This window comes from Spinacia oleracea, chromosome 5 (assembly GCF_020520425.1).
Source record: "Spinacia oleracea cultivar Varoflay chromosome 5, BTI_SOV_V1, whole genome shotgun sequence".
Classification (NCBI taxonomy): Eukaryota; Viridiplantae; Streptophyta; class Magnoliopsida; order Caryophyllales; family Amaranthaceae; genus Spinacia; species Spinacia oleracea.
The window spans coordinates 50,144,118-50,216,206 of record NC_079491.1 but is presented as its reverse complement, the minus strand read 5'-3'; the positions used below and the strand labels follow the sequence as shown (position 1 = coordinate 50,216,206).

Sequence of the window (72,089 nt, the reverse complement as noted above, 5' to 3'; positions counted from 1 at the left end):
ACAAAGGCCCAGCACGAAGCCAGGCCCACGTCCAGCAAGGGAAACGCGCGCCACAACACGCCAGCCCAAGGCTGCGCCAGGCCCACCGCAAGGCAGGCCCAGCGCGCGCCCAAGGCTGCGGCAGTCGTGGGCTGCGATGCTCGGGCTGTGCGCGCGCGCGCATATGCGCCCCTCGTGGGCTGCTGTGCGTGCGTGGGTGTTTGTGTTCACATACGAAACCTAAAACGTACAGGATTCGTTTAATGATTAAATTACTAATTCTATTTGATAAATTAATTAAATAAGAGTTTCATTGGGATTCTAATTTAATTAATTCGTATCCTAATAGGATTCCAATTCTCTTTCCATACCCCTATAAATATGTGGCCTGGGTTCACAATTTATAACAAGTTTTCAAGTATTCAAAGTGAGTTTTTGAGAGAAAAATTCAGTCACGTTCCTTGCTCAAAAGTGCCGAAATTTTTAGTACCTTAAGGGCGATTCTAGTTGGTCAATCTTAAGGCGGATCCGGACGTGCTGTAGACTATCTACGGAGGGACGACACTTGGAGTCCTAAAGACTTGTTCTTGTTCGGTTCGGGCGCAGCTAGGGAAGGCACGCAACAAAGAGTATGCATCTAAACTATGCTATATGATTATATGTAAATAATATGTATTCCTGGCTAAATGGTTTTTCCGCATGATTTATGAATTGTCCTATGTATCATAACCTAACAGTGGTATCACGAGCCTCTTATTATTTTCATAATCTAAATTGCATGAACATGGTTAAATATACAAATTTGCAAGAATTAAAAGGGGTGATTAATTTTCGTAATTGTTAATTAATTGCAAATTGCGTTTATTTAATTATACGTACGCAGTTTTTCGGCAGTGTCTTCGTTACTCATCCAAATCGAGTGATTTTTGTGTCAATTCCGCATGTAAAAGGCATTCTAAAATTCTCAAATTCGAAGCCTAACTATGACTTTTCGGAGGTTTTAGTTTTTCGAATGCAAAATTTCGTAAATTTAAGATGTTAAATTAAATATTTGCGATTCTTGTTGATAAATCTTGAATTTTTATTGACCTACTGTATATGTTTAACAAGTTTGAATGCCTAGCCTTGTTAATTATGCAATCTAATTTGTAATTATGATTAATTTGTTGAAAATTAGAATAATTTAGAATTAATTTGATTTTCATAATTAATTATAATTTAATTAGATACCTATCATTAAAAACCACCATAAAAATTGTAAATTTATGATAAATTTTAAATTTTTATGACCTAGGCTTGAATCCATGTTAATCGGAAATCAATTGAATAATAAATTTTCGATTTTTCGCCCTAAAATTATGAAATTGATATTATTTATTAATTTGTCATTAATTTTAAATATAAATTTTTTAAATTTTATGCGATTCGTTCGTATAACTTGCACGCACAAAGCAATGGACGCTACGTGTTACCCTTAAGGGGTGTTGTATAGTGCAGGCATGTGACGACGAGGAAGGGAGCTCGTCGCCCAAGCGGCACGAATGCAATGAGCAAGGCCATGGTGCACGAGCACAAGACAGCAGCCCTGCCTTGTGTCGTGGGCTATGAGCAATGGACGAATAGGCATGGGCGAAGGCAAGGCACGGCAGTCGCGTGTGGGCAGCAAGCGAGCTGCGCCACAGCGCGCACTGCCTCGCGCAAAGCGCGCGGAGCCTCGCGCGCAGCGAGCGCAAGCTCGCGTGCCACGAATGCTCCGCCCAACGTCGAAGCCTCGCGCAGCGAGCGCTGGCTCGAATGCAGCGAGCGCTGGCGAGCGAGCGCAGCGAGCGATGGCTCGCGTGCATCGAGCGCTGGCGCGCGCGCAGCGAGCACCAGCTCGCATGAGGCCTTGCGAAGGAAAGCAGCAGCAGCTATGCGACGCAGCGCATGGGCTGCGCGCACATGGCCAGCGATGGCTGTGTGCGTGTGGCCCATGGGCGTGCGATGCGTGAGGTGTTTGCGTTGCGATTAGATCGTTTTGAAATTTTAATTTGAAATTTTCAGTTTACGTAATTTTAATTAATTTTAAAATTAATAATTTAAATTATTTTCTTGGATTTTAATTTTGAATATTGTAATTATAATAAATTTTATTTATTCTAATTATTTTACTAAAATTAAAATCGTGAATTAATTTAAATACGACTGAAATTAAATTAAACTTTTTGGATTCAATTATAAATTTATATGAGCTTTAAATTTTAATTAAATTTGTATGTTTCCGGTTAGACTAGAAATACATTTTTATGTTTAAAATTAGTAAAGCATATGAATTTATTGGTTTAAGTGGGAGCGCTTTTAGTCATAAACTCTTGATTAGGTCTACAAATCCTTAAGGTTAAAACAACTTGATTAGAATTAATAAGGACTGAATAATTGGTAGATTATTGGTGCCCTTGATTAATTGTTGCAAATATTTACGTGATGCATAATGTGTTTTACTAACCAGCTATGTGGGCCATTCATGATAATGAATGGGTGAATGGTATATATTGTATATGTACTGTTTTGCAGTTTATGAAGTGACTAGTATGGCCCAAATAGGATAGAAAATATGGTCTGCGTACCATTAATTTGAATGTAATTGGTCTAAAGTACCAAAGTTGTTTTTCAATTCAAATATGGTCTGCGTACCATCAAATAGTTGTAATTAGTTTTAATTATAGCTTATCCTATTTGAAAAAATGGTGCCTCCCACGGAGATTTTCAAGACGGACTTTGAAGTTAAAGCTTCAAGATGAAGTCGGGCCATACTAGATCACATTTATCTTATGCATGCTTTAAGTTATTTATTGCTTTAAATATGTCTTAATTATGCATGAGATCAAAAGCTTGATTATGTTGCATGATTAAGGATTTTAGTTCACTTAAAATCTAACCAACATAGTAAGAGCCTTAAGTCCCAAACTTAAAAATTGAGTTAAAAGGTGTCATGCCAAAATATACACTTGCTTGGATATCCTTTACATCAATCTAGTAATAGTTTTCGCTCAGCGAGATGTTACTTATTGGTCCTAAAGGGGCAAGGTACACAAATAATTGTGAGTACATGTTAGTTTTGGTGAAACTCAACGATCTAAGTAAGGAGTCGTTTTATGTCGTGGCAAAATCGATAGGTTTACCTAATAAGTTCTTAGACGTACCTATCAACCAAGAGTAGTTTCTAGGCTATTAGCAAAAGGCTTTTACTTACCTAAAATGTTTTAGAATTGAGTCGACAAACTGTGCTTAATTCTTCAATGGTTTTAGGGTCTTGGAATCATTTTATTCACACCTGCCGGAACACATAATTCGAATAAAATGCTAATAACTTGTTTGAATTGCATGATTGCTTTAATTTCAAGTTATTACTCATGATAAATGTTTAGACATTGCATGCTTCAATGAATGTTTTAATTAAATATCTTGCACTGCAGTAAACCCTTTTAGAAAGGTAACAGTAAATTTCCTCGATTGGTAGTGAATCCAAGAACGATTCACGGAAATGAGAGAAAGTGAGCAATTTAAAATGTACGTTTCTTATAGCGACTTTTATGGTTGTTTTCGAACATCAAAGTCGAATGGCAAACCAATTGGTGCTTGTGGATTCAAAATACACTGTAGTTTTGAGATCATAAAGCATTGAGTTTAATACGCTCAGCTTTACCAATGGTTAAACAACCTAATATCTTTGTCCATTTAATTCTCGAATGAGTCTAGTCCCTAGACATTCGAATAGATCGATGCTTAGAGAACTTTAGAAGCTTCTGGTAAGATCATCTAGTTGAAACTTAATATTCAACATAAATTAAATGGTAAGAACCTTGTTGGGGTGACATTGGACATGTCTAACAAAGTATAAAAGTCAACACTAAAGAATTAAATTCTTAAGACTATAAGAAAGGGTGCAAGAAATAGGAAAACGAGGAACAAATGAAAGGAATTTACGATTCTGTTTCTACCTATAAGTTTATGTTTAAAGAGAAGTGACCTAGCAATCAAACTTCCTTGGTATCATATACCGCTTGAGGTTCTTACTTCGGTAATAACTCAAACAATGGAAGCTAGGATACACTAATGACCTACAAGTGGGAAATGAAGCATGGCAATGCTACATTAGTTGTAGGGTCATCTAGTTTGTTTTAAGTCCTTTCAAAGGCTGGAACTTAATGGCTATTTTGTTCCATAATCAGCATACCTAAATTTCTGCTTCAAACACAGAAAGACTCACATTCAGAAGAACAAAACAATTCTTGTTTGTTTGTTTGTTTATTTGAATGAAATGGTTAATTACAGGTTGAGGCAATATGCTTGATTAAAACAAACAACTCTTTAAAGAACTTTACTAGGTTCAAATCAACCCCTTGATTTGAGTTCCACTAATCTTTGGCATTGTTGCTTAGACCATATCAACAAGTTAACATTCAAAAGCTCTATTTTGATGGACTTTTGAAAGCTGATTGATTTCTAGATCATTTTAAGACAACTAGTCTTACTTGTTGAAAGTAACAAAAGATATGAACTATTGTTAGAACGCCTAGACAATAGAGTTCAAAGCTAAAGAAAGGTTTTATGACTTTATTATTTCACATGGATTTGAGTGAATATGGGTTTATTTACTCAAATGTGATATAAGTTGAATCTGTTTGGCTAGTTCAAAGATTCAGAAGTATAAAATCCACTTGGCAAGAAATCATAAAGATCTAGGTTAGATCATGTTGATGATTACTTGAGACCAAATATGATCATCAATGATTGTGTGTTGTAATTTCACAATCTAGCTCCATAAGATATGGCATATCTACGTTGGAATGATCGAAGTCAATTAGTACTTGATTCGATCAATGATGAATCATAAAGACTTTTCCTATAATTTCTAAAACAAAATGCTCAACTACCACCAAACTAAACCAAATTCGTCAAAGCTATTGAAAAGTAATTTCAGAATAACTTTTCATAAAATATATCTAGAGAGTTGCTAAACTCAGTGGGAGCTTAGTGTTTGTTATTCAACAAACTAAGGCCCAAGTATAGATATACGTTTCATTGTGATTTATTCAAATGAGACACAAGGGTATTGTTTCTACCACGAATTTTTGAGAACATAATGTTTGTTTGCTCGAAATAATGTCCTTTTGGAGATTCGTTTCCAAAATGACAAGTGGGAGAAAATAGACCTCAAAAGTCTTCGAGGCGAACAACAAACATAAACGGACATTCAGGAGGCTTTTCGAAGTGCTTCAGAAAATCCGAACTTATTCTTTAAGGACTTTAGAAGTGGCTTTTAAAGAATAGACATCTCTTAGAAGACTTTACAAGTGCTTCAAGGAGAATAGAATATTCAAAGGACTCTCAAAGTGCCTGTTGATATTCTATTGTTTGATGTTCTATACCCAAGTAGGCATAGAGTTCAAGTCACTGGAACTATGAGATTCTTCTATTAGATAGTAAAGAAACATAGAGTTCTGGTCAATGAAACTATGAGATTCTTCTATTAGATTGTGAAGAAACCTACAACTTGCAGTCAAACTATTATCATGTAGATTAATGAGTTTGTGACTTGTAAGAAAGCTATGACGAAACCCAGATTCCCTAAAATGGTTAGGGGCCATATATAGACTCAAATGTTTTAAATGGTTAGAGGCCATAAAACATACTCAATGTTTTGATGACATAATTGAAATTTTGTTGATTTGCAAGAATAGTTTCACACCTATTGGTTGCAAGTTTGTTTTAAGGATAAAAACCATCAAACATGAAATTGTGTTCACACACAAAGCTAGATTAGTTGCTAAAGGTTACAAGCAAATTCACGGCGTGGATTGTGTTGAAACCTCATGCATAATCGTAATGCTCAAGTCTATAAATCAAGCAATGATTGCATATTGGTACATATGGCAATTGGATGACAAAACAATTCCTCAATAAAATGTTGGAATGAACTATGTACATGGTATGTCATAGGATTTGTGGATCCAAATAAATGCTTGAAAAGGAAAGCTAGCTTATGAAATCTAAGTACATATTTAAGCAAGCAATTGGGAATTAGAAATGTATTTTAGTGAAACTAATAAGTATTTTAGTTTCATAAAATATACATGATTCTTATAGATATATAAGAAGTTTAGTGGGAGTACATAAAACTTAATTGGTCCTATGTGTATCAAACACATATCTCTCTATTGTAAAATAACATTCAAATGCTAATGACTTAGATTTGAGATTATTCATCAATGATGGACCATGGCGAAACTTAGTACATACTGGGTATTAAGATCTATTTACAAAGATCTTATGATATTGTTTTGGATTAAGTAATGGCATTTACTAAATCAAACACGAAAGTCTCCATTGGAGATATTCGACCCATGTGAATAAATCTAAGTAAAGGATGTTTGAACTATGTATAAGCATTTACTAAGTTAAACACCAAAGAGTCTAAATGAGATTCTTAACCTATATTATATGTCAAAGAATTTAGCTGAATTTAGTATCTACTGAAACTAGATAAGCTAAAGTTACATGAATAGAATTCAATTGGGAATTATTCTGCAAGAGAATTTATCATGTATGATATAATATGAGGATCGCCAAAAACGTATCGTATGACTTTAGGCATGACGAACATATACCAATCTCTATTGATCTAAGTGAAGATCAACTAGATTGAGATCAAGAATACTTATGGTACTTGAAAAGGTACATAGGAATAGTTCTTGATTCAAGGAAATAAAGATATGCTAAATATTGATGCTACACGCATAAACACTGGCAATGGATCAAGCAAGATTCCTTTGGAGTTAACCATTGACAAGGACGAGCTAAAGAGCATCGTGTTTTGAAATGGCAACATGGATTGAAGACCATGAGTTGTTGCGTGGGAAATTAAAATATTAATTTCTATGTTCTAAGATACAGTTGGAAAGTCTTCCACATATCTATGAACTGCTTGGATAGGTAAATCCAAACAAAGCATCACTAGAAACCTATACAGTTGAAGTAAAAGTACTTATTGCCTAAGAAGCAATAAAATAGAGTTGTTTATATTAAAGAGTTCTTCATTGAACTTGGGTAGATCACCTATCTGCTGGCTTGATGGTTCTTCATTGAAAAATGCGTAGAACTACTCTTGAAGCAAGAAAAACGTCTGCTAACTTGATGGTTCTACATTGCAAAGTGAGTAAAACCACCATCAAAGTAAGAAAGACTAGATCACAAAATAAACATACTCAAAAGATCTTATCATCTATCTCGAAGAACATTCGATGAAAAGGATATTAAGATTGGCAAAGCATGATAACTAAACCTGTGCAACAAGTGAGAAACAACACTCACATTGTGGCACCGGAAATCAAGCATAGCTTTGAATTCCATGAACTGTTTTAAAGATGGGTTTGAGGCCCATGATTGTAAAACATTGGGGTTGAACATTTATCATATATGAAATGCATTTTCATATTCCATTTAATCTTGGTTTAGTATTAAATGATGAGTCCCTTCAAATTTGACGATATATTCAAGATAGACTGTCAGGACAAGTCCTGTGACTAAGAAATGTCTATCAAGTGAACTTTAATGTCAAAGGTTGAAAATGGTCCCTAGTCGGAGTTTTCTATAAAATTGGACGCATAGAAAACGTTAGACGACTAGAATGCAAGATGACTAGTAGTTATGTTTCTTGAACTATGTAGACATGGCAATGTCATAATCATTTGCATAGATACTTACTTTGGGAAGACTAGTATCGGACAAGACCTATGAAACTTTACTGTAAGAGATGAAAATCTGTCATAAGTAAATTTCATTAAAATTATTAGACACTAAATCCTCAATACCTGAGTGATTTGAGATTACTTGTTTGAGAACTGGTTGCTTTGACGTTGACCAACCGTCGCACCGTAAAAGGAGGCTATAAAGGCAACGCTCAAGTAATCACCTATCAAACGAAGTCTAATCTCAAGATCGCAAGATTGGGATTGTCCTCCCATAAATCGGGATGAGATGCTTAAAAGTTGTACAAGGCCACTCGGAGAGCTAGAAACTGTGAAATGCATGGCCGTGCTCGGATGAATCATAGGCTATGATTATCTGTTTATTTGATCAGTTGAACTCTGAAACCGAGGAACACCTCTGGACATAATAAGGATGACAATTCTTACCTTATGTTCAAGAGCAAGCATCGAGCGACAAAGGAATTAGGAAATGCACACTTGTCCCTAAGGACAAGTGGGAGACTGAAGGAAATAATGCCCTTGGTCCAAGTATGCATTCAATGATAAGTCTAATAAATGCGGTTCAGTATTAATTAACAAGTTAATAATTCAGTGAGATCAAGTGAGCTGAATGCCTAGCTAGAGGCCGCTTCAGTTCAAGTGGAATTAATGATATTAATCCACAGCTTACTCTTGATTGAACCCGTAGGGTCACACAAATAGTACGTAAACGGATCAAGTAATTAATGGCATTAAATACTCCATCTATGGATATTCGGAATCGACAGATCTTGGTTTCAGTGGGAGCTGAGATCGTCACAGGCAAGAAATGAATACTCCGGAAACGATGATATTGCCGGAAACGGAAATATGGATCGTATCGGAAATATAAATATTATCCAAGTCGTAGATGTTCCCGGAAACGGAAACATGGTACTTATCGGAAAATATTATCGGAAATGGAAATATTGCCGGAATCGGAAATATTGCCGGAAACGGAAATATTGTCAGAATCGGAAATATTATCGGAATCGGAAAATAATTCCGGAAACGGAAATATTAAATATTTGTTCGAAACGGAAATTAATTCCGGAATCGGAAATGTTAAATATTGTTCGTATCGGAAATGAATTCCGGAATCGGAAAATTAATCGGAAGCGCGTCGTACGAATTAGCATCGGACGAGCTTGCTAGACGAAGGCCCATCACGAAGCCAGGCCCACGTCCAGCAAGGGAAACGCGCGCCACAACACGCCAGCCCAAGGCTGCGCCAGGCCCACCGCAAGGCAGGCCCAGCGCGCGCCCAAGGCTGCGGCAGTCGTGGGCTGCGATGCTCGGGCTGTGCGCGCGCGCGCATAGGCGCCCCTCGTGGGCTGCTGTGCGTGCGTGGGTGTTTGTGTTCACATACGAAACCTAAAACGTACAGGATTCGTTTAATGATTAAATTCCTAATTCTATTTGATAAATTAATTAAATAAGAGTTTCATTGGGATTCTAATTTAATTAATTCGTATCCTAATAGGATTCCAATTCTCTTTCCATACCCCTATAAATATGTGGCCTGGGTTCACAATTTATAACAAGTTTTCAAGTATTCAAAGTGAGTTTTTGAGAGAAAAATTCAGTCACATTCCTTGCTCAAAAGTGCCGAAATTTTTAGTACCTTAAGGGCGATTCTAGTTGGTCAATCTTAAGGCGGATCCGGACGTGCTGTAGACTATCTACGGAGGGACGACACTTGGAGTCCTAAAGACTTGTTCTTGTTCGGTTCGGGCGCAGCTAGGGAAGGCACGCAACAAAGAGTATGCATCTAAACTATGCTATATGATTATGTGTAAATAATATGTATTCCTGGCTAAATGGTTTTTCCGCATGATTTATGAATTGTCATATGTATCATAACCTAACAGAGGGTCGTGTCCCAGAGCATGCATCTCTTGGGTTTGTGCGACCTCTAGGAGTAGATGTTTAGGATATGCTACTTCCATTGCTATCCTTGATGGCTGTCACGGGTAGGTATTCAGGGGCCCTGTATCAACATTATGGAGTAGGAGACACATTAGTTTATTTCACGAGTTGGCCTTTTAGACACTTTATGACTACCCTTAAGTCGGACTAGTATATTTGGACTATTGTGTGTGCACTTTGAACTCTTTTATATTTTCGAAATTTTTCGCCCGTGTGACATTCAAAGTTATTTTAATTAGCATGTTCGGTTTTGGCGCCGAACATTGTCGTCATAGGAAGCCTAACAACGACACAAGGAGTTATTTATTTTATAAGTCGTTCTTAGAATCGAGTGCCTTTTCATACGTCCTCGTAGCAAATTTGTTACGAATTTTTTTTTATTGCTACGTATACTTTATGTGCGGGTACCTGAGCTGCTGTGCCTGACCAAAAGGCCAGGCAGCAACTTCATCGCCCAGCTCTATTGAAAATGATTGGCGCCCAACCAGGGGCGCTGAAAATGCGTCCCTGACTGGTACTCGTATTCTATTCGCGTATCCTTTTTTCGTATATACGACTTAATTTTGCGTGCTCGCCTAATAACGTCCTTTACGCGTTGTGCAGCGTTGTGGGATCCGTTACAGGCTGTCCTGGGCGTCGCTTATTTTTGTGGCGATCGCCCAGGGCTACGGAACACGTATTTTGGTATAACTCTTTGGCCAATTGGTGTTTATGAATGTTTGGGAAACTTTTAGGGTCGTTGGTTCACTAGTATTATTTGTCACAGACAATCACATAATTCGCTACACATAACTAACATTACAACATGAAGCAAAATAATATGCCACGTAGTTTATGATAGGCTTCTATGGGTAATATTTGTGCCGGCTTGGTACCGCTTCTATCGTCGATCCAACACATGCCCCGGTCAAGGTAGTGCATTCACAAGCGAATTTCGTCCCAAGAGGCCAATCACGATGTAAGCCAAGGGGGCATGCACCAATGAGAGGGACCTAATGGGCGAGCGATTGGGTTTGGGACAAGTGTACTACTAGCGAAAGTGCCGAGTGGACAACATTCGAAGCGTATGCACCCCCCGGGTGGCGATGGGTATCCTTATTCCCAACTCCCAAGATAAAACATGCCAAGGGAGCCAAGATTCGTTATGCGGTTCTGTCCGTTCACATTAATATGTTGATTTTCAGGTCATCCCAACTTGATAGGGAAATAAAAGCGGGGTAGGATCGTTTCACCCTTCGGTTATTTTGATTACCTACGAGCACGAGTATTTCATTAACGTCCCCAGTGGAGTCGCCACTGTGAGGGGGTTGAAAAAGCACGAGGCTAATGCATGACCTCGTCCCTCGTGGGCGTGACGTCGTCAGATCAAGTGTAATTGGATTTCCTGTGAGTTTACACCCAATCGACTAGTAATATAGGAGTCGCCATTCAGTTTTTAACGACAATGAGAAAAACTGACAAAACCCGGTTATCGTGACATAAAGGGAGTGCAATTATGTTCGACCACGACGGCCATAGGTTCCCTTGTGATCCCTGGTGTGGGGATCGCTCAACGTACACCCGCAGGGCAGAGATTGAGAGTTCGGGGGACTGTAGCTACCGAGAGGAGTGCTCATCGATAATACTCCAGAGGGAGGTTATCCTTACTAGCTCAGCATAAATAATTGAAGGGACATGCATTAAACTATTAAACTATTCTGAATTGATTTTAGCAATATGCAACACATAATACTAAATCGATCGTGATTATCTTATTTAGATTGATTTAAGGTACCTAGCATGATAATTCAATTGTCCAAGGTATTATCTTATTAGGCTTGATAGATCAATCAAATTAATAGTTTGATAATTTTATAAAGGGTGATAAAAGCGATTAAATCATACGAGGGACACATTACAACGCACCCTTGAGAGGTGCGTTGTGGTTCTCAGAAAACTAACCACTTGGCTTTGCTATTTCTCCTTTTTTTTAACGGATCACGGGTTTCTAAGCAATGTTCCAGTATTTAGGCTTAATTCATCAAGCTACAAGGGGAAGGATGCGTTCTGTTCGACTTTTGGGTAGATTGCGACAGAACGCCGGATCAATTTCGCAGCGTGAGGCTTAGGCTTAAGGCTAGAGTCAATACTTAGGTTATGGAATTGTGTTTTTTCACGTCGGTTTTGAGGCTGTATTTATAGGAAAAGGGTGTGTGGAAAGATAGATTTTAAGATACGAATCTAAAAAGAATCCGGAGATAAAACGGCCCCAGGCATTTTCAGCGCCCAGGGCTGGGCCTCCAGGCGTTGAAAATGGGATCTGGGCCGAGTTCTTTGTCAGATTTGGACTCTTAGAATACGGAGCTTTTGAGATTTATCCGAGTCTTTTAGTGCGTATTAATTTTATGACGGAATGCGTTTGGGCCCGTTACGAACTCTAGGTTAGTTAGGAATTTAATTAATACGTAACTCTTATTTTCGAATTATACCAGGAATGCAAATTCTATCTCTTTTAGGATTTATGTTGGAGTGCAACACCTAATTCTGACAGGTTTCTATCTTTTATGACTTTGCTACTTTTAACAACTACCTTTTACGGCAGTTACTATTCTTAGCAGGTTTCTATAAATAGTAGCTTTGGCTGAAATGAAAGGGTGATTGAGATTCGTTATTTTATAGGAGATGCGTTGCCAAGTGGAGATTTACGTTCTCATCATCGAACCTTCCCTTTGGGGAATGGGGACAAAAGTATGTGTCTACAGCCTTGTACTTGAGGAACATCTCCTCGGCCTCATCCTTTGACCTGAGAAGATAAACCATGGTAAATCTAGAGCAGTCATCAACAAAAGTAATGTAATATCTTTTACCACCCCTGCTCTCATAGTTTTTAAAGTCCCCCAAGTCACTATGAACAAGTTCTAGTACTTATGTCTGTCTATCTATTGATTTAAAGGGTTTCTTTGCAATGTTTCAACACATACTTCACATTTTGCCAAATCAGTTTTAGAAAAGCTTGGAATCATGTTTAAATGTTTAAGTATTTTGATTGAAGAAATATTAACATGACCCAATCTAGCATGCCATAAATCAATAGACTCAACAATATAAGTAGAAGAAGTACTAGCTTTCTTATTCATAACTTCAATGGAAATATCAAGAGTAAACAACCCCCTATTACAAAATCCCTTTCCCACAAATTCCTCATTGTGGGTAATAACTAGCCTATCAGAATCAAAGGACAGCTTCAAACCAGCTTTCATAAGTAAACTACCAGAAATTAAGTTCTTACGCATTTCTGGAACATGCACAACATTAGTTAAGGTAAGAGTTTTTCCAGAAGTGAGAGTGAGAATGATCTTCCCTTTGCCTTGGACAGTTGCAGAAGCAGAGTTACCCATGAATACATTTTCACCATCAATGTCATAGGAGGTGAACATTTCTTTGTTGGTGCAAATGTGCTTGGTTTCTCCTGTATCAACGATCCACTGAGCAACATCACCTGTCAGGTTATCTTCTGAAACAACAGCAACAAAATTGTTAGGATCAACAACAGCTTCAACAAGGTGGGCTTGATTCTGATCCGGCTTCTTCTTGACGCTGCAATCCCTGGACTTGTGACCAGCCTTTCCACATTCTAAACAATTACCCTTAAACTTATACTTCTGTATTTTTTCCCTTGTGTCTTGAACGGACTGCCCTTCCCCTTAAACTTATCAGAATAAAAGTTGCCCTTAGGTTCAACAAGATTAGCTTTTGCAGAACCAGAAAACACATATTGGCTTTTATCCTTAATACGGTTCTCCTCCTCAATTTTCAGGTGACCTACGAGTTTCTCTAGGGTAAGGTCTTTCTTCTTATGCATTAACTGGTTTTTAAAATCTTTCCATGAAGGTGGCAGTTTCTCAATTAAAACAATAGCAAGGGTTATATCACAAATACTCAAACCCTCGGCAGCCATAACAATGTAAATATTCTCATAAGCATGAATCTGATCAATAATGGGTTTATCATAGACCTGATCAAGACGAGCCCGACCTGCCCGGAATTTTTGCGGGTTTGGGAAGAATTTTCCGGCCTGGTTGCCGGGCCCGGCCCGAAAATTTATTTTTTTTGGGCGGGTTTGGGGAACACAAAAATACAGTACTTTTTAGTTATAAATTTGGCCCGGCCTGAAAATGTCCCGAAAAGCCCGGTATTTTAGGCCCGAAAATAGCGGGTTTGGGCAGAAATTTTTTGGCCCGAATCTTGGCCCGGTCCGACATACTGGGCTGATTTTTAATGCCCGAACCCGTCCCGCCCCGCCGTTTGATCAGGTCTAGTTTATCATCCTCAACTTGAAAGTCTAACCACTTACTAACACAATAACGTTTAGTACCAGCATCATCAGTTCTACTTCTTTGTCACCAGCGACTTTATTATCCATACCCACCCCACGCCCGCGGACCGCATTTGCCAAGTACCAAGTACCAAGGCCCATGGCCCACGGCCCACGACCCGGCCCGCCAAATATAAACATTGAATGTGGTTTGTGTTTTTCCCGTGTGAAACTTTCCATATTTCCACATTTTCCCATTTCCACTCATTTTCTTTTGTATTCTCACTAGGATTTCCAACCATGTTATGTGTACATTGCATGGTAATCACAATATGCATGTGTATGACTTTCCAATATGTTTTCCTTTTGATATAGGACATTAGATTAGCTTTTGCGTGGTCGCTACTCGTTAGTCTCTTTGTTGATTCATAATATCACTGCCTGTTCCCATGATTAAATCATTTTTTTTTCCCTCAAAAAAATAAATCATTTCTTCAATTCATAGGGCCAGGGGAATTACCATTTATCAGTCATAGTTGCTGGATTTTTCTTTCGTTTAAACATACGATTTGCATTAATAATGTCCTGCTAATTTTGTTTATTAAAAAATTAATTATCCGTACTCGTTTCCCATTTTAAAAATAAACAACACACTTGTGAAACTCGGTTCAAATCCTCTATCGTGTAGTTGGAGGAGGTTGGCTACATCGCTGGTAACCCGCGGCTTTTTTATCCATACTCAGGGGTAAAATAGTATTTTCACCCAATGTGTTGAAAAGTCAAACAAAGTATTAAGTATCGACAACAATGACAATAATTAATACAACAATGACAATATTTCAATACAACAATGACAATATTTATGCAAACGTTGACAATTCATATACAACGTTTAATATACTTTTACATACTTTTACCCATTCATTTAATATGTAACACTTTTACCCATTCATTTAATATGTAATACTTTTACCAATTCATTTAAGTGGTCCCTTTACTTTTTCTATTTCATTTCATTTCCTTTGTTTTTGGTGATTGTGATAGTATTTTAATACCACAATGACAATACTTATATTACCGATGACAGTATATAACAAGTTAGCAATACTTTTACACATTTATTTAAGGGTGGACCATCTTTTCCATTTTGGGGGGGGGGGGTGGGTATGGATAAAAAAGTCGCTGGTGACCAGTGGTATAGTTGATCTCGATTACGGCCTTATGAGACAGGATTTACGCTGTGGAAAATACATTAATTAATTCAGAAATGTGTCTTCTAAAACGGATGATTCTACTATGGTCATCATAAAAATGACCATTGCTTAGAATTAATATGCGCCACACAAAATTATTTTCTTTTATCTTTCAATTTAATAAAAATAATATATTTTAATGAATTTAATTATTTTTTCTTTAAATTTAATTACACAATTTCTTTTATGTAAATAATTTTTGTAATTTCTGAATTTCCCAAAAATAATTATTTTTTTATCTGAAATTAATAAATAAAACAATTAGGGAAATGAATGAACAATAAACTTTATTTCTCTCTCCTCTTGCTTAAGCTAATCAAATGTTATCACTAATTCTCGTCGGAGTTCCGATGGCCGGCAAATCGACTCCATCATTCTTCACTCTTCGTCGTTCATCGTTCATGTCACCGTAGTTCTTTAATCATCATAATGGTTTCGTCTTTGTTCCTTACCACGAAATTCTGGGTTTTTGGTTTTGGGGTTCTTCACGGGTGCAAAGACGACAACACAATGCACAAATAGCACGATGTTACACTAGCATGGATATGAATGCGACATGCAAAGTTCTCAACATAAGGTCGGTCTAAGTTTTGCATAATGTAAGAGGTCGGCTTTGGGTGTCGAAAGGGTTCTTGACTAAGAGGCGGATACGACAACAACTGTTTCACCTCCTCAAGGGGGAGGTGTTGGTTTGCAGACGACCTCCATACTTGACATCGGGAACGTCAAGAAAATGTCAAGTTTCGGTAGGCGCGAAAATGGTCACACACTTTGGTCAGGAACCGTATGGAGAGTGGCCATTTCGTTGCCCTCGGGGCTAACCCGAATGTAGAACACGTTCATGTTGGGCAAGGTAGAAATTCATTTTGCACACACATATATATATATATATATATATATATATATATATATATATATATATATATATATATATATATATATATATATATATATATATATATGCATGTCATGCTTAGAAATCACAATTGTACTCGAATATTGTACTTGAAAAGCTCATTTTTCGGCATTCGTTCTCGAGGTTTGGGAGTGTTCTTCGAAATTCAAAATCTGAACTGAACTCCCACTCGAATACTTGGGCAGAATGGGCAGCCAGCCACTGGAAGCCACTGTGCTGAATGCAGGCAGCAGCGCCTGGCGCAGGGGCCTGCGCCCAGCGCTACTGCTGGCATCCAAAACTTGAGCGTGGCAGTGGCAGGTTTCTCATGGACTGCTCGCATAATGGAATTGAAATTTAGAACTCCCCAGCAGAGTCGCCAGATTGTAAGGGGTGTTTTGTAGATTTTTCTCGCACGCGGCTTTTTTTTCCTACTGGTTTTGAGATTTTGAATTTCGAAGGAGTCGCCACCAAACAATATTTAAGGGTCCGGTTTGGAAAGACCAAAGTTAACTCTTGTGGATAAGGCATTGAATCTTAGAAACTAAATGGGTGAGATTCAGGGCACGAGAACGAACCGCTTATTTGGCAAGCTTTAAAAGTACATTCGGATACAAGACAAGGATTGTTTTCGAGAAATCCTAATCATGACACTAAGTCGGTTGGATCATGAGTTTTAGAACATCAAAATTGATATTTGTATGTGATCACTTTTCTTTAAAGTTAATTGAAGGAACCTAAGGCCGGTTTGTCCAAAAATTATCTTTGTTAAGCATGATGTAACCTTTTGTATGTTGTTGAATTTAGCATGTGAGGTGATGAAAGAAATAAGCATGTAAAGCATCATCACAAGAAATGAAGGAATTATTGAAATGCGTATAAAATCACATCACCTTAAAAAAGGTGAGTAAAGAGTGCGGAATTGACATTGCAAGAATAAAGGTGTGATATTGAAAGTGTGATATTGTAATGCGATATTGAAAGTGCAATATTGAAATTGCGGTATTGAAAGTGCGATATTGAAATGACGATATTGAAATGACATTATTGAAATGACGATATTGAAATTGTATTATTGTACTTGAGATCCGAACGCCAAACAACTACTTAATAAGTGTGCCCGACACGGATTCAATTCTCTAAAAATCTCAACTTTAGATGAGTTGCTCATCATAAAGTATCCTTGACTTTGATTATTGAAATAGAACTCGAATATTGAACTTGAATATTAAACTTGAATGTTGAACTTGAATATTGAACTTGAATATTGAAATTAGGAGACTTGGTTCTTAGAGATTAGACCTTTTAATGTTAAAAATGCATCACCTTTAATATGCTCCATAACTTGAAATTGATTCTAGTTTAAGGAGAAGTTGATCTCACTTAAACATCATTGAATATTGAAATTAGAACTTGCATTTGAACATAACGAATTGTATGTTCATGTCTTCTAGTTTGGAAAAGGGTTTGCACTTTTCCAAACATCCTTGAACTTTGAAAAGTTGAGGTTTTTTGAAGATTTGATGATGATTGTTGTAAGGAGTACTTTCAAGAATGAAAGCTTTAACTTACTAATCACGTTTTTTGAATCAAAGAATAAAGATTGAAACTTGAAACTTGTAGAAGGAGTTTGGAAGATCATTCGAGGGGGGTTGCAAGTATGAAATCCCCTCAAAGATTACTCCTTTTTTGACATTTCCTAGTTCAAGTGTATATGAACATAACAAGAACATCATAGGAAAACTTGAAATAAGAAAGGTAGAAACTTTAATTAAATCATGGTAATTTGTATTAGGGATTCGGAATTGCCTATTTAGGATTAGGTTAGTTTTCCGATTAATGCTCCCAATTTCTTAAGTATTTTGAAAATTGTAGATTTGAACTTGAATTTTGTATTTGATTTTGAGAGGAAAATTGGAGATTAAGTCGTTATATTAGAAATCTTCCTCCCCGAATGCTTAGGAAATGAGGTTTTATATAGGGGATTAAGTGGCTAAACGCCAAGCCCCACCAGCGCCTGGCGCTGGTGACGTGTCCCAGAATCCGCCAAAACAAGGACAATGACGCCGTCCTTGGTTTGTTTTGTATTGTTGTACCTTCGTACTATTTGTACGAATTTGGCACGTAGTGTCTGATTGGAGGTTAAGGCTTGAGTTTGCGTCTAAAAATCCACCTTTTTTAAATTCGGATTTCGTGTTTGGACTCGGTTTTACGGGACGGGGCCCGGCATGCTCGGTTTTGTGGGTCGGTGCCCGCTTTTTGATTGCTTAATGTCATTTTGACTGGAAAGGGCCTTGTAAAAACAATGGAGAGGTCCATTGAGTGAGATTGTGTTTGGATTTTGCAAATGATTTTTGGAAATTGAATTTTGTACCGAGTTCCGTAATGGGAACGGGCTCGGGGATTGGACTTTGGATTTTGGAATATACTTTAGCAATTGGGACTTCCGCACGGAGTTGCACCAACCACCTAGCAAGGATAATAGTATCGTCATCATCCCATTAGGGGAGACACGAATTAGGTGTCTACAGTATTGCTCATGAACATTTGTACAACTCACGGAATCCATCCAATTGCATTTAAGTAAGATTGTCTTGTACACTTCAAGTTCACCATAATACATTAGTTTAATAACTTCCTCCAAAATGCCATAGTAAGCTACTTCTTCATGGCTTTTTACACACACTCCATAGTTCATGGTTGACTTGTGTTTACCATAATCATATGTTTGAAAATTGTATCCATTGACATGAAATTGACTCCAAGACCTCACTTGTCTAGAGGGACCCATTGCAAAAGCACAGATTACATCAACATTTGTCATTGAACTAAGTACCTAAATCCACGAAAGAAAGTTGTAGAAAATTAGAACATTGATATTATTGTGAAATCACATAAGAAATTTCTTATTATTACTAATCTTACATAAGTTCTAAACCATTCGGAAAATTGATCTTCACATTTGATCCTAACATCATTCGATGCTATGTGTGGTTGGGTTTGGATAATGTGCTCCTCAAATTTCCTATTGTATTTAGCCAAAACACGGTCAATGTTATTTGTTTAGTACGGTAATCTCATGGTTAAGTTGAATATTTACCTTTCATAGTCACCTAAAATGCCACTATTTGAAAGCACGTAAAGATGTGCACGATCATACTCCTTGTCATCTAAGAAGCGCAAACGACCATCTATAGTTGCACGACCTCCATCAACCCAAAACATCTCAGATACATGTGGATCATGACGATTGTCAACAATTGAGGTGGAATTTATCCCAAGGTCCCTTGATTGGTGTCTAATTATTGTTGAAAGTACTTAGAACAAAAATTTTCTATCTCCTCATTTAGCTAAGCATTGCAAATAGAACCTTCTACACGTGCCTTATTCCCAACCTTACGCTTTAAGTGATTAAGAAACCTACATGTTTGAAATAATCAGGTCTACACTCAAGTCTCTAAAAAATTGGTTGATCTCAGTAATTGCCTTCCAAACATGCAAAGGGAGCAACTCTTTTAGGGCAACCGGTAGTAACCTCTCCATAAAGACATGACAATCATGACTTTTCATTCCAAAAAGCTTACATGTCCATAAATCAAGAAATCTACTTAAGTCGGAGGCAAACCCATCAGGGAACTTTAAGTCTTGAACTCATTCACATAATACCTTTCTCTGGGCTTTATCAAGTGCAAAAGGTGCTTTAGGAATGGTTTGCTTTCAACTAACATCTTTGGCAAGCTCCAATTGTCGTCGCTTTACAAACACGTGTCAAGTCTTTCCTTGCACTAGTGGTGTCAGAAGTGGGGCCTTTCATATCCATCATTGTGCTTATAAGTTGGTCAAAGAATTTTTTTTTAATATGCATGACATCTAGGTTGTGACGAATCAACAAATCTTTCCAATAAGGAAGCTTCCAAAAAATAATTTTCTTAAGCCATCCTACTTTTTCCTTCATAAACCTATCAAGAGCTTCATGCCATCAATTGCTTTAGGTAAGTCCTTAACACATTTCTACAAATCATGCCCTGACATTCTAGGAGGAGCCATGCCATTTTCAACCTTATTCTTGTAGAAAGCTATTTTATTCTTTCGAAAAGGATGATCATGTGGAAGAAATTGGCGATGGCAATCAAACCATGTAACTTTACCTCCGCGATGAAGCCAAAATGCCTTGCTTTTATCCATACAATAAGGGCATGCCTTTTTCCCAGCTGTTGACCACCTAGATAGCATAGCATATGCTGGGAAATCGCTAATGGTCCACAAAAGGGATGCATGTAGCTTGAAATTTTGCTCCTTTGAGATATCATAAGTCATGGCCCCAATGTCCGACAACTTTTTAATCTCTTCAACTAGCTTAGACCCCGTGCAATGCACGGTTACTATTAAAAGAGTGACCAGAGGACTATTTTTATTATAAAATTGTGACTCGAGAACTATTTTCGAAAACAGATAATCCGAAAAAGACCCGAGCATAAATAAGTTAGACAAATAGTTTGAATTGAATATAATTTTGATAAATGAACTTCTAATGTTAGTCTACTTACCATGTGTTATTATTTTACGTACTTAACATCCGTACTCACCATGTACTATTATTAACAATAGACTAACGTTAGAAGTCCATCAATATTATTTAAATTTCGTTATCAAATTAAAAACTTAAAATAATACAGAAATAAAATCAAATTGTAAAGGAAAGAATAATGTTGATTCATGTTTCCTCCAATAATATATTATGTAGTTACATTTATGGTAATTGAATTTTATTTTTATTTTATTTTTATCTTAGTTTCCTTATTTTTTTAAAGTAATGTTATTTTTTTAAGTTGAAAAGAAGTTTTGGCGGGAAAAAGTTGCACCAGGAAGTGACACGTGTCATTCCTGGTGTCTGTTTTAGTATAGTTCAATAGATAAGTGGTTGCATGAACACATTCAAGTTTCCTTTTGGGTTTTTAGGACCAGGGACAAGAAATAAGAGGAACATGAATGGTTTTTTCATACACATCGAAGGGGGCAAGTTATATGGCGTAAGAATGACAGACCAACATGAATACTGACCACCAAACTCACCATAAGGTGAAAATCCATTTGTGCACAAACCTAATCGAACATTTCTGGGCTCGGTGGAGAAATTAGGATAAGTAGTATCAAAGTGCTTCCAAGCTTCACGGTCACTAGGATGTGCGATCGTGTCCTTAACTCGAGGATTCTTTGCGTACCATATCATTTCCTCAGCAATGTTCTTCGTTGCATACAACCTTCGCAACCTTGGTGTAATCGGAAAATAGGTTAAGAGTTTTGCTGGAATAAGCTTGCCCTTAGAAGTCTTCTTGTATCGGTCAACCCCCCATACATTACATTTCACTAAGTGTGCATTGCTTTTCCAAAATAGCATACAACCATTACGACACGTGTGTATCTTCTGATAGGGAGTTGCAAGCCCTTAAGAACCTTCTTTGTTTTATAGAAAGTTCTAGCCATTATGTTGTTTCTTGGAATCACATCATCCACTAACGAAGCAAATGCATCAAAACAGTTATGAGGTAAGTTGTATTCACACTTTAAAGATGTTATTCTTGATGCCATCTCCAACACAGATGTGTTTCTCCCTTGGTATAATGGATCCTTAGAATCCTTAAGCAACTCAAAAAACTTCTTAGCTTCACCATTAGGTTCTTCTTCAACATTAGCCGAGGAACTCGAAGGCGATATACACAGATCGGGGGACAAAATTTCTTGATTATGTCCAAGAGCATTCACAATCATGTCCCAATAAGGATTCGATTGAACTATCAGGGACTCTTCAACAATTTTCCCATAGCATATCCAATTGAAATAATCGGGGAAAAATCCTTTCTTGTACAAATGTTCTCTAACTGTGTATACGTCTAGGAATCGCTTGTTGTTGCAACGTGGGCATGGGCATCTTATCTTCTCAGAGTAGTCGAAGTCGTGATATTGTTTAGAAATTATCAATAAAATCTCGAACCATGAACTATGTCTTTAGGTAGCACCCATCAACTCTATCATATATCCAAGCACGCTCCTTTTTTTCATGCTAAAAAATTCTACACATCTCACATAAAAATATTTGGAACCATTTGCTACAAACACTTAAAACTGTATCCAAGAGCTAACAAATATTTTGCTAATGTAACTAATTCAATAACATGCTACACTAACGCTTAATAACATTGTAAACTAACGCTTAATAACATGGTTATTATCCCTAAAATCACTTATATTTTTCCATCCTCAAATGTGTCACTAGAATCCATAATAGGTTATCATTTCATATATAGGTTTTGTGTACTATTTCTAATAAGATTGCTTAATAAAAAATATTGTAGTCATTAGGATACTTTGCAACCCCAACCCCCCATGTCTTATCTCATTTTATGTTCGTTTAGTTTTCTCTATAGTAGTAGGGTGGATGAACAAGTAGTAGGTAATCCACTGAAATTTTGTTTGTCCATCCGGAAAGAAAATCATAAAGCATCCTCAATATATAAAAAAAACACTTGGAATAAACAAAACATTAAGTCAATAGTTACAACAAATAGACTAAGTTTACTAGTTAGGAAGACCAAACAAATATGAAGTACTCAGCTTAGAATGTTCTAAGCTATACACATAAAACACAAAAAATTCATAAATAAATAATATCACATTGTTTACACATGCAAGCACTGGATGCACATAAGGCATTTTATTACATGATTTAATAGATGCAATTGAAGATCACAACATCTGTCATACTAAGCACAGAAGGGATGCACGCCAGAGGGGGGGTTAAGTAAATATCCATAATAAAAGGTAGCAACACAATGGCTAATATAGTATCAGTTTGACAACAACTAAGAGAAATGTCAAGAAGACTGCTAAAAACTCTACCCTGTAGACTACTTCTCTAGTAGTTAAATATATCAGAACCCAAAATTTTCACTTTTGGACTACTTTTAGTAGGCAAACAACTGCCTCGTCTCAAAACACTTGCTATCTCTCACTTACACAACAAAATATTTTCAACAATTTCTTGTGGTTACTGTACAACATACAAACTTTCTCTAGTTCCACCCGAGATTTCTTTAGTTCTTAAGGTATAAATTTCAAAGTATCACCACATATTTTACATGAGACTACTGGTAATCGCCACAGGAACAAACACCATCATGAAAATATCCCTACCCATGATGTCCTTGCTAGTAAATCTCCAAAGAAAACTCAGCCAAAAGAGCACAATTTATTTCTAACATCACTCATTGACAGCTATTGTATATCAAACTCAAATTGTATATTCTTGATTAATAACAACGCATATATATAGTCTAGCATGTTAGACTCCTAATCCTACTTCAATACTGAAGTCTACGCCTACTAGGATACTAATAATACTCTAGAACTATAACTCTTATCATAACACTCATTAACTTACAAATTTCGTATTCCATTTTTTTACCAGCCAGTTTAATTGCTAGATCCACACCTAAATTGCAAAACGCAAACACTCATAATTTACAAACACACAAATAGAAAAATGCATACATATCACAACTAATTACTCAAATTTTTAGGATGACAACCAAAATCAAAGTATAATACTTACCCCTACCACTTTGGAAATGCCAGGAGGGTCGACGGAGCCGGAATTTTGAACTCCTTGAGTTCATGTACAAGTGAAAGGGGTTAGAGTTTGAAAAATATTCAAATATATGACTATATGAGTACAAAGGAATTAATGGAGAGATAATTTGTATACCCTTGTTCGGCGCTGAAAGAATTTGTGTTCATGTAAGAAACAAATAACAAGGATAGTACCGCTCTCAAACGTATTAATGGTTGGCAACCTAACAAATAATGAGGAGTGCTTGGGAAGGGTTTGGAGGAGGTTCTACGTTATTCTGCTAAGAAACTATACCCACCATTCTCTCATTAAGTCATTAGAACAACAAGGTACGTGGGAATGGATACTAGGTGTAATTGGTGGTATTCTCACCTCCATGATTTCTGTTACCATGTTAATAATCTGCTGTCAACTGTTAAAATCCATTCCTAAAGTTGCTGCTGCAATGGTAACCTCACTATTCCATCAGGTGATTTTTTCTCGGGTAATTTTCCTCGTGGCATAATTTTCGATTCTCGGCTGGTTAGCAATTCAGTATGGTAAAAGGCTTGGCCTCTATGAACTTTTCATAGATTAATTACTACTTCTTTCGTCCCTAAAAGATTGTCCCATACCAAATTTTTCACTTTATTAAGATAGAATGCAACAAGAAAGCACGTGAGTTGGTAGTTTTGTCATTTTGCTAATTTAAATAATAGAATGTGAGGGAAATATATGAGAACCACATACTAGAAATGATATAGGGCAAACTCAAAGAGACTGACCAAAAAGGAAATCGGGGCGATCTTTTAGGGATGGAGGGAGTAACATTCAACAACGGATATTTGAAGTGATGTTTTCTTGTGCAAGGCACTCTAAGTCGGGTGTAGAAATCAAAATTGCCGTCTAACAAGTGTATCGGGCAAGATCATGACAAAGTGTATATTATTAGCTTGTACTCCGTAATATTTCAAACAAGCCATCTAAGAAAGAGTAGAGTACAACCAGGGGAGGAGGGTATAGTGGTTGGCGGTGGTCATGGCCTCTCGAGTGATGTGGTTAAAAATTAAATATGCATATAAATGCATATGTTTGCCATAGCTCAGGTGGTAATTTTTCCTAGAAAGTTAGGAGTTGTTGGGAGGTATAGGGTTGTTTAACATTGTTATAAAAAATTGTATGTTAAATTTTGGCCCCCAAATGTATAATATCTGGTTTCATCCTTGAGTACAGCGGGAAAGTGCACCTGGTGTTGATTTCTGTGACAGATGTACTAAGCCAATATATTCTCATGTTTATTACATGTATATTTTAGAGATTGTGTAACCTTCGGAAATAGTATCTCATTAGATTTTGTTTCCGAAAAGATTCATCTGCTATTTATTAATGTCTTTTTAGGAAAATACAATATTTAGTTAAAGATTCAGGGTCATGACTTTTGTTATTATCACTTAACAATTGCAGATTTACGCGATTTAATCAGCAAGAATTCGATGCAATTGTGAGTCTATGACCCGATTGAACCCATATAATGTTGGACACGAATAGTGGCGTATTCAGGAACTTTATCACAATATATTAAAATAATAATAAAAAAGGTCAAAGTAAAGTTCGTCCCAAAAGTAATAAATATTCATATTGAAATCAAATACCTACAAAATTATTACAATTATGCCCTGCGAGACTAGGTGTTTAAATTAACGGTCTCTTAGGTTTTAAATTAAATTTTAAAAATGTGGGGTTCTCTTATTTAAAACCCTTAGAAAACGGATGTTTTGGGGGATTGTCTCTTAGGTTTAATAAAGAATTTGACAGTTACTTCCGGGCTTACCCAGAAACCAGTTCTCGGGTATCTCAATGCACATTAATTAAATCGTTAGAACGTGTGCAAAATACGAAAGTAATGAACAAAAAGAGACTGAACGAGTAATAAATTAACAATGATAATTAGAAAACGAGAAAGCTCTAATCTTTAAATAATTGTCTGAAACAAATACTTCAAATATTAGAAAACTCTAATATATGCGTAGAGTAGTTAAGTTCTGCTAATAGAAGTCTTAAAAAACTTAAAAACTCTTATCAACATGTACATGGTTCAACATGCACATATTTTTATTAATTTCTCAACAAAATCCAAAACAAAACGAAATTGCTAGTGGAATTGTTGTTCTGAACCTGATTCGATTCCTGTTACCAAGATAATGATTAGTTTTTATTCTTAGATAATTTAACAATAGCAAAACCATATTTATCATTCATATGATCATGAACAACTCCGTTAGGGTTTGACGACGATCGCGGTGTCGGAATTCGAAAACTCCAAACTTGAACTTTATCACCCTTCTCAAGAATACATTTGCTATTCTTGGTCTTTACAAAATCAGAATACCAGTTTTTCTTAAAGATATAAGAGTCATTTTTACTTACCAAACATGACGTTAACTATGTCAAGGTTATTCTTATCATCTTGTTTGATGACCTTCACATTGACGCCTTTACCCACACTGCTAAGGTCTACTTCGCTGCATTTTCTTATTGGCATTGACATACGAGACTGATCACGACTCACGTCTGAATTAGTCAGAGGCTTTGCGATCACCAAACTCGTGTCGTATCCATTCATATATTTTATCTTCTGCACGTAGCTATTTGGAAGAGGTTTTTCTGGCTGTGGGCCTTGTGGTTGTGGGCCTTGTGGCTGTGGAACTCGTGGTTGTGGGCCTTGTGGTTGTGGGCCTCGTGGTTGTGGGTCTTGTGGATGTGGAACTCGTGGCTGTGGGCCTTGTGGTTGTGGAACTCATGGCTGTTGGCCTTGTGGTTGTGGAACCCGTGGTTGTGGGCCTTGTGGATGTGAAACTCGTGGTTGTGGGCCTTGTGGCGGTGGGCTTCGTGGCTGTGGACCTCGTGATTGGGGTTGATAGGAAGGGTGGTCAGCCGGGATACGATGGTGGTTGGTGGAGGTTTGAGATTGGTGAGGAACAAAATGATAGGGTCGTTGTTGGCTTCTAACCATACTAGATGTGGTGTTAATACATTGTTTAGTTTTTTCCTCGTTTTCTAATTTTTCAGAGGCTTTCTCAACAACTATACACAACAAATCGAGTGGGTCCGCCTCTCCAGTTTGCTTAAATCACGATCTTTAAAATCTTCTTTGGTTAAATAATGGTTAGAATTCTCCATCTTACTTTTTCTCCACAAAAACTAAATTTCAGAGGGTTTAATCCGAAGATTGAGGAAGGAAGTGAAAAAGAAGAGATGAATATATAGAGTTAATCAAATGGAAAACCAAAACAAAGTATGATTAAGGATACTAAAGTATGTATGAATACGGTAAGATTTCTAATTCAAATAAACCATGAATTAACTTCTTTTTTTTTTTGGGGAAATAATTAATTAAAACTTAAAATTTCTAAATTTTAGAGGGTTTGATATGAAGACCTCCGTCAAAAAAAAAACATCTGAAGATGGATGAAGTGAGAAGGAGTGATGAATATATAGCGTTAATCGAATGAAAACCTAAACTAGTTATGAATAGAGATACTGAAGTATGTGCAAGTACGATAGGATTTCTAATTCCAATAAAATATGGATTAACTTTTTTTTTTGGGTAAATAATTAGTTAAAAATATGATTTACGAATTGTTTTCTAATTGTTTAGAGTAGTGATAGTAGTCTTTTTTATGAGGGAAGAGTAGTGATAGTAGTCTAAGTTTATTAGTTTTCCAATACTAGCTTAGTTAGAGTTATATTGTAACTTGGTACTATAGTTAAGAGAATGTTTTTGTCCTTTCCTATTTGTAAGACCCTGTTCTTTAGAGCTGAACTGAACTGAACTGAATGCTCCTTAACTGAACTAAACTAAACTTAACAGAATATATTACCGAAATAATAAATAATAAATAATAAATAATACGGAGTAAATAATAAATAATAAATAATAAATAATAAATAATAAATAATAAAATAATAAATAATAAATAATAAATAATAAATGATAAATAATAAATAATAAATAATAAATAATACGGAGTAAATAATAAATAATAAATAATAAATAACAAATAACAAATAATAAATAATAAATAATAAATAATAAATAATAAAATAATAAATAATAAATAATAAATAATAAATGATAAATAATAAATAATAAATAATACGGAGTAAATAATAAATAATAAATAACAAATAACAAATAACAAATAATAAATAATAAATAATAAATAATAAATAATAAATAATAAATAATAAATAATAAAATAAATAATAAATAATAAATAATAAATAATAAATAATAAATAATAAATAATAAATAATAAATAATAAATAATAAATAATAAATAATAAATAATAAATAATAAATAATAAATAATAAATAATAATAATAATAATAAATAATAAATAATAAATAATAAATAATAAATAATAAATAATAAATAATAAATAATAATAATAAATAATAAATAATAATAATAATAATAATAATAAATAATAAATAATAAATAATAAATAATAAATAATAAATAATAAATAATAATAATAAATAATAAATAATAAATAATAAATAATAAATAATAAATAATAAATAATAAATAATAAATAATAAATAATAAATAATAAATAATAAAAATAAATAATAAATAATAAATAATAAATAATAAATAATAAATAATAAATAATAAATAATAAAAATAAATTATAAATAATAAATAATAAATAATAAATATAAATAATAAATAATAAATAATAAATAATAAATAATAAATAATAAATAGTAAATAGTAAATAATAAATAATAAATAATAAATAATAAATAATAAATAATAAGTAATAAATAATAAATAATATAGAAAATAATAAATAATAAATAATAAATAATAAATAATAAATAATAAATAATACTTCGTAAATAATAAATAATAAATAATAAATAATAAATAATAATTAATAATAAATAATAATAATAATTAATAAATAATAATTAATAATTAATAAATAAATAATTAATAATTAATAAAAAATTAATAAAAAATTAATAAAAAATTTATAAAAAATGTTAACTAATAACTAAAGAATAATTTTTAATTAATAACTAAATAACTATATAATAAATAATAATAAAAATAATAATAATAATAATAATAATAATAATAATAATAATAATAATAATAATAATCAGTAATTGCTTACTCAATAATTACAATAAATGATAAATATAAATAATAATAATAATTCATATTTAATAACTAATAACTAAATAATTAATAACTAATAATCCGTAACTAATTAATATAATTTATTAATAATACTACCTCTGTTCCTTAATGTTCTTTACGCTTTGGAATATGATTCCAAAGTATGAAAACTTTGACCGTGGATTCCCACTGTTCTATACATCAAAATGTTATCATGTAAGATCTTGTTAGATTGGTCTCATTATGTATTTTCAAAATATCAAAATTTTATAATTTTTTCACATACGGAAATGGATATATAAGTCGTTGAATATTGCATTGGAGTCCGTGCAAATAGTAAGCGTAAAGAACATTAAGGAACGGAGGTAGTAATAAGTAATATAATGATATAAATATAAATAATAAGTAATATAATAATTTAATAATATAAATATAAATAATAAGTAATACAATAATATAAATAATAATATAAGTAATATTAATAATAATAATAATAATAACATAATAATAATAATAATAATAATAATAATAATAATAATAATAATAATAATAATAATAATAATAATAATTACGGAGTATTAAATTAAATTGAATTGAATTAAACTGAATTAAACTGAACTGAACTTAATGCTCCTGAATTGAACTAAACTGAATGCTACTGAACTGAACTGAACTGAACTGAATGCTCCTGAACTGAACTGAACTGAATGCTCCTGAACTGAACTGAACTAAACTAAACTGAACTGAACTGCCAAATAAGTCCTGAAACTGAAATTAAGCCAAAAAGAACAGGGCCTTAGTTGGTAATTTTCCTAAAATATAAAGATGACACATGTGCTTGACTTTCAGTCGGTGATATAAAATTCACAGTCTTTGTTCACCTACTAGAAAATCTTATATAGGTAAATTTGGTGGTCCATCAGTAATCATCAACTATTTTTCTTTTAGTCGGTAAATTAGAATTTACCTACTGATAATTATTCGGTCGGCAATTATCTGTAGTTAAAATCCCGTTTTCTTGTAGTGGAAGGGTCTGCAGTCAACATATGTACATGAACTGCAAGAATGGAGGTTGTAGTGGAGAATTGTTCCACAAGATGTTCTAGATAGATGTTAATGCCTACAACCCCTATGTTTACAACAAGACAATAAAGAAGATCACTGGTTTGATCCTAAGGCAACACAATACTTGGACACATGTTCTGACCAGTGGTCCAGGCATCAGTTTGACCGAGAAGTGTGTTGTGATCACAACACAACTAACTTTGTGGAATCATTCAATTCTTGCACCAAGCCATACATGGATTTACCAGTGTTGACACTTTTTGAAGGTAAAGTCTTTTGTGTTTCTTCTCATTTTCTTATTCTGTCAGATTTTCGTTCTTCTTACTTCTTATGTTCATTAGCTTATTATGTTCATTTGCAGCAATTAGAAATTAAGCCATGCAGAGAATTGGGGTCAGGTTTGACAAAGCTGCAAGCATGGAGCCTCACCAACTAACTGAGTATGCCAAACAAGAACTTGAGCTCAGAAGTGCAGAATCCAGGTTTTGCTACTCTACTCCTTGGGGTGGTGGGGAGTATGAGGTGAGGGATGACAATGTACACTCCTCGGTGAGGATAGTCATCAGGGAGTATGGATGTGGAGTATGTCAAGTCTCTGGAATATCTTGTAAACATGGTTTGACGGTGATTTACAACCAGAGATTTAACCCTGAAGATTTTATGGTCGGGTTTTGAAGGAAATAATGCCCTTGGTCCAAGTATGCATTCAATGTTAAGTCTAATAAATGCGGTTCAGTATTAATTAACAAGTTAATAATTCAGTGAGATCAAGTGAGCTGAATGCCTAGCTAGAGGCCGCTTCAGTTCAAGTGGAATTAATGATATTAATCCACAGCTTACTCTTGACTGAACCCGTAGGGTCACACAAATAGTACGTAAATGGATCAAGTATTTAATGGCATTAAATACTCCATCTATGGATATTCGGAATCGACAGATCTTGGTTTCAGTGGGAGCTGAGATCGTCATAGGCAAGAAATGAATACTCCGGAAACGATGATATTGCCGGAAACGGAAATATGTATCGTATCGGAAATATAAATATTATCCAAGTCGTAGATGTTGCCGGAAACGGAAACATGGTACGTATCGGAAAATATTATCGGAAATGGAAATATTGCCGGAATCGGAAATATTGCCAGAAACGGAAATATTGTCAGAATCGGAAATATTATCGGAATCGGAAAATAATTCCGGAAACGGAAATATTAAATATTTGTTCGAAACGGAAATTGGTTCCGGAATCGGAAATATTAAATATTGTTCGTATCGGAAATGAATTCCAGAACCGGGAATTTAATCGGAAGCGCATCGTACGAATAAACATCGGACGAGCTTGCTAGACGCAAGGCCTAGCACGAAGATAGGCCCAACGCCTAGCAAAGCCCGCGCGCGACCAAAGCAAGCAAAGCCCAAACGCGAGAGCAAGGCCAGCAGGCGCGCGCCCCTCGTGGGCTGCGAGCACTTGCTGGGCCTGGGCTCAGCGCGCGCGCGCGCGCATGGCGCCCCTCGTGGGCTGCTGCGCCTGCGTGTGTGTTTGTGCTTGCGTACGAAACCTTGATCGGTTAGGATTCGTATAAGATTGATTTCCTAAGTCTACTAGATAAATTAAGTGATTGAATTTTAGATTAATTCAGATTCACTAAATCGTTTCCTAGTAGGATTCTAATATCCGATACCCATGCCCTATAAATAGGTGATCAATGCTCACAATTTATATCGAGTATTCAAGTATTCAAAGTGATTTTTGAGAGCAAAAAATTCAGTCATACAATTGCCTATAAGTGCCGAAAATTCTAAGTACCTTAAGGGCGATCCTAGTTGGTCAAGCTTAAGGCGGATCCGGACGTGCTGTGGACTATCTACGGAGGGACGACACTTGGAGTTCTAAAGACTTGTTCTTGTTCGGTTCGGGCGCAGCTAGGGAAGGCACGCAACAAAGAGTATGCATCTAAACTATGCTAAATGATTATGTGTAAATAATATGTTTTCCTGGCTTTATGGTTTTTCCGCATGATTTATGAATTGTCATATGTATCATAACCTAACAGTGGTATCACGAGCCTCTTATTATGTTCATAATCTAAATTGCATAAACATGGTTAAATATTACAAATTTGCAAGAATTAAAAGGGGTGATTAATTTTCGTAATTGTTAATTAATTGCAAATTGCGTTTATTTAATTATACGTACGCAGTTTTTCGGCAGTTTCTTCGTTACTCATCCAAATCGAGTGATTTTTGTGTCAATTCCGCATGTAAAAGGCATTCTAAAATTTTGACAAAAACAGTATTTTTCGGCCGAACCCAGAATTCTCAAATTCGAAGCCTAACTATGACTTTTCGGAGGTTTTAGTTTTTCGAATGCAAAATTTCGTAAATTTAAGATGTTAAATTAAATATTTGCGATTCCTGTTGATAAATCTTGAATTTTTGATTGACCTACTGTATATGTTTAACAAGTTTGAATGCCTAGCCTTGTTAATTATGCAATCTAATTTGTAATTATGATTAATTTGTTGAAAATTGGAATAATTTAGAATTAATTTGATTTTCATAATTAGTTATAATTTAATTAGATACCTATGATTAAAAACCACCATAAAAATTGTAAATTTATGTTAAATCTTAAATTTTTATGACCTAGACTTGAATCCATGTTAATCGGAAATCAATTAAATAATAAATTTTCGATTTTTCGCCGTAAAATTTTGAAATTAATATTATTTATTAATTTGTCATTAATTTTGAATATAAATTTTAAATTTTTATGCGACTCGCTCATATAAATTGCACGCACAAAGCAATGGACGCTACGTGTTACCCTTAAGGGGTGTTGTATAGTGCGGGCGTGCGACGACGAGCAAGGGAGCTCGTCGCCCATGCGGTACGAATGCAGCGAGCAAGGGCATGGTGCACGAGCACAAGGCAGCAGCCCTGCCTTATGTCGCTTGCTGTGAGCAATGGGCGTGTGGGCAGGGGCGAAAGCAAGGCCCAGCAGTCGCGTGTGGGCAGCAAGCGTGCTGCGCCACAGCGCGCACTGCCTCGCGCAAGCATGCGGAGCCTCGCGCGCAGCGAGCGCAAGCTCGCGTGCCACGAGCGCTACGCACAGCGTCGATGCCTCGTGCGCAGCGAGCGCCAGATCGCATACTGCTGCCTCGTGCGATGAGCGCAAGCTCGCGTGCGGGAAAGGCAGGCGCGCAGCGAGCGATGGCTCGCATGGATCGAGCGCTGGCGAGCGTGCGCAGCGAGCACTGGCTCGCGTGTTCGATTGGCGCCTTGCGATGGTGAGCAGCAGCGATGCGACGCAGCGCATGGGCTGCGCGCACATGGCCAGCGATGGCTGTGTGCGTGTGGCCCATGGGCGTGCGTTGCGTGGGATTGTTGCGTTGCGATTAGATCGTTTTGAAATTTTTAATTTGAAAATTTCAGTTTACGTAATTTTAATTAATTTTAAAATTGATAATTTAAATTATTTTCTTGGATTTTAATTTTGAATATTGTAATTATAATAAATTTTATTTATTCTAATTATTTTACTAAAATTAAAATCATGAATTAATTTAAATACGACTGGAATTAAATTAAATTTATGGATTCAATTATAAATTTATATGAGCTTTAAATTTTAATTAAATTTGTATGTTCCCGGCTAGACTAGAAATACATTTTTATGTTTAAAATTAGTAAAGCATATGAATTTATTGGTTTAAGAGGGAGCCCCTTTTAGTCATAAACTCTTGATTAGGTCTACAAATCCTTAAGGTTAAAACAACTTGATTAGAATTAATAAGGACTGAATAATTTGTAGATTATTGGTGCCTTTAATTAATTGCTGCAAATGTTTATGTGATGCATAATGTGTTTTACTAACCAGTTATGTGGGCCATTCATGATAATGAATGGGTGAATGGTATATATTGTATATGTACTGTTTTGCAGGTTATGAAGTGACTAGTATGGCCCAAATAGGATAGAAAATATGGTCTGCGTACCATTAATTTGAATGTAATTGGTCTAAAGTACCAAAGTTGTTTTTCAATTCAAATATGGTCTGCGTACCATCAAATAGTTGTAATTAGTTTTAATTATAGCTTATCCTATTTGAAGAAAATGGTGCCTCCCACGGAGATTTTCAAGATGGACTTTGAAGTTAAAGCTTCAAGATGAAGTCGGGCCATACTAGATCACATTTATCTTATGCATGTTTTAAGTTATTTATTGCTTTTAAATATGTCTTAGAATGCATGAGATCAAAAGCTTGATTATGTTGCATGATTAAGGATTTTAGTTCATTTAAAATCTAACCAACATAGTAAGAGCCTTAAGTTCCAAACTTAAAAATTGAGTTAAAAGGTGCCATGCCAAAATATACACTTGCTTGGATATCCTTTACATCAATCTAGTAATAGTTTTCGCTCAGCGAGGTGTTACTTATTGGTTCTAAAGGGGCAAGGTACACAAATAATTGTGAGTACATGTTAGTTTTGGTGAAACTCAACGATATAAGTAAGGAGTCCTTTTTATGTCGTGGCAAAATCGATAGGTTTACCTAACAAGTTCTTAGACGTACCTATCAACCAAGAATAGTTTCTAGACTATTAGCAAAAGGCTTTTGATTACCTAAGATGTTTTAGGATTAAGTCGACAAACTGTGCTTAGTTCTTCAATGATTTTAGGATCTTGGAATCATTTTATTCACACCTGCCGGAACACATAATTCGAATAAAATCCTAATGACTTGTTTAAATTGCATGATTGCTTTCATTTTCAAGTTATTATTCATGATAAATGTTTAGACTTTGCATGCTTCAATGTATGTTTTAATTATTGTTTATAATTAAATATCTTGCACTGCAATAAATCCTTTTAGAAAGGTAACAGTAAATTTCCTCGATTGGTAGTGAATCCAAGAACGATTCACGGAAATGAGAGAAAGTGAGCAATTTAAAATGTACGTTTCTTATAGCGACTTTTATGGTTGTTTTCGAACATCAAAGTCGAATGGCAAACTAATTGGTGCTTATGAATTCAAAATACACTGTAGTTTTGAGATCATAAAGCATTGAGTTTAATACGCTCAGCTTTACCAATGGTTAACAACCTAATATCTTTGTCCATTTAATTCTCGAATGAGTCTAGTCCCTAGACATTCGAATACATTGATGCTTAGAGAACTTTAGAAGCTTCTGGTAAGATCATCTAGTTGAAACTTAATATTCAACATAAATTAAATGGTAAGAACCTTGTTGGGGTGACATTGGACATGTCTAACAAAGTATAAAAGTCAACACTATAGAATTCAATTCTTAAGACTATAAGAAAGGGTACAAGAAATAGGAAAACAAGGAACAAATGAAAGGAATTTACGATTCCTTTTCTACATATAAGTTTATGTTTAAAGAGAAGTGACCTAGCAATCAAACTTCCTTGGTATCATATACCGCTTGAGGTTCTTACTTCGGTAATAACTCAAACAATGGAAGCTAGGCTACACTAATGACCTACAAGTGGGAAATGAAGCATCGCAATGCTACATTAGTTGTAGGGTCATCTAGTTTGTTTTAAGTCCTTTCAAGGCTGGAACTTAATGGCTATTTTGTTCCATAATCAACATACCTAAGTTTCTGCTTCAAACACAGAAAGACTCACATTCAGAAGAACAAAAACAATTCTTGTTTGTTTGTTTATTTGAATGAAATGGTCATTTACGGGTTGAGTCAATTCTCTTGATTAAAACAAACAACTCTTTAACAATAAAAACTTTACTAGGTTCAAATCAACCCCTTGATTTGAGTTCCACTAATCTTTGGCATTGTTGCTTAGACCATATCAACAAGTTAACATTCAAAAGCTCTATTGTGATGGACTTTTGAAAGTTGATTGATTTCTAGATCATTTTAAGACAACTAGTCTTACTTGTTGAAAGTAACAAAAGATATGAACTGTTGTTAGAACGCCTAGACAATAGAGTTCAAAGCTAAAGAAAGATTTTATGACTTTATTATTTCACATGGATTTGAGTGAATATAGGTTTATTTACTCAAATGTGATATAAGTTGAATCTGTTTGGCTAGTTCAAAGATTCAGAAGTATAAAATCCACTTGGCAAGAAATCATAAAGATCTAGGTTAGATCATGTTGATGATTACTTGAGACCAAATATGATCATCAATGATTGTGTGTTGTAATTTCACAATCTAGGTCCATAAGATATGGCATATCTTAGTTGGAATAATCGAAGTCAATTAGTACTTGATTCGATTAATGATGAATCATAAAGACTTTTCCTTTAATTTCTAAAACAAAATGCTCAAATACCACCAAACTAAACCAAATTCGTCAAAGCTATTGAAAAGTAATTTCAGAATATCTTTTCATAATATATCTAAAGAGTTCCTAAACTCAGTGGGAGCTTAGTGTTTGTTATTCAACAAACTAAGGCCCAAGTCTAGATATATGTTTCATTGTGATTTATTCAAATGAGACACAAGGGTATTGTTTCTACCACGAATTTTAGAGAACATAATGTTTGTTTGCTCGAAATAATGTCCTTTTGGAGATTCGTTTCCAAAATGACAAGTGGGAGAAAATAGACCTCGAAAGTCTTCGAGGCAAACAACAAACATAAACGGACATTCCGGAGGCTTTTCGAAGTGCTTCAGAAAATCCGAACTTATTCTTTAAGGACTTTAGAAGTGGCTTTTAAAGAATAGACATCTCTTAGAAGACTTTACAAGTGCTTCAAGGAGAATAGAATATTCAAAGGACTCTCAAAGTGCCTGTTGATATTCTATTGTTTGATGTTCTATACCCAAGTAGGCATAGAGTTCAAGTCACTGGAACTATGAGATTCTTCTATTAGATAGTAAAGAAACATAGAGTTCTGGTCAATGAAACTATGAGATTCTTCTATTAGATAGTGAAGAAACCTACAACTTGCAATCAAACTATTATCATGTAGATTAAATGAGTTTGTGACTTGTAAGAAAGCTATGACAAAACCTAGATTCCCTAAAATGGTTAGAGGCCATATATAGACTCAAATGTTTTAAATGGTTAGAGGCCATAAAACATACTCAATGTTTTGATGACAAAATTGAAATTTTGTTGATTTGCAAGAATAGTTTCACACCTATTGGTTGCAAGTTTGTTTTAAGGATAAAAACCATCAAACATGAAATTGTGTTCAGACACAAAGCTAGATTAGTTGCTAAAGGTTACAAGCAAATTCACGGCGTGGATTGTGTTGAAACCTCATGCATAATCGTAATGCTCAAGTCTATAAATCAAGCAATGATTGCATATTGGTACATATAGCAATTGGATGACAAAACCTATTCCTCAATCAAATGTTGGAATAAAATATGTACATGGTATGTCATAGGATTTGTGGATCCAAATAAATGCTTGAAAAGGAAAGCTAGCTTATAAAATCTAAGTACAGATTTAAGCAAGCAATTGGGAATTAGAACTGTATTTTAAGTGAAGCTAATAAGCATTTTAGTTTCATAAAATATACATGATTCTTATAGATATATAAGAAGTTTAGTGGGAGTACATAAAAACTTAATTGGTCCTATGTGTATCACACACATATCTCTCTATTGTGAAATAACATTCAAATGCTAATGACTTAGATTTGAAATTATTCATCAATGATGGACCAAGGCGAAGCTTAGTACATACTGGGTTTAAGATCTATTTACAAAGATCTTATATTAATGTTTTAGATTAAGTAATGGCATTTACCAAATCAAACACGAAAGACTCCATTGGAGATATTCGATCCATATGAATAAATCTAAGTAATGAATGTTTGAACTATATATAAGCATTTACTAAGTTAAACATCAAAGAATCTAATGAGATTCTTCACCTATATTATATGTCAAATAATTTAGTTGGATTCAGTATCTACTGTAACTGAATGAGCTAAAGTTACATGAATAGAATTCAATTGGGAATTATTCTGCAAAAGAATTTATCATGTATATAATATAATATGAGGATCGCCAAAAACGTATCGTATGACTTTAGGCATGACGAACATATACCAATCTCTATTGATCTAAGTGAAGATCAACTAGATTGAGATCAAGAACACTTATGGTACTTGAAAAGGTACATAGGAATAGTTCTTGATTCAAGGAAATAAAGATATGCTAAATATTGATGCTACACGCATAAACACTGGCAAAGGATCAAGCAAGACCCTTTGGAGTTAACCATTGACAAGGACGAGCTAAAGAGCATCGTGTTTTGAAATGGCAACATGGATTGAAGACCATGAGTTGTTGCGTGGGAAATTAAAATATTAATTTCTATGTTCTAAGATACAGCTGGAAAGTCTTCCACATGTCTGTGAACTGCTTGGATAAGTAAATCCAAACAAAGCATCACTAGCAACCTAAACAGCTGAAGTAAAAGTACTTATTGCCTAAGAAGCAATAAAACAGAGTTGTTTATATTAATGAGTTCTTCATTGAACTTGGGAAGATCACATGTCTGTTGACTTAATGGTTCTTCATTGCAAAATGCGTAGTACCACTAATATATCAAGAAAGACTAGATCACAAAATAAACATACTCAAAAGATCTTATCGTCATATCTCGAAGAACATTCGATGAAAAGGATATTAAGATTGGCAAAGCATGATAACTAAACCTATGCAACAAGTGAGAAGCAACACTCACATTGTAGCACTGGAAATCAAGCATAGCTTTGAAATTCCATGAACTGTTTTAGAAGATGGGTTTGAGGCCCATGGTTGTAAAACATTAGGGGTTGAACATTTATCATATATGAAATGTATTTTCATATTCCATTTAATCTTGGTTTAGTATTAAATGATGAGTCCCTTCCATTTGACGATATATTCAAGATAGACTGTCAGGACCAGTCCTGTGACTAAGAAATGTCTATCAAGTGAACTTGAATGTCAAAGGTGGAAAATGGTCCCTAGTCGGAGTTTTCTGTAAAATTGGACGCATAGAAAACGTTAGACGATTAGAATGCAAGATGACTAGTAGTTCTGTTTCTTGAACTATAGGGACATGGCAATGTCATAATCATTTGCATAGATACTTACTTTGGGAAGACTAGTATCGGACAAGACCTATGAAACTTTACTGTAAGAGATGAAAATCTGTCATAAGTAAATTTCATTAAAATTATTAGACACTAAATCCTCAATACCTGAGTGATTTGAGATTACTTGTTTGAGAACTGGTTGCTTTGACGTTGACTAACCGTCGCACCGTAAAAGGAGGCTATAAAGGCAACGCTCAGGTAATCACCTATCAAACGAAGTCTAATTTCAAGATCGCAAGATTGGGATTGTCCTCCCATAAATCGGGATGAGATGCTTAAAAGTTGTACAAGGCCACTCGGAGAGCTAGAAACTGTGAAATGCATGGCCGTGCTCGGATGAATCATAGGCTATGATTATCTGTTTATTTGATCAGTTGAACTCTGAAACCGAGGAACACCTCTGGACATAATAAGGATGACAACTCTTACCTTATGTTCAAGAGCAAGCATCGAGCGACAAAGGAATTAGGAAATGCACACTTGTCCCTAAGGACAAGTGGGAGACTGAAGGAAATAATGCCCTTGGTCCAAGTATGCATTCAATGTTAAGTCTAATAAATGCGGTTCAGTATTAATTAACAAGTTAATAATTCAGTGAGATCAAGTGAGCTGAATGCCTAGCTAGAGGCCGCTTCAGTTCAAGTGGAATTAATGATATTAATCCACATCTTACTCTTGACTGAACCCGTAGGGTCACACAAATAGTACGTAAACGGATCAAGTATTTAATGGCATTAAATACTCCATCTATGGATATTCGGAATCGACGGATCTTGGTTTCAGTGGGAGCTGAGATCGTCATAGGCAAGAAATGAATACTCCGGAAACGATGATATTGCCGGAAACGGAAATATGGATCGTATCGGAAATATAAATATTATCCAAGTCGTAGATGTTCCCGGAAACGGAAACATGGTACGTATCGGAAAATATTATCGGAAATGGAAATATTGACGGAATCGGAAATATTGCCGGAAACGGAAATATTGTCAGAATCGGAAATATTATCGGAATCGGAAAATAATTCCGGAAACGGAAATATTAAATATTTGTTCGAAACGGAAATTGGTTCCGGAATCAAAAATATGAAATATCTTTCGTATCGGAAATGAATTCCGGAACCGGGAATTTAATCGGAAGCGCATCGTACGAATAAACATCGGACGAGCTTGCTAGACTCAAGGCCTAGCACGAAGCTAGGCCCAACGCCTAGCAAAGCCCGCGCGCGACCAAAACAAGGAAAGCCCAAACGCGAGAGCAAGGCCAGCAGGCGCGCGCCCCTCGTGGGCTGCGAGCACTTGCTGGGCCTGGGCTCAGCGCGCGCGCGCGCATGGCGCCCCTCGTGGGCTGCTGCGCCTGCGTGTGTGTTTGTGCTTGCGTACGAAACCTTGATCGGTTAGGATTCGTATAAGATTGATTTCCTAAGTCTACTTGTAATCCCCCATAATTTTATACATTTTATTAATATATTTTAACGTATAGTTAATTATATTTAAATAGAATTTATAAATTTTAGAAATAAATATATAATTAACGTATATTTATTTTATTTGATTACATTCTAAACATTTTAACGATTTATGAAATCAAAAATAATTTTAGAATTTTATGTTGAAAAGAATTTGAATTACGAAAATACGTTTTTACTTAGAAAACAATCATAATCGGTTTCGAATTCAAACATAAACTCAATTATAATCCTAGCCCAAATAACAAAGCCCAAAATAAATAACCCCAAATAAACCCATAACCCTTTCTCCTATTCAACTTCACGTGAAACAAAAATAAAAAGAGAAACAAAAGAAAACTCTCAAACCCTTGCTTCACCATTCACGTGAAAACGCACAAGACTCTCTGCTTCAGCCACCGCCGCTCCTCCTTGCTGCTATCCCTCACGCCGCCGTTCCTCTCTCCCGCCTTCACTTTCGTTGCTGCAGCCTCCCTCGCCGTCGGACCACCATCACGCCACTGGTAAGGTTTCGACCTCCTCATCTTCTCCTTCTCCCTTATTTCTTTCTCTGTTGTTTCATCCCTTCTCCTCACTCGCAGTTTCGTTCGCAGCAACCACCACCGCGCCACCAGCCGCGCCCATAACGATTGTTCGCCGCCGGTAAAGCACCTCCTTCCTCTCACCTCTTGCTTCGTTCTCCCCTTTCGTTGCCCTCCTTAATTGTTTTCTTGCACAGCACCACCAACAACCATCGCGCGGACGCTGACACCCTCCGCCGTACTCCTCCGACCAGCGTCGCCGCCCACTGTTGCCGCGCCGCCCTGCCTGCCGGCCAGCAGCTTCCCTCTCCTCTCTTTTTTGGTTAATTCTTTACCCTTTTATTTAATTAATGTAATATTTATGTTTTAATAATTTAATTAAGGTTTTCATAATTTAAATTATTAGTTTTGATAATTTATATTTAGAATTCAGATTATATATTATAAACTAATTTATTTTCAGTTTGTTAATAATATTTAAGTTAGATTTTCAATTATGTTTACAAATTTAATTAATGTTTTATTGGATTAAATTATAGTTTTATGGTTTAACTATAAATTTCAGATTTTATGTTTTATATAATTAAATTATTAATATTCGGATTATGCGATTTGATTGAAATAATGGTTTTAATTATTAAAGTATGAATTTTAAGGTTTTAATGGTTGTAAATCATGGTAGGACGATTGTGGTTTATTAAATTTATTGTTTCGATGTTCTAAGAACGTAAATTGGCCTTGGTGAAGTTTTTAAATGAGTTCATATTGCTGAAAATTTAAAGTACGATGTTTGCAAAGAGTTTTCAACGAATTTCAATCACTAATTCAATAATTATGATGCTAGGAAACCAAATATTCAAGTTTCGATATTGAAAAATGTTCTAATTATGTTTAGGAAGGGTTTGAAGCTCCCTAATGTTGTTGAAAATTCAATATGAATTGATATGAGTCTATATTGGTTGTTGTTAGGTGGAGAATTCTCCGTAGGCGACTTTTGAATTATTAAAGTGGTCTTGCAGTTTGTTTACACAAGGTACGTACATACCTGCGTGCTTGGAATGTGTGCTAATTGTTGAAATCATGTTGATATTATTGTTGAACTTGGTGATGTTGATATTATAGACAAACTTGGTTATATGGAATGTGCATGTTTAATACTGTTGGACAAACTTATTGAACTTATTTTGCACTATAGGAACTGTAACATGTTAGTATGGATGTTTGATACAAACATGTTGGTTGGGAACACTAGATTATTCTATATGATTGGGTTGGATCAATTGGTTGTTGTTCCCTTTCTATCTTTTCACTACTTTATAAGGGCGGAGGACCTTGTTTAGTAAGTTGAAACTCTATGCCCATATACAGGGTTGCTCATGGTTAAAGGAAAGGTTGGTTAAGTTGGAATGAGTCTTGATTGATGCTTTTATGATCACTCACTTAATTCCAAGATAAAAACAGTTGTGAACAAATGTGAATTGTCTGTCTTATGTAATGGTTGAGTCATAACGGAATCTCAATTTGTAAATCATGTAAAGTGAAACTGAATAGCAATAGCTTTAGACTGTGCACGTCTGAAGTGACGGACAAACAGGAGTTGGGGTTCATGGTGGTAGCCCATGGCCTTTTCTGGGACCGGATTGATCACCGTGTCCTATTTTTATTTAAACGTTCCTCGATATCGCAGGTCACTGAGGTTACGGAGTCGCGCCCGTACCTCGTCTTCCTTAGTGAAGACTTCTGGATGGTCAACTCGGTCCATTGTCTATTTCAACTAAAATAATATTATGGTTATTAAGCCTAGCTTAGTCTAGTCAAGTATAATCGTCAATTTATTATGTTTTGTCTGTCCTTACTTATATTTATTAGTATCATGTTAGGGTTGTTGGTTTGATAGTATCATGCTAGGATTGTTGTTGTTTTAGTATGTAGTACTCAGCTTTGCTGATTACGTGCTTGTTTGTGTGTGTTGATCATGGCTATGCCTTATTGATCCTGTGATGACCCATCTTTGGTGAGCAGTCTTTAAGGATCAATAAGCGTTGACCATCTACAGGTTTGAAGATGATGCATCATTGGGATCGGGATTAGAGAGCTTGTAGTTCTATTCGTTTAATTAAGTGATTTAATTTGTTAACTTGGATTTGAAATTTGTCGTACCATTCGTATTTCCTTAATTCAGTTAAATGGGTTTGGACCTAATATGTAATAGATTATTTATGAACCTAAAAGTTAGTTTTATGTTTTCCGCTGCAAAATTCTGAATAAGCCGATACGTTTTCACACGGGCGATAATGCCTTGATAATTCTCTACGTTTTATATTAAAAGGTTATTTTAGAAAAGAGGGAATTGTCGGGGTGTTACAAAGTGGTATCTAGAAGCTAAGGTTTTATTTTAATAAATTTCTAGGCGCCTAACCATCTAGTTATTCAAAATAAATTTCTTAAAAATCGAGTTTCTACGGATTATAGTGTTCAAAAATTGGTACTTTTTTTTGGGGGGCCGATTTCCTTTTATCTTGTTTGAAAGTATACGATATTCCTTATTTACGTTCGAAATCAAATTATTTTTCCAAGTTAAAGTGATACTTTGGACATTTTTATTTTTTTTATTATTTATTATTCAAACAAATAAATAAAAATAATATAAATACAATTTATTTATTTTTTTTAAAAATGGAGTTCAATTTTTTTTTTAGTTGGTTTAAAAGTTAGAATTCGTTAGTTAGGAAATATAAAATCTTTTTCGAATTAATAACTTTATTTTCGAATTTATTCGCTACGCATTTACTTAATTCATTTTACTTTATTTATTTTATATTTTTATTTATGTTATTATTCTATGTTATAATTTTCTTATATTATCGTTCTTTTACTTCGTCATTTAAATTATTTCAATGATTTACTTTATTTATTTTATATTTTTATTTATGTTATTATTCTATGTTATAATTTTCTTATATTATCGTTCTTTTACTTCGTCATTTAAATTATTTCAATGATTTAGTTTATGAGAGATGGGTAGTATAAGAAGGGCATATAAGATAGAATTATATGTGCATTAGTAGCTAGTCAACGCTAGCATTAGAAATTGATTGTTATGTACGTGCGTGTGCTAATTGTTTAAGTGTTACATTTACATGTGCATAAAGAATTGTTTGATTCCACCAAACTTATTGATTACTGAACCTTGTTTATGTTTTGGCTGGAAAATCGTTAGTGAGACCTTGAATTGTTTATTTCAGGAATAAAATGTTTCTTTCCAAGTATACCAATATAGGATCCTTCGAGAAACTTGATATAGAAACCCCAGATATTTATGTGAAGAAAATTGTGTTTGGATGTGAATATTATGCTAAGGTTCAAGGGCAACCTATCTTAATGAGAAAGGATATCATAGCAGCCACTATCATTAATTGCTTACCTAACAAATTTCCATACCTAGAACTCAACGAAAAGTTTAAAGACATGCATTCTGATGATGGAACACCAAAGTTGATTAAGTATGAGACTAGGGATGGTAGGTAGAGATATGACGTAGAGATCCTGACCACCATTATTGAGGTCGTAGAAAATGGGTTCAAGGAGGGTAGAAACTCATGGAGTCATGCTTGGGATGCAGTTACAGAAGAACCTATGGGAGTAAGTGTAAATAATGACCTAGAGGAAAATGATGTAGCTGTGGAGAATGAGAATGTAGATGTTGAGGCAGAGAATCCTAACCCAGCGACCCATGAGCCAACCATTGAGATTTCTAGTGATTCAGATGAAGAGCTCGAAAGTGAACAGGAGATGGCAAGTGAGCCTAATCAAGATGAAGACATGGAAGAAGATGCAAACCCTGAGGAAGACCCCGATGAAGACCCTGAAGAAGAGTTCGATGATCTTGAGATCTAAAGTCACTCCTAAAACTTTCAGGAGCGATGGATAGGCAAGAGGCCACAAATATTTTGAAGTCATAAATAGTTAATTAGCTCTTTCATGTTTTAAAGAATAAGTAGCAAGCAAAGCTACAACTGTTTAAGGTTTAAGTTTATTGAAGTTTGAGATGTTCTTTATTATTTTCAAGGATGTAATAAACCTCTATGGAGTTAGCAATAAAAGTTAAAGTTTTCAAGGAATTGTTCTTTATTCTATTTTGAGGATTCCATAATACCCCAACCTCTAGGTAGTACGTCATGGATTAATTTTTCTATTGGGTGCATACTCAGTGTGAATTGTGGATCAATTTAATTGCCACAATAATATTAAATGATTTGAGTACATAAAGGAAGTGAGGGCCAATCTAGACCCTCATGACCAATATGATTCAAAATGTTATGCCTTATGTGCAGTGTGTGAATGTCTTTCGTGAATTATTGAGGATGATTATTTTTCAATGATTATTGCATCTTGTAGACGATCGTTGCACCTTCGTAAACGATTGTCGTGCCTTCATAGATGATGTGTATTAATGTGAACAGTGTTGGTTGAGGTGATCTTTATGGTCAATTCAAGTATTAAATTGTATGGGATAACGTATAGGTGATGTTTCAAACCTAAAGTAGAGTATTCTAATTGCAGGTCACGTTCTAGAATGGCCAACAACAATGATCTAGCCGTGGCTATTCGCCTTTTGGCGGAAAAGCTGACTCAGTAAAGAACTGAGCGCCCCAAATCTGCAGGGGAAATGTTTGAAAGACTTGCTAGGGTTAAACCACCATACTTCAAGGGACAATCAGACCTTACCTTCTTAGAAAATAGGATTAGGGAGTTTGAGAAACAGTTTGAGGCTGTGAGTTGCCCTATGAGTATGAGAGTAGGTCAAGCTGTCCTTTACCTAAAAGATGAAGCCGATCTGTGGTGGAGAGAGAATGAAACTAGGCTAAGTACTGCCGAGAGATTTAATTGGGACTCATTTGTTGTTGCATTGAGGGAAAAGTTTTATCCTCCTTTTATTACAAAACGAAAAGCGCAGGAATTCATAAACCTTGGGATGGGGAGTATGACCATCGCTGAATATTATAGCAAATTTATAGCGTTGTCGAAGTTTACACCTGAGGTTGTAGCCATAGAGGAGATAAAGGCTCAGATGTTTGAGCAAGGGTTGACCGATGAGATCCAGTTGGAATTAGGTGGAGAAACCTTTATACCTTTAGAGAATGCGTATGAGAGAACCGCCCATATTCATGGTTTACAGTCTAGAAGGGACAAGAAAAATGTTGTTGGGGAGAAAAGAAAAGAGTTTGATGCTGGGAAAAACCGAGGGAATTTCAAGAAGAATAGAAACGTGAATAGGAATGAGAGTGGAAATGGAAATTTTCAGGGAAGAAGCAATCAGGGGCACCACAACAATTCGAACCAATCTAAGAGAGTGCATCATTGCAAGATGTGCAGTAGCAATCACCCTGGTAAGAACTGCAACGGAGAATTAGTGACCTGCAACTATTGTCAAAAAAAGGGACATAGGGAGTATGAGTGCTTCACTAAGCACAGAAAGGAACAAAATAGTAATAAAGCTGGAAACCAAGTGAGGTTTAACCAGTCTGGAGGTCAAAATTCAAAGCCTGGAGGGGCACAAAACAATCAAGAGAACTATAATAAGCCTGCAAATGATAACAACAACCCGAATAAGGCTCCAGGAAAGTTGTACATGATGAATCAGAATGAGGATGAACGATCTGCCGATATAGATTCTGGTACTTTTCTATTAACTCCGCGCAAGTTAAGCGTTATTTAATTCGTGGTGACTTGTTCTTTTGTTTCGTCATCTGTTGTGAAAAGTCTAAAGTTAGTAGTTTTAATGAAATGGGAATTTTGAAAGAGAATTCGTCGAAAGAGAATTCGTCGAAAGAGAATTTTGAATTAGCTATTCCCTGAGGTGAGTTACGAGGGCGTAACTCGTTTTCTTTAAGGGGGTAGAATGCGATAGAAATTCGCGCTTTTTACCTATTTTTATGGTATTTTTATGCATTTTATGCTTATTTTTAGCAACCTTTACAAGTTGATGCAAAGCAAATAGATTCTCCGCATAAGAAAAGGTGTTCATGAGTAACACAAACAGCCTTGAGTTGGCAAAATAGTGCACTTAGGTGGCACAAATACTTCTCTAGTAAGAATAAGTTAAAAGCTTTTGGGAAAAGTGTGGGAAATTTCTTGTCAAGTTTCGGGACGAAACTTCTTTTAAGAGGGGTAGATTGTAATCCCCCATAATTTTATACATTTTATTAATATATTTTAACGTATAGTTAATTATATTTAAATAGAATTTATAAATTTTAGAAATAAATATATAATTAACGTATATTTATTTTATTTGATTACATTCTAAACATTTTAACGATTTATGAAATCAAAAATAATTTTAGAATTTTATGTTGAAAAGAATTTGAATTACGAAAATACGTTTTTACTTAGAAAACAATCATAATCGGTTTCGAATTCAAACATAAACTCAATTATAATCCTAGCCCAAATAACAAAGCCCAAAATAAATAACCCCAAATAAACCCATAACCCTTTCTCCTATTCAACTTCACGTGAAACAAAAATAAAAAGAGAAACAAAAGAAAACTCTCAAACCCTTGCTTCACCATTCACGTGAAAACGCACAAGACTCTCTGCTTCAGCCACCGCCGCTCCTCCTTGCTGCTATCCCTCACGCCGCCGTTCCTCTCTCCCGCCTTCACTTTCGTTGCTGCAGCCTCCCTCGCCGTCGGACCACCATCACGCCACTGGTAAGGTTTCGACCTCCTCATCTTCTCCTTCTCCCTTATTTCTTTCTCTGTTGTTTCATCCCTTCTCCTCACTCGCAGTTTCGTTCGCAGCAACCACCACCGCGCCACCAGCCGCGCCCATAACGATTGTTCGCCGCCGGTAAAGCACCTCCTTCCTCTCACCTCTTGCTTCGTTCTCCCCTTTCGTTGCCCTCCTTAATTGTTTTCTTGCACAGCACCACCAACAACCATCGCGCGGACGCTGACACCCTCCGCCGTACTCCTCCGACCAGCGTCGCCGCCCACTGTTGCCGCGCCGCCCTGCCTGCCGGCCAGCAGCTTCCCTCTCCTCTCTTTTTTGGTTAATTCTTTACCCTTTTATTTAATTAATGTAATATTTATGTTTTAATAATTTAATTAAGGTTTTCATAATTTAAATTATTAGTTTTGATAATTTATATTTAGAATTCAGATTATATATTATAAACTAATTTATTTTCAGTTTGTTAATAATATTTAAGTTAGATTTTCAATTATGTTTACAAATTTAATTAATGTTTTATTGGATTAAATTATAGTTTTATGGTTTAACTATAAATTTCAGATTTTATGTTTTATATAATTAAATTATTAATATTCGGATTATGCGATTTGATTGAAATAATGGTTTTAATTATTAAAGTATGAATTTTAAGGTTTTAATGGTTGTAAATCATGGTAGGACGATTGTGGTTTATTAAATTTATTGTTTCGATGTTCTAAGAACGTAAATTGGCCTTGGTGAAGTTTTTAAATGAGTTCATATTGCTGAAAATTTAAAGTACGATGTTTGCAAAGAGTTTTCAACGAATTTCAATCACTAATTCAATAATTATGATGCTAGGAAACCAAATATTCAAGTTTCGATATTGAAAAATGTTCTAATTATGTTTAGGAAGGGTTTGAAGCTCCCTAATGTTGTTGAAAATTCAATATGAATTGATATGAGTCTATATTGGTTGTTGTTAGGTGGAGAATTCTCCGTAGGCGACTTTTGAATTATTAAAGTGGTCTTGCAGTTTGTTTACACAAGGTACGTACATACCTGCGTGCTTGGAATGTGTGCTAATTGTTGAAATCATGTTGATATTATTGTTGAACTTGGTGATGTTGATATTATAGACAAACTTGGTTATATGGAATGTGCATGTTTAATACTGTTGGACAAACTTATTGAACTTATTTTGCACTATAGGAACTGTAACATGTTAGTATGGATGTTTGATACAAACATGTTGGTTGGGAACACTAGATTATTCTATATGATTGGGTTGGATCAATTGGTTGTTGTTCCCTTTCTATCTTTTCACTACTTTATAAGGGCGGAGGACCTTGTTTAGTAAGTTGAAACTCTATGCCCATATACAGGGTTGCTCATGGTTAAAGGAAAGGTTGGTTAAGTTGGAATGAGTCTTGATTGATGCTTTTATGATCACTCACTTAATTCCAAGATAAAAACAGTTGTGAACAAATGTGAATTGTCTGTCTTATGTAATGGTTGAGTCATAACGGAATCTCAATTTGTAAATCATGTAAAGTGAAACTGAATAGCAATAGCTTTAGACTGTGCACGTCTGAAGTGACGGACAAACAGGAGTTGGGGTTCATGGTGGTAGCCCATGGCCTTTTCTGGGACCGGATTGATCACCGTGTCCTATTTTTATTTAAACGTTCCTCGATATCGCAGGTCACTGAGGTTACGGAGTCGCGCCCGTACCTCGTCTTCCTTAGTGAAGACTTCTGGATGGTCAACTCGGTCCATTGTCTATTTCAACTAAAATAATATTATGGTTATTAAGCCTAGCTTAGTCTAGTCAAGTATAATCGTCAATTTATTATGTTTTGTCTGTCCTTACTTATATTTATTAGTATCATGTTAGGGTTGTTGGTTTGATAGTATCATGCTAGGATTGTTGTTGTTTTAGTATGTAGTACTCAGCTTTGCTGATTACGTGCTTGTTTGTGTGTGTTGATCATGGCTATGCCTTATTGATCCTGTGATGACCCATCTTTGGTGAGCAGTCTTTAAGGATCAATAAGCGTTGACCATCTACAGGTTTGAAGATGATGCATCATTGGGATCGGGATTAGAGAGCTTGTAGTTCTATTCGTTTAATTAAGTGATTTAATTTGTTAACTTGGATTTGAAATTTGTCGTACCATTCGTATTTCCTTAATTCAGTTAAATGGGTTTGGACCTAATATGTAATAGATTATTTATGAACCTAAAAGTTAGTTTTATGTTTTCCGCTGCAAAATTCTGAATAAGCCGATACGTTTTCACACGGGCGATAATGCCTTGATAATTCTCTACGTTTTATATTAAAAGGTTATTTTAGAAAAGAGGGAATTGTCGGGGTGTTACACTACTAGATAAATTAAGTGATTGAATTTTAGATTAATTCAGATTCACTAAATCGTTTCCTAGTAGGATTCTAATATCCGATACCCATGCCCTATAAATAGGTGATCAATGCTCACAATTTATATCGAGTATTCAAGTATTCAAAGTGATTTTTGAGAGCAAAAAATTCAGTCATACAATTGCCTATAAGTGCCGAAAATTCTAAGTACCTTAAGGGCGATCCTAGTTGGTCAAGCTTAAGGCGGATCCGGACGTGCTGTGGACTATCTACGGAGGGACGACACTTGGAGTCCTAAAGACTTGTTCTTGTTCGGTTCGGGCGCAGCTAGGGAAGGCACGCAACAAAGAGTATGCATCTAAACTATGCTAAATGATTATGTGTAAATAATATGTTTCCTGGCTTTATGGTTTTTTCCGCATGATTTATAAATTGTCATAATGTATCATAACCTAACAGGTTTTTCAAGGGTGCTACTTATAAACATACATATTCAGAGCATATGCACCTAATGCCCGACCCCAGTCAATGGTCTGAGTTCAGACTTCCCACCATTAACCCTCTTGGGATCAAGAGGAGTGTTGGAAGACCCCTTAAATAGAGAAAGAGGGGTGTTAATGAAGCTAAGAAAAAATAAGAGATAGAGTTCAGTTAAGTGTGGCAAATGCAAGGAAACGGGCCACAATGTAAGGACCTGCAAGTATGGTACTGGCACTTCCAAGGCACCACCAAAACAGAGAGCTACAACAAGGAAGAGGAATGCAGCCTCTAATGGTGCAAGTACTTCCAATGCACCACAAAAGGGGAAGACCATGAGACAGTGCTGCATTTGGAGTTTTTTGGGGTAGTATAAGTTTTTTTGGATGTGCACCCCTGTTTTTATTTTGCACAGATGCATTAAGTAGAAACAGTAGCACATGTAATTGGTGCACACATATTTTTGCAAGTTAAGCTAAAACATAATGATTCCCAAATGTGGGCTTTTATGCACATGTAATTATGCAAAAACAATTATGATTTATGAAATATGAAGTAATTGCTCGTTCATTTATTCACTTCATGATTACAAATAGTAAAATTACAAACATCAATATTCCCAATTGAATTACAACTTTAACTAATTTTTGTTGTTGTTTTAGCTTCTTCTTCATTTGCTTCAATTCTTCTTGCATCTTACTGTTTTCCTGGATTTCGAAACTTTCTCCTTCGTCTACGCTTCCCCTATTTTGTCCTTCATGCTGGTAACAATATTGCTGATGCCCCCTGTTTTCTTGCTCAACTACTCTTGTAGTATAAACTTTGTGGATTTAGTGTTGTATCGGAGCTATGGATGACAAATTTCCTCCCACAATAACAGAATTTGTTTGGGACTCTTACATATGTGGACTCATTGTGTGTGGATGATGATTTTGAATGAAAACTCATGACAGAAATGATATGAAACTACAACAAAACAATTTCTAAACTACAATAAACACTCATAAAAGGGGTATTTATAACCAAACAATAAGCAACGGCTATTTTTCAAACACAAAAACTAGTCGTTGAGTTTCAAAAAGGCAATTTACAGGTTTGGGCATTTGGTGAATAATGTTTTAAAGGGGTATTTGGTGAAATAAGTTATAAAAAAGGGGTATTTGGTGAATTTGAAAGCTAATAGTGGACTAACGACGAGTCAAAGTAAGGGTAGTTTGGGTATTAATTAAGTCATTTGTGAGGGGGATTTGGTGAATATCTGAAATTCGAGGGGCATTTGGTGAATTATGCCAAAACTCATGGGTATTTCATGAAAAATCCGTTTCAATTAATTACCAAAAAAAAAAAAGAATGTTTTTTTAATAAAAAGCACCTAAATTGAATATTCATTAATAGGTTAATAACTACGATAAAGGATTATGCTTTATGATCATGTTCAAAAAGTCTCTCCCGCACTCTCTCATAGGCTTTGAGAAGATACTCGTTCTGTGCGAGATTACCCTTGCTTGGGCGAGATTTAGTACTGCCATGGAAGACGATTTAGAGGCGACAGAGGGAGAGGTCGATATTAGGGCTAATCTCTCGTTGGTGGCCGCCTCAATTTGTGAGACTATAATTTTGCGGCGATGGACATTAAACCAGGCATGGCCCTTTCGCAACATGCTATATTTAGAGAATTGAGAATGGCTTGTTCGTTGTTCAATTCTTCCATTGGAAAGATAAGGAGAGGATTGAATCAATGGCATGGTTTTTTTGACTCTAGAGAAGTTCATGGCGTTGCTTATGATGAAACCTTTTCTCTAGCTAAAATGCTTACGGATAATCCTTGCAATTGCCACATTCTATGACTATGAATTATGTCAAATGGATGTCAAAACTACCTTTTTGAATAGTATTCTAGAAAAGACTGTGTATATGTCGCAGCCGGAGAGTTTTTTCGATCCAAATAATGCAGGGAAAGTATACAAGCTTGAGAAATATAATACGTGTTTTAAAATCTCTCAACCCGTTGGGTTGACCCGAACCCGCAAATTATGGGTTTTGAACAATCATTTGTAAACCCGAATCCAAAAGTGACAGACCCGAATTAACCCGACCCCAAGAGTAATTTTTATAACTCTACCCGACCGACCCACTTGACAGGTCTATGGTCACGTAATGACCTTAGGATTTTCATATTCAAGCCTTTCCAAGCTGGATGAGAAAAATTGAAGGAAAAAATAAATCTATGACACAAAACTTGAAATTGAAAAAAGGGAACTTAATGTACAATACTACAATGCATATATCTGGTGCTTTTTCCAAATTGTCCACTTCACACAATGCCATCTTTTCTGAGTTGTACAAGCTGGACAGGGTTCGTTTGTCGCTCTCTGCGGAATTTACTGTAATCAGCTATCAAACTGCTGTTGACCTTGTCTTTCATGTTCTCAACAAGTCCCTTTAGCACCTATAAACAATAAGTTGGATTTTCTTAGTTAATAATTCATCTGTTAGAAGAAGTTACTCTATGATGATTGAACAATTCATTTCATCAGCTAAAGTATCTGTGTCGGATATTCCTTAATCTTCATGGCCCATCTAATGTTAACATTAAGTTGGCACAGAGGGAGCAATTTCCTACTAATATATACATGTATGACAAAGGAAAGTTTTCTTATCCATGTGTTTGTAGTTTTGTACTGTAACTTTAGAAACATGTTAGTATGTTACAGTTTCCTTGTATATCCAGGTTAAGTTGGATTACTCATATTCGAATTCAAGTCAAGTCAGACAATCCTATTCGAGTCTGAACTATACTTGTATAAAACAAAATTTAAGTTAAAATAAAATTTTGGGGCTAACCGATTCTGTGACACTTCGGCGAACATCGTCAGGGACCAAGGTGAGAACTGGTGGGAGAATAACACTAATTTTCATCTCCAACTGACCCTTCAATTTGCTTCTTACTCCTCGCTTATCTGAATATAAAGTTCCATTTACACCGAGACTAAAATGATTCGGCTCCAGCACATTATCTAGTCCTTGAAGCTCCCATCTAACCTGCATCAGATAATAACCGGTGATACTCCCTAAATTTGAAGTAAACACACTCAACACAACTAGAGAAACAAAACAAAACAAAATTGTGAAAGATCAAGTTTATGACGAACAATGTCAAGCTCAAGAACTTTAGAGATGGCACGTGGAATTCCTGATGGGTAATCTTCGGCATTTGTTTTACATCTCAACCTCATGTCTACAACCGGAGATACAGTAAGGAAGAAAAACTGTATGGGTAGCATATGTACTCTCCACTCTTCCTACAAGAAGCAACAAAAACACTGAAATCAGAAGAAATAAAACCTAAAGTATGATATAGAATGCACAAAACACAACAGAACAAATTTAGTACATTAGACCATAATCTCAGGTACAGTCCCAAAATCTACTCCCCAACACTATCTTGATTAAGGGATGGAATACTAAGAGCCATATGTAAGCTGTTGCTGTCGGAAAATAAAGGCATAGATTGAGCTAAGAACTAGTATTAACAAAAATTTATTTTCCGACCATGTCATATGAGACTCTATAAAATGGAGCCATGAAGGTCAAATTTTATCCAACAAAAATATCCTATTTGCATTTACTTCAGATTGACTCTGATATTCTATACTTGCTAAAGCTCATTTGTTTTAAAGAGATATCCATTTAGACAAGGTTATAGGGATGGCGTTAAGTGATAAAGCCAAGCTATTAGCACCATACTAGGTGCTATATACACAAAAGACTGCATAAGATGAACATTGTTCTCACTGGGAACCAAAACATGAGGCTTGAGCTAACAGATAAAACGGAACAACAATAATATCAGTATGTTAAGCTAAATAATGGCGTCAACTATATGAACCAAGATTCCATTTTCAATGGTTGTCAACAATATCTTCTCCATCCATTCCCTCCTATCAAACAAAAAAAAACATTAGCCCCCTTTTTTTGCTGCCACCTCTAGATCATGGACACCTTTAATAAGTCCTATCCACCTTTTGTAATGCAAAAGGATTAAAATCTATCGAAGGTTCCCTTGGTGTCTTAAATGATTGATTTGATTCCCTTGTCCACTTTCCTTGGATTTAGGATGCCGAGAACCTGTTCTGTCGAATCAGTTCAGAATTTCAGATCTTATAGCTTCCCAGTATTCCTGCTAAGAGACCAAAAGCTGCAAGCTATATGCTGCTTGTATGACCTAAATGCTTTTCTTTTTGCATTGCTTCCAGGCACCATCTGTTCCCTCACCTCTTGAAAGGATTTACTACGGATGCAAAGCTTCAAAGTTCTCCCCGAAGTTTCCTTTGTTCTCAACCCTTGTTCCTCGCGTACTTGCCTGTGGTCCTTAGTCCTCTTTATGTACCTGCGCAGCTACGCTGTCTGGCTTTTCATGTCTTCACTTTCCATAGGATTATTAGGATCTTGTTCGGGATAACTGCTATCCTTCTTCCAAATACTAGTTCATTCCAGGGAATGATAATGAATTCAGCTGTTCAGTGTCTTCCATTTTGTTCTCTGCCATAACATAATTTATGAAGTTTATATCAATCTCTGAATTGGAATATTTCTTGGGCCTGATTCACTTATATTCCTAGGTTGGAAGCCTTCTCATAAAAATCTTGCAGTCCCTGAATAAGTGCTCCTCGGTTTCCACGGCATGTCCACATAATATACAATTTTCTTCACATTGGATGTTTATTTCCCCAAGGTTCAATCTGATAGGCCTTTCCTACTGATCATCTTCCAACAGAAATATTTTCATTTTGGGAGAGTTTTATTTTTCAAAACTTTGTCCAGAAGACATTTTCCTTAGTTTCTCTTCCTTCTGACATTAGGCTCCCCAGTATCCTGATCCTGATTTGACAGAGTATTCAACAGACTTATCTAGATTCCACAATAATTCATCCTCCTCCTCAGAACTCGGGATGTAAATATTTTCAATTCTTTTCCTCTTACAGTCATCAAATCAGTTTTCAAGCAAATGTTCCTGTCCTGATTCCAATGCTAAGCTACCAAAATTGGTTTATTCAGACAATGTTTTCACTATTCTTGAATTCAATCTTCTCCCTTAGGACCCATCTATCTTCAACAATTTATGTAGATTTTTCATTCCGGATCCTATTGACAATACCCTCTCGCATTCTTTCCACGGTATTCATAATGCTCATGCCTGCCCCTCCCAACAACTATGGCTTTGTAGTTGCAGTGCTAGGAGGGTTCTTCACAAGTCTCCATGCATTTCTGAAACAAAGAGCTTGATTCATCACTCCCATGTCCCTGAGTCCAAGCCCTCCATCATAATCATGCCTTTCAAGCAAGTCCCTTTTCCTTGAGTATATTGGTCTTCTTTCATGCAGATCCCCACGATAATCTAATCGTCTCTGAGCTAATCGTCTATATCACTATTTTAGGGAAGAGATAGATGGTCATTATGTGCGATGCATAAGTGATTAAAGTACTATTTATCAGGAGCATCTTCCCAGCCTGAGATAATGAGGTGAAATTCCAGGATTGGTTTTGACTTGAGTCTTTTCCTCAGTATCTTGGATAACCTTTGTGGACTTTTTTATTTACTAAACAACAGAAAAGACTTGTGGTAATTTATCATTTCCCTAGAAGTCTTGTTTTCTTTTTGGTAAGTAAGATGAAGTTATTAGCATTCAGCACAAAACAAACATACTAACAGTAACAGAGTTGGGGGGAACAAAGCGTCTAGGAAGGACTCTTCCATCCCCAAGCCTCAAAAACAACCACAAGACCCTCTAACACAAAACAAACCCATTACAAGAAACTAAACCGTTCCTGGCCTGTCATATTATCTTCTTCATAAAAAAACAATAGATGCTGAGTAGCTCTTATTTAAGGTTCTGAAATTGTAAACTTGTGCCTTAAACGAGTACCTAATGCACAATGTCACAAGGAAATTTGAAAAGTCTAATACATTCTTGTAGTTCCTTTGACACTATATAGCAGCATTGTCTTGAAAAAATAATATGCAATTGATTTCAAGGTGAAGATGTTAAAGAGCACCAACACAATATACAACTAAATCCATTACTAAGACATATCCTCCATAATGAACTATAACACGATGTCCACACGTACCTAGGCAATATCCACGGCTGTCAAGGCAAATATAAAAATTGCATTACTATTAGTCAATATTGATTCCAATTCCCACACATATAGACTCTAACTAATTCCACGTCTAAGATCATGGATTATAGGTGTTCAAGCTAACTAAATAATCAATGATCCTGGACCAAAATCCAAATAATAATCATATTACGAACTACATATATATATATATATATATATATATATATATATATATATATTAACCCCAAAAAATGAATGGGACAAATTTCATAACATTACCTCATTAATCTGTTGGCTTCTTCTTTTGTCTGGAAATATTGCTCTAAATACTCTGGGTTTATCCTCTAAATACAGATCAAATGAAGCCTGTACACATATTAAAAAAACACATAATTCATACTCCAGTTTATCTCAGAGTCAATCTCGTCTGCATCACTACCCATGTGTCTCTCTCTTAATTTACAAAACTTTGTTCCATATTATAAAGAAAGTTTACCCCAGGTGTTTCGTAGAAGGGAATATCAGTAGAAATCCGGGAAGAATAGGTACAAGGGCGTTGATTCACCGCCTGACACTTGATTCTGATTGGCTTCTGTGACTTGAATTTCCTCACAGCATGGGACAGTAGACAAGCTCCAATTCCTTGTTTTTTCATAATTTGAACGCCACTATGATTCATAGCAATCAGATGATTAACTTTTACTGCAATTTCAATCATTATTGATTTCGCTGTTAAATTTGGGGTTAACTATTTTGTGCGAAAAGGGTGGAGGCCGGAGAGCATGAATTTTTTTTTGGGGATGATAAGTGGAAGATGAATGTAATCATAATGTTAATGCTGATTGGACCACGTTGCAGTCACGTGGATTAACTTAATGTTTCACTTGTGCAAAAATATCCCAGCTCAAAATCCCATCGGAATTTTGGCCATCCCATTCAGTCGACAGGTTTCTGATATCATAAGCTCTTAAATATGATGTCAGTGGGCGGCACATCCAGTATTTGTCCTAAGTAGGCAGGGATGAAGGGAGACTTGGCTGGACATTTGGCGGGTGATGGAGCGGGGATGGGTATGCAATTATACCCGATATGGGTGATGCAACGCGTGTGGATTTTGTGTTGGACACGCCCCATCTCCGCCCACCCCGCTTGATACACGTCAACCCTACTCGAGTATCATTTTCTACGTGAATAGAAAAATTTAAGGAAGATAAAAAGTTGAACAACTTTTTAATGCGTTTGGATTTGTTTGTAGTATGTGATAATATGAATTAAGGCAAGATTTTTAAGTTTGTTTGTTTTAATTTTTTTGTAATGGAAGTTACTTTTTCCCGTAATGTTTGCTAAATAAGAAAAACTAGGTAGGGGTTGGCGTAGATATGGGGCGGGGATGAGACGGGGGTGGATACCCAGGCAGGTGGTGAGGCGGGGTTGGATTTTAGTTTTTACCCATTGAGACAGGGATGGGGATGAACTTTGTACCCGCCATGGGTGATGGGGATGAAAGTTTTAGGTGGGGTGGGGATGGAGGGACCTACATCCGCATACGCCCTACCCCATTGGTATCCCTATCTTAAAAGCTCCCTTCGTTTTTATGAGCACGAAGGTGACTACATCTACCCACTGTATCACCTACCCAACTAACACTAGTGGAAAAAATACCTGTTGAGGGGGGCTTTTTGGGTTTATTGAGGCGAACAAGGCCCGCTGCGACAGACGTAGCTTCAACAGCTCAGTGATCTGTTGAGGCGGGCTTTGTTCGCCTCAACAGGTGATCTGTTGTGGGGGGCTTTCAAAAGCCCGCCTCAACAACCTCTACAGAAACGCGAAAAATAAGGACCTGTTGAGGGGGGCATTTAAGAAGCCCGCCTCAACAGCCTCCTCTGTTGAGGCTCACTTCTTAAATGCCCCCCTCAACAGGTCCTTATTTTTGCGCCAATACCTGTACATTGGCGCCATAAATTCATATGTTGTTGAGGCGTACATTAAAAGCCCCCTTCAACAACATTAATTTTTTTTTCCAAATTCTTTTAAAATATAAAATAGGCGGCAATAACCACAACTAGATATATACTCCATTGAGTATTGAAACCTGTACCCAATCAACACCAAAATAGCAAAGGTATGAATCTGCTTATCTTTGATAAATAAATCATTACATTAACTTCATTTATATTAACCCAACAAAGCAAAGCGTATATATAGTACGTATGTTTACAATTTTTAAACACCTAGCTAGTCTAACAAATTACAACTAATATTAACAACTAAAGACAAAAGGCTAGAGAGCTAATCTAACAAATGTCTCTAATCCAGCCACTTAGGTCCCTTTAGATCATGCATTACAAACCTTAAGTAAGGTCGTGTTGACTTTCTTCCAATCGACTCGATCCCTAGCCTGCAAGTTGCATGGAAGGAAAATATATATGAGTACCAAAGTTTACACTCACGATATTGTCTTTACATTCCATTGAAGCATAAAATTAAAAGATATAGTTGCAGACTATAGAGATAATTAAGTACGTTGTTGACCTATAACGACCCAATGAGCCTTAAATGTGCATACGTAGATTAGAATGAGTTTAAGAAAGTTAAAACTATGTATATTAGTCATGTAATAAGAATCAAATGAGTCCTTAGGTTCTTTAGTTCAAAGTTGGGAGCGGAAATGTCATTTTAGCTCTAAACATGACCTATAACGACCTAATGAGCCTTAAATGTGCATAAATAGATTCGAATGAGTTTTAGAAAGTTAAAACTATGTATATTAGTCATGTAATAAGAATCAAATGAGTCCTTAGGTTCTTTAGTTCAAAGTTGGGAGCGGAAATGTCATTTTAGCTCTAAACATGACCTATAACGACCTAATGAGCCTTAAATGTGCATAAATAGATTCGAATGAGTTTTAGAAAGTTAAAACTATGCATATTAATCATGTAATAAGAATCAAATGAGTCCTTAGGTTCTTTAGTTCAAAGTTGGGAGCGGAAATGTCATTTTAGCTCAAAACATGACCTATAACGACCTAATGAGCCTTAAATGTGCATAAATAGATTCGAATGAGTTTTAGAAAGTTAAAACTATGTATATTAGACATGTAATAAGAATCAAATGAGTCCTTAGGTTCTTTAGTTCAAAGTTGGGAGCGAAAATGTCATTTTAGCTCTAAACATGACCTATAACGACCTAATGAGCCTTAAATGTGCATAAATAGATTCGAATGAGTTTTAGAAAGTTAAAACTATGTATATTAGACATGTAATAAGAATCAAATGAGTCCTTAGGTTCTTTAGTTCAAAGTTGGGAGCGAAAATGTAATTTTAGCTCTAAACATGACCTATAACGACCTAATGAGCCTTAAATGTGCATAAATAGATTCGAATGAGTTTTAGAAAGTTAAAACTATGTATATTAGACATGTAATAAGAATCAAATGAGTCCTTAGGTTCTTTAGTTCAAAGTTGGGAGCGGAAATGTCATTTTAGCTCTAAACATGACCTATAACGACCTAATGAGCCTTAAATGTGCATAAATAGATTCGAATGAGTTTTAGAAAGTTAAAACTATGCATATTAGTCATGTAATAAGAATGAAATGAGTCCTTAGGTTCTTTAGTTCAAAGTTGGGAGCGGAAATGTCATTTTAGCTCTAAACATGACCTATAACGACCTAATGAGCCTTAAATGTGCATAAATAGATTCGAATGAGTTTTAGAAAGTTAAAACTATGCATATTAATCATGTAATAAGAATCAAATGAGTCCTTAGGTTCTTTAGTTCAAAGTTGGGAGCGGAAATGTCATTTTAGCTCTAAACATGACCTATAACGACCTAATGAGCCTTAAATGTGCATAAATAGATTCGAATGAGTTTTAGAAAGTTAAAACTATGTATATTAGTCATGTAATAAGAATCAAATGAGTCCTTAGGTTCTTTAGTTCAAAGTTGGGAGCGGAAATGTCATTTTAGCTCTAAACATGACCTATAACGACCTAATGAGCCTTAAATGTGCATAAATAGATTCGAATGAGTTTTAGAAAGTTAAAACTATGTATATTAGACATGTAATAAGAATCAAATGAGTCCTTAGGTTCTTTAGTTCAAAGTTGGGAGCGGAAATGTCATTTTAGCTCTAAACATGACCTATAACGACCTAATGAGCCTTAAATGTGCATAAATAGATTCGAATGAGTTTTAGAAAGTTAAAACTATGTATATTAGACATGTAATAAGAATCAAATGAGTCCTTAGGTTCTTTAGTTCAAAGTTGGGAGCGGAAATGTCATTTTAGCTCTAAACATGACCTATAACGACCTAATGAGCCTTAAATGTGCATAAATAGATTCGAATGAGTTTTAGAAAGTTAAAACTATGTATATTAGTCATGTAATAAGAATCAAATGAGTCCTTAGGTTCTTTAGTTCAAAGTTGGGAGCGGAAATGTCATTTTAGCTCTAAACGTACATGACCTATAACGACCTAATGAGCCTTAAATGTGCATAAATAGATTCGAATGAGTAGAAACAATAACATACAGAGCAGCAACAGAAGCAAACAGAGGAGAAACACATAGATGGAAGTGAAATTCTAAAGACCACCAGATCAGAATTCACATGCAGCAGCAGCAAGACCAGCATATTAGTATTCAAAGCAATAAATTAGCAAATCCAGCAGACTTGTAATTATGAAAAAATTAAAGAACTTTACCAAATCCATGAAGATATAAACGCTTCCATCTTTGTGTCTAAACAACCTAAGTAAATAAATACTCGGTTGTAAAAAACTTAGCCCATTGCTCACGAACCACATCTATTTCCTCATCGGTATAAGGCGCATTTCTTGGAGTGTAAGCCTGAAATAAGTAACATGATAAGTAATGCTACTTGTAAATTAAGAATTCTACTACGTAAAAGTACTAGTATTAGTAGTTCAACTAACATATGGTAAAAGAACGAACATTGTCTAACCGCTCATCAGTGTTATGGTGTAACGTGACTATTTCATGCATGAACTTCATAACGTAATAGCCACACTCGCGGGCGCCGACTTGTTGAGCACACTGATTTGGAGATAAATCATAAATTATATATCCAAGTAGTTACCCAAAAACAAAAGTAAAGCTAATTAGTAAGCATGATATACCTTTACATGGAAGCCTTTCAACCCCTGCATAGTCGCTCTATTCGGACAAATCCCATCATTAAACTTGTACACTTGGTATGCCCTGGAAGTTGAGTAAAACTTCATGAATCTGATTCGGCACGAAAAGAAATAACTTAAAAAGAATTGAAAGTAACTTACAAACACAAGATTCCCCATGCACTATTTTCTCGGTTGGAACCTATCGCAGAGTCGAAAATATACGCACAACCTCTACGTAGGTCTAACACGTACAAAATCCAATGATTTCTGCATTATATATAAATGTTATTGCAACCTTATGCATGAAAATAACAATAACATAGCTATTTACCAAATATCGATCAATCTCTAACACTTACTCTTGATGGTATGGGATCAAAAACCACTTGGTAATGTTAGGATCACCCTTCTTCTCCTTTTCAATTTCAGCATTGAAAACTACTTTCAAATACATTGATGCAGCCTGAGGGTTGGCCTTGATTCTAGAGCTTGACATTGCCTCGGGACAAACAAACCCAATCTGAGAGTTGTCAAATGCAAAGGTGTGTTCGTGGAATAAACACCTACAAAGTAAATGTATAATGCAAAAATTTCAAAAACTATTATAGTTGACAAAACCAAAAACAAAAATATCGATGGAAAAGTTTACATCATATAGACTTGGATCACTGAAATGTTGAGGCACGCCCCTCTAAGGAACTCTTCAACGTCAACCTCATTTACATAAGTTTGTCGATCTTCGTCATAATGCCAAACCGAAGCGGGCAATGGGATTGAAGTATTTTTATATACATCACCGGGCGCCGTATTGATGATAAACTTCAAATAATTGCATGATGGGCCAAGACCTTGAATTGTGTCGTCTGCCAAATTTTGCTTCTTACTTTTGGCGGCTGATTCTTCAGTTTTACGATCACAACTACCTACCATCTCTTTGGATTTCTTAGAGTTCTTCGACTTCGATTTCGACTCCAACTTATTTGAGCATGAATTTTCCTGTAACAATAATGTTAAGCTAGCATGAAAAGTTCAGTTTTGATTTCAGTGTTGAAGCACAGGGGAGTGGGAAGCATATGGTTTACCTTGGCCGTTAACTTCAGTGTTGTCTTCTCTTTGGACCCTAAATCAAGTGTTTCCTTCTCTTTGACAATTAATTCTGTTGTCTTATCTTTGACAACTAATTCTGTTGTCTTCTCTTTGACAATTAATTCGTTTTTCTTCTCTTTGGAGCTACCAACCACCTCTTCAAAAATCTGACTCCTGGACTTCTTTGTTGGGCGTGGAGTAGAGTACTCCTAAACAGAGGTAGAAACCAAAGGAGTTCAAGGCTCTGAATCTAATTCTAAACAGATGTGCGATTATGTTCCCGCATCAACGCTCTTTCCTTCAACTTAGGATTACAATGTTGCAATTCAAGCAGATGCTTTTCTAAATAAGGATGAACCTCTGTAAGATGCTGCAACACACAAAGATGTGCCTTCTTCTTCCTCTCCGATGGAGGAGATATCACATTTTTACCAATTACTCCCTCCCCTTCGAGCCTACCAACATGTCGAGATTTTGGAAGTCCTGTTGGTTCAAGGCTTGACAAAAACTCAGCTAGATATCCAGAAATCTCTTCTTTAAGGACTCCCCGAATGATACTACCCTCTGGATTAGCCGGATTCCTTGCTTTGTCCTTTAAAGTCTTAAAAAATCTCTCAAAAGGATACATCCATCTTAAGAACACCGGACCACATAACTTGACTTCGCGAACTAAATGGACAATCAAATGCACCATTATATCAAAGAAAGAAGGCGGAAAATACATTTCAAATCGACATAGAGTTTCAACAACATCATTGTGCAAAGCATCCAAAGTCTCCGGATCAATCACCTTAGCACATATGGAATTGAAAAACAAACAAAGTTTTGTTATAACATGTCTCACGTGTTTCGGCAATATCCCACGAAGTGCAATTGGCAAAAATACATTAATCAGTGCATGACAATCATGAGACTTCATACCAATCAACCTAAGGTCCGAGAGAGACACTAGGCGCTTAACATTCGACGAATATCCCGAGGGAACCTTAATGCCATGTAAGCACTCACAAAACTTCTTCTTCTCCTTTCTCGACATTGTGTAACACGCTGGAGGCAGAAAGGTCTTTGTACCATCCTTTTTTTTAACAGGCCACAAATCTGGTCGAATATTCTTCTTTTTCATATCTTTCCGCACATTCTCATTGTCCTTGGTCTTTCCTGGTATGTTTAGCAAAGTCCCGATGATAGCATCGCACACATTTTTCTCAATGTGCATTACATCGAGACAATGCCTAACCGACAAATCTTTCCAGTAGGGAAGATCCCATAATGGAGACACTTTCTTCCATAAAACACCCTTTTTAGACTTGGACTTGAAGCACTTACCGTATTTGGTTTCAACATTTTTGATACGTTCATAAACTTGTGATCCTGTCAAAGGTGTACGAGCTACTCCTTCCTCGGTGAACCCATTGAATTCCTTCTTCTTCTTACGATAAGGATGATATCGAATAAGGTGCTTCCTGAAATCTGGGTAGATATTTTTCTTGAAATGATCCAACCGTGTGGGCTTCATGTCCTCTTCACATATAGGGCATGCTTGTTCTCCTTTGGTTTTGTACCCAGACAAGTTTCCATAGGCCGGAAAATCATTTATGGTACAGAAAACCATTGCCCGCAATGTAAAGTTTGAGTTGGTGTGAGCATCGAACATTGGAACACCTTCATTCCACAACAATTTCAAATCATCTATGAGTGGAGCGAGATACACATCTATATCATGTCCTGGCTGCTTAGGCCCTGAGATGAGGAGTGACAACATGATATACTTGCGTTTCATACACAACCATGGCGGAAGATTGTAAATTGCAAGAAGAACCGGCCAAGTGCTATGCTGACTACTCAGAGAGCCGTATGGATTCATCCCATCTGTACATAGAGCAAGTCTCAGATTTCTAACCTCCTTGCCAAATTCAGGATACTTCTTATCAATAGTTCTCCATTGAGGAGAATCAGCCGGATGTCTAAGGAATTCATCTTTCTTCCTCCCTTCCGCATGCCACCTCAGATACTTAGCATTCTTCTTTACGGAGAACAAGCGCTCAAACCTAGGTATGATCGGAAGATACCACAATACCTTGGCGGGCGGTCCCCTCTTAGCTGAATTGGCCCCTTTACGCTTGTAGCGCGACATAGAACACGTTGGACACTTATCCAAATTTTCATACTCTTTTCTGTAAAGAATACAATCATTTGGGCAAGCATCTATCTTGACGGCCTCTAAGCCTAAGGGATTCGTCAATTTGTTGGCATAATAGGCAGAGGTGGGAATGTCATTGCCATCGGGAAACCAAAGACCTAGTCGTTTCAATAATTTCGTGAAACTTTCTTCGGTCCAACCACTCTCCGCTTTCAAGTTGGAAAGTGATGCCACACATTCTAACAATTTGAATTTTGTACACCCAGGGTACAAAGGCGTCTCAGCAGCCTTTAATACCTGCTCGAGTATGTGAGGTCGTCCATTCAAGTGATCTTTCACCGCATCCATCATTTCATTTATTTCATTATCTTCTTGCTCATCATCATCCATCTCATTATTCTCAGAAATATCAGAATCACTCTCATCACTCTCTGCCAGAACATCAAATTCATTCACACTAGAACTTGGACGATCAAGTATTTTCTCACCATGCCAAAACCAGACATGGTAATCTTGCTTAAACCCACGACGAAATAAATGATCCTCAATTTCATCAATATCACCTAACCGCCTTACATTGTTACAATCACGGCAAGGACAATAGATCTTTGCGGCTTTCGTATTCCGTTGGTGTGCTAAAGCACATCTAAGGAACTCCTCAACCCCACTCAAGTATTCCACCGTAGTATGGTCACCGTACATCCAACGACGACTCATTTCTAATAACACAAGGTTTTACACAGAATTAGATAAATCAAGCCACAAATTCTTAATTTTGACACAAGAACTATACATCAGAAAAATGGTAAGACCTCATCTCAATTTTAAAACCAAACAAAACAGGAATATGTGTCAACATTAACATTTATTAGCTTCACATAAGATTTCACAGGAATAAACTAAAATCGATTTAAGTATAAACTAGCTTGGCATAAGATCTTTGTTCTCTAATGATGCAATCTTATCCAAAGATAAAATATCAGTAAAAACCATCCTCCAGTACTCAATCAATAGATCCCAGCGATGCTCATGTTTAGGTTTTAAATTAGTTACGAAACCCGCATTCAGTGTAAATAAACCCATTTGCACATTAGGTTAGCGGAATTGGGAGACTACACTTTGAAACACTAACAGGGTAGCAGAAAAAAGGCAACGTATTCACTTGGATTGGGTTCTGTTCGGGTTAATTCGGTTTACTTCATATTCATTCAGCTAAAATCAGATCAATCTAGCGATATCCTCAAACTCTGACTACCTTTTTTCAAGTACAATACAGGTCCAATAAGAAATCTTGAAGTAAATAATCCAGTGAAGGCCAGGTTTATTACCACCAAGTCATATACAAGTAACCTCGTAGATGTCATTTTAGCATAATATCAAGGCAATCTGGCAGACAGTCAGTCAGCTCTAAGTATCAGAGAATAGTGATAAACAAAAGAAAGGTGCTACCTCATAAACAAAAGAAAGTATCAGAGAACCTCATAACCTACCTCTACAACGGGTGCTATAGCATTTGAGCCACTATTTCCTCCCTTCCCAACATCAAGTTGAATTGAGATGTTGGCCTGAGACAAATCCACCCCAAATTCAGTCGCTCCTGGGTACTTAAGTCTCTTTAGTAGTCTGTCCAATGCCAAAAGCCAGACATTAAATCAAATGGCATTTCACCAAAAGCCATGTAATCCAAAACAGAAAACTAACCTAGCACGAGAAATTCAAACAAAAATGAAATTCAAGCAGGAATTCAAACAAAAAACAGATGAGCCAATGAGCAAAGATAATGGCCAATGTGCCATGTAATCTGTGCCTCAAATAATACTCAGCCAACTCAAGCCTATAAAGTGCACGAAGGACAACAAAAATCAACCTAACTAGAATTCAAAAAACAAAAACTATCATTTTTCTTTATTTGAAGCTACGTGAGGAAGTTTAAGGATAATTGAAGTCTGTTTAAGACTTGCTATAAATGCTCTAGCATCACCTGGGAAGTTGTTACCTTCTGTTTAATAAATTGGATTTTTGAGCAATTTTGCCCTAGCTTTTTTTAGTACTGTATCATGTCCTTGGATATCTTAATTAATAATAAAGGATATGAAGAGGGAAGGCTCTCCCCCTTACCCATCCACAAACAGGAATTCAAACAGGAATTCAAACAACAAACAGGGGCAATTAGGTCGATGAACAAGGGAAATCAAACAAAAATGAAATGAAGTGGAAAATGCACGAGAAAAAAGAGGATTATTACCCAAATAATTGCAAATAAAAACTAACCTAGCTTCACAAATCGATTGTGTGAAACAGATGGAGTCGCGCGAAGGTAGGAAAGACGACGGTGGGGAAACTCTCCTTCAGATGGTGGTGGTGGAGCCGCGCGGTGAGGAAGGTGGTGGTGGTGGTTATGGTGGTGGTGGAGTCGCGCGGTGAGGATAGGTATGCGTTGGAAGAGCTAGATGTGAAGTACGACGACGAGATGTGAAGAGAAGAGAAGCTTATCTGTTTGGCGGTGGTTTTATTTTTTTTAAAATTTAATGTAGCCTATTGAGGCGGGCAATTAAAAGCCCCCTTCAACAGAGAGACCCTATTGAGGCGGGCAATTAAAAGCCCCCTTCAACAGCTTCTCTCTATTGAGGCGGGCAAGGAAAGCCCCCTTCAACAGCTTCTGTAGAAGCGAACAGCAAAAAAGCCCGCCTCAATAGAATAGTAAAATATTTGACCCGCGTTGACTAAGTAGCTATTGAGGCGCGCTTATGTATGCCCCCCTCAACAAGGGGGCTACAACAGGGGTTTTTTCCACTAGTGTAAGATAGATGTAGTTAATGGCCTTTTTGCTAGATGTTGTTCCTAAGTTTTGGTTGATGACACACACATATTGCAAACTTCCTGATTGTGGTTGCTAAATGACTTTGAACAGGCATATGCCCAAGTTTCTATTAGGATAGGAACTTGAATAAACTGGTGAAGTTCCTGAGGTACACTTGGAACAGTCAATGGAGTTTCAGAGCTGGAAGTTGTATCTGTTCCAGTTTGAAGTCACAAAAGGAGCAACACAGTTACATATCAAGAGTTCCGAATATCCACAAGAACTATTACAGACTCATAGCCAAGAGTTCCTGTGTTAGCTAGAGAGGAACTCATCAATGTTCCTTGGCTGGAACGTCTGAAGCTTCTGAGTTGCAAGTTCCAGACAAAGGGAAGACATGAAGTCTAGGTAGTCCACTGTACTTAGAATTTTATGTAAATATTAATTATGCTAATGGTATATAGAGTACTCAAGGAACTTATGATTTAATTAGGCCATTTATTTTATTGGAAGCGATTTTTATGGAAAACATTTTCATAAATAAAAACAAGTTTTGCATATTTAATATAAAATAGATTTACGTTTTATTTTATTTAAACAAAACTTATTTTCCTAAAAATTCTCCTAAGTTTTTGTAGATAAATAAAATCTGTTTTAAAGAAATATTTTAGGGTTTGATTGAGTCAAATCACTAACTGCTTTATGGCTGAACGTGGGAAGTGGTCTTCCCCTTGTTCCTCAAGTCAAGGGACGTGGAGACCAAAGTGCTGGCAGTTAGCAGTTGAGGTTTTGAAGGGAACTAACCCTAAGGATAAACACTATAAAAGGGAAATCGTTTTTGGTTTAAAGTACACAAACATTCTGAGAGTTCTTGCTTTCCTAAAAACGTTTTGTCTAAGATTTTCTAAAACAGTTTGTGTCCTAGTTAATTCAAAGTTCCTAAGTTCCTTATATCCACACAAAAGCATTATTAATATCTAGAGTTATCCAAACACGAATTATATTTTGTATTAGTAAGGATAGAGTTATCCTGTTTAGACTTAGAGTTTAAGTCTGAGAGAGAGAAGTTAAGGAGTTGTAATCGAAGTAGATTACTGTGAGGAACACGAGTTTGAGAGGAACTTGTGTTGGAGAGATTATTGTAATCGAGGCATTACCATAATAAAAGAATTCTCTTCTTGATTAGTATCAAGAAGTTTTCACAATTGTTGTTATTGTCTTCTCTATTCTCAGTTTCTTGATTGTTTCTTAAGTTCCGCAAGAAACTTTATCAAAGTTCTAATTACAATTCACCCCCCCCCTCTTGTGCGTGTTCCTACTGGAATAACAGTTGGTATCAGAGCCAGTACTCACCAAAACACAGGAAACCCTGTTTGAGTCAAGTTCCTGAAAGTATGAACTCACAAGAGAAACTGGAAGAAGGTTACTCGACACAAAGGCCACCTATGTTCAATGGCAAGTTCTACTCATACTGGAAGAATAGAATGGAGATATTCATCAAAGCTGAAAATTACCAAGTTTGGCGTGTAATTGAAGTTGGAGACTTCGAGGTAACAAAGACCAATGCTGAAAACGAGGTAGTTCCTAAACCAATGTCTGAATTTTCTAAAGAAGACTTTGATAAATATGAGATGAATGCCATGGCTGTCAAAATCTTGCATTGCGGGCTTGGACCTCATGAACACAACAGAGTCATGGGGTGCAAGAACGCAAAACAGATTTGGGAACTACTTCAAGTAACCCACGAAGGAACTAATGAAGTTAAGCGTTCCAAAATTGACCTTTTGATGTCTAAATATGAAAGATTTGAGATGCTTCCAAAAGAAACTATTCAAGAAATGTTCACTAGATTTACTAACATAACCAATGAATTAGTTTCTCTTGGTAGAATCATTCCCACAGATGAACAGGTAAGAAAAATACTAAGAAGCATGCCACAAGATGATCGCTGGAGAACAAAGGTCACTGCACTGTTTGAGACCAAGGACTTCACCAAGTTCAACATTGAACAACTTGCTGGTTCCTTGATGACACACGAACTGCATCTTGGAGCTGCTGTTCCCGAGAGCTCAAGAAGTCGAGGACTTGCTCTAAAGGCTGAGGAACTCGATGAATCTGAACCAGATGAAGAAGAGGCTGCCATGCTGGTCAGAAGAATGAGAAAGCTCTATAGGAACTTCAAACCAGGAAACCAGAAAGGAAGGAACTTTGCCAAGAAAATCACTAGTTCCAAAACTGAGCAAGGTTGCTTCAAATGTGGAGAAACTGATCATCAAATTCGTGAATGCCCTCTGTGGGAGAACGACAAGACCAGAGGAAAAGGGAAGGAACAGGTCAAAGATCGCTTTAACAAGTCTACCTTCAACAGACCAAACTTCAAAAAGGCCATGATAGCTGCATGGGGCGAAGCAACAGACTCAGAAGACGATGAGGAACAACCAAATGAAGAAACTGCAAATCTCTGCCTTATGGCTAGAACAAAAGGAACTGATCAAGTTCCATCAGAAGAAGTAAGTTCCTCCACTCTTCAGTGTCTCTCAAAGTCAAAACTAATTGAACTGTTGCTAGAAACTCTAGATGATTACAAAAAGCTAAGTATATTAAAAGCACAAAGTGATAGAGCCTTGGAACTCAGTAAAGACCACATAAATTATCTGAACAATATTAGATCTGATGTCCAAGGCAGGTTCTTTGAATTACTAGATAGAAATACCTCTATTAATGAGTCATTCGAAAAAATTAGAAATGAAAACATCCTTCTACAAGTTCAACTCAGTCAATATAAGATGTTTAATTTAAGTTTAGATCCTACAAAATCCTTGGAAATCAACATGGGAATTTTTAACATCGACTTAGAAAATTTAAACAAAGATCTGATCACCACAAAGGAACAAAAAGAGAAACTGGAAAGGGAACTATCCATGGCCAGGGCACAGAGACAACCACCTAAAGTTCCTCCCAAATGGATTGAGAATGCTCAATCTAAGAGAACAGAAGGATTGGGCTTTAACCATAAAAATAGTCATAAGAAGAAGTATGTGGATCTTCCTAGTGTAAAAGTCTGCTTCTCATGTGGAAGTGGAAGTCACATAAGTACTGAGTGTTCCAAGATGAAGGAACAGGATCAAAGAAACATAAATTATGTAAAGCAAAAATGGGTTAAGAAGTCTGAAGTTATAGTTGAAAAGGAACTCGAGGAAACCCGAGTTCCTGTAACTAACCTTTGATCTCTTTACAGATTCTAGTGAAGGGGAACAGCTCGTGGTATCTCGACAGCGGGTGTTCCAAACACATGACAGGAGACAAATCTAAATTCCTCTCACTAGAAGCCTACAATGGAGGAACTGTGACCTTTGGAGACAACATGAAAGGAGAAATTATTGGAATTGGAAAAGTTGGAAGGTCGAGTTCCTACGCCATTGAAAATGTATTTTTAGTCGAGGGTTTGATGCACAGTCTACTAAGCATCTCTCAATTCTGTGACAAAGGAAACTCTGTAAGTTTTACTTCTGAAAACTGTCAAATCATAAACAATAACACTGGGAAGGTTATTTTGGAAGGAACTCGTAAAGGGAACACATATTCTGTGGATCTCAATACAGTTCCCAGGAACAATCTAACCTGCCTCAGTGCCCTTGAAGAAAATTCCCTACTATGGCACAGGAGGTTTGGACATGCTAGTTTCTCGCTGCTTGACAAACTAAGATCAAAGGAACTGGTTCGAGGACTCCCCTCAATCAAGTTCCTAACTGATAAAGTGTGTGATGCATGTGCAAAAGGCAAGCATGTCCGAAGTTCCTTTAAATCTAAGAAATTGGTAAACACCACAAAACCATTGGAACTCATCCATATGGACTTATGTGGACCAATGAGAATTCAAAGCAAAAGTGGGAAAAAATATGTATTAGTTATTGTTGATGATTACTCTCGCTTTACTTGGGTCATATTTCTAACAAGCAAGGATGAAACGTTTGATGAGTTTGTTACATTTTCAAAGAAAATCCAGAAAACCACAGGTCACCAACTGATCCATATAAGATCAGATCATGGAACAGAATTTGAAAACTACAAATTCGATGAATACTGCAAGGAACAAGGTATGGACCACAATTTCTCAGCTCCCAGAACTCCACAACAAAATGGAGTTGTTGAGA

General features: G+C 36.0%; 3 protein-coding genes and 2 long non-coding RNA genes across 7 annotated transcripts; 3 read left to right on the top strand and 2 right to left on the bottom strand.

Annotated features, from left to right (window-relative positions):
* The first annotated feature begins 40,609 nt into the window (after nucleotides 1–40,609).
* Nucleotides 40,610–41,390, top strand: LOC130461156 (uncharacterized). Its single transcript, XR_008921547.1, has 3 exons — nucleotides 40,610–41,050; nucleotides 41,129–41,189; nucleotides 41,266–41,390. It is a non-coding gene; the product is annotated as an uncharacterized lncRNA (long non-coding RNA).
* Nucleotides 41,391–44,534: 3,144 nt separating this feature from the next.
* On the top strand, nucleotides 44,535–50,102 carry LOC130461925 (uncharacterized). The gene is made up of 3 exons (XM_056830234.1): nucleotides 44,535–46,746; nucleotides 48,772–48,835; nucleotides 49,825–50,102. The coding sequence occupies exons 1-2, from the start codon at nucleotides 45,738–45,740 to the stop codon at nucleotides 48,798–48,800; spliced, it is 1,038 nt and encodes a 345-aa protein (XP_056686212.1). The 5' UTR covers nucleotides 44,535–45,737; the 3' UTR covers nucleotides 48,801–48,835; nucleotides 49,825–50,102.
* On the top strand, nucleotides 46,985–48,124 carry LOC130461926 (uncharacterized). Its single transcript, XR_008921953.1, has 3 exons — nucleotides 46,985–47,784; nucleotides 47,863–47,923; nucleotides 48,000–48,124. It is a non-coding gene; the product is annotated as an uncharacterized lncRNA (long non-coding RNA).
* A 2,509-nt stretch (nucleotides 50,103–52,611) lies between the features above and the next one.
* Nucleotides 52,612–57,671, bottom strand: LOC110790197 (uncharacterized). The gene is made up of 5 exons (XM_021994978.2): nucleotides 57,265–57,671; nucleotides 57,048–57,134; nucleotides 53,795–53,944; nucleotides 53,487–53,684; nucleotides 52,612–53,091 (listed from the first exon to the last, which is right to left on the bottom strand). The coding sequence occupies exons 1-5, from the start codon at nucleotides 57,484–57,486 to the stop codon at nucleotides 52,957–52,959; spliced, it is 792 nt and encodes a 263-aa protein (XP_021850670.2). The 5' UTR covers nucleotides 57,487–57,671; the 3' UTR covers nucleotides 52,612–52,956.
* A 3,808-nt stretch (nucleotides 57,672–61,479) lies between these two features.
* On the bottom strand, nucleotides 61,480–62,933 carry LOC130461061 (uncharacterized). 3 transcript variants are annotated; one of them, XM_056828958.1, is made up of 6 exons: nucleotides 62,559–62,933; nucleotides 62,269–62,472; nucleotides 62,069–62,176; nucleotides 61,910–61,991; nucleotides 61,735–61,826; nucleotides 61,480–61,619 (listed from the first exon to the last, which is right to left on the bottom strand). In XM_056828958.1, the coding sequence occupies exons 1-6, from the start codon at nucleotides 62,837–62,839 to the stop codon at nucleotides 61,577–61,579; spliced, it is 810 nt and encodes a 269-aa protein (XP_056684936.1). In that variant the 5' UTR covers nucleotides 62,840–62,933; the 3' UTR covers nucleotides 61,480–61,576. The 3 variants fall into 3 exon arrangements, with proteins under 3 accessions (XP_056684936.1, XP_056684935.1, XP_056684937.1); XM_056828957.1 differs by having other exon boundaries at nucleotides 61,725–61,826; nucleotides 62,559–62,877; XM_056828959.1 differs by lacking the exon at nucleotides 62,069–62,176 and having other exon boundaries at nucleotides 61,725–61,826; nucleotides 62,559–62,878.
* Nucleotides 62,934–72,089: the final 9,156 nt, after the last annotated feature.

Excerpts from the sequence above, each read along its gene's own strand:
- LOC130461925 (XM_056830234.1), top strand. The coding sequence starts at position 45,738 with ATGTTTGAAAGACTTGCTAGGGTTAAACCACCATACTTCAAGGGACAA. Across the intron at positions 46,747-48,771 it reads ATCTGCCGATATAGATTCTG|GTGGAGAATTCTCCGTAGGC; the intron begins GTACTTTTCTAT and ends GGTTGTTGTTAG.
- LOC110790197 (XM_021994978.2), bottom strand. The coding sequence starts at position 57,486 with ATGATTGAAATTGCAGTAAAAGTTAATCATCTGATTGCTATGAATCAT. Across the intron at positions 57,135-57,264 it reads CCTTCTACGAAACACCTGGG|GCTTCATTTGATCTGTATTT; the intron begins GTAAACTTTCTT and ends ATATGTGTACAG. Across the intron at positions 53,945-57,047 it reads GAAGCCAACAGATTAATGAG|GAAGAGTGGAGAGTACATAT; the intron begins GTAATGTTATGA and ends TGCTTCTTGTAG.
- LOC130461061 (XM_056828957.1), bottom strand. The coding sequence starts at position 62,839 with ATGGTAGGTAGTTGTGATCGTAAAACTGAAGAATCAGCCGCCAAAAGT. Across the intron at positions 61,827-61,909 it reads TGAAAGGCTTCCATGTAAAG|TGTGCTCAACAAGTCGGCGC; the intron begins GTATATCATGCT and ends TCTCCAAATCAG. Across the intron at positions 61,620-61,724 it reads CTGATGAGCGGTTAGACAAT|GCTTACACTCCAAGAAATGC; the intron begins GTTCGTTCTTTT and ends TACTTATTTCAG.